Here is a 60,948-nt window from a genome sequence, read left to right on the forward strand (position 1 = left end):
GAGATCACGACCCGAGCTAAAGGCAGACGCTTTACCGACGGAGCCACCCAGGCACCCTGAGGGAATGGCTTCTGTGTGTGCTTCCCACAGCCCCAGGCAGTAGAGAAGACCTATTCAAGACACCCCTGGGCTCAGGCTTCAGGGGCACTGGGCCCCCCACCTGGCTGTGTCCTCCCTGCCACGAGTCCTCGGGCAAGCTTCCTCCTGGCTTGCCTCGTCTTTACCACAGGGCCCCCGGGGTGGCCGCACTGGGAGGGCACTGGTGCAGACCCAAGGAGACGATGCCAGCAGACAGCAGGAGTGTCTGCCTGCACCTCCGCCTTGCCACCCTGCGCCCATGCCTGGCTCCCAGGGCTGGCACCACACTTCTTGGCCTGGGGCCTGCTCCTGAACTTGATCCTGGGATCTCAGCGAGGTGGGCCAGCAATGCTGAAGAAATGGATGGGCCCTCAGCCCCTGAGCGCCCTCCCCTCCCTCACCCAACTGGACAGTCAGAGGTCAGGGCGCCACACAATCACCACGGGGTTCTCCTGCGAGGAGCCTGCAGCGGTAACTGGCTGAGCGATGCCTTTTCTTCGTCTCCCCTAGAGACGTCCCTTTCTGTCCTGAATGAATCACTGGCTCTCCGACCCTCACCTCAGGGTCTGCGTCAAGGGGAGCTCAAACTTGGTGCCTTCAGTGGCCGGCGCACGGTTGGTCCGCCAGCAGCTACGGCAATAACGATGAGCACCCCAGTAGTACCGGGCACCCTTGGGGAGGCCGCAGGCGTCCACACAGTAGACCAGACACCTGTCTGCATGTGGCCTACGATCCAGGAAACTGTAGCTTGATCTACCCCGGGCCGCTGAGTCCAGGAACACGTCACCAAGCAGCAGCCGAGCCAGATACCTCCCCAGCAAGGGAGCCCTGTCTCAGGAAGCAGCCGCAGGTAGGCAGACCTGGGTTGGGAACCTAGGGTCTGGTCCAAGGCCTGGCTGGGCAGTTTTGTAGCTGGAGGCCCGAGCGTGGCACACAGGCTTAGAGCCTCAGTCTCCGGAGCTGGGTTTGGGGGGTGTCCTCCAGGCTGGCCCCGAGGATCAATAGTGTTTGGGTGCAAAATGCTCCATTGCCTTAAAGTCTGGCCATCATCCTAGAGCTCTGGGAGCCCAGGATCCTCCAGGAAAGGTGTGTCTACACAGGCATCATGACCTCTGGGAAAGCAAGGAAAGGTCATGAAGACCATGACCTTCAGTGCCACTAACTAGAAGGATTGATCCAGGACTTCGGAGGGCCTACGCCACTTGAAGCAAAAAGGAATCGTATGGGTGGGGGGAGGATATGAGAGAGAAAGGGGGGAAGAAGGGAGAGGCATAGACAAAACAAGAATCACAGTGGGCAGAGGGGAGCCCCTCAGGGACACTGGTGCAGGGTTAAGGAGCAGCTCACCCACAAAAGGGCAGCCGATGTGTGATTGAGTTCACTACAAATTATATGCCTATAGAAGATGCGCAGCACACCAGTCACAGAGAATAATACACAATAGTCCTCGGGGTACGTTCCACACCCACAGAGGTGCCGGGGCCCTTGCTGGGTCTTCTTGCCACACGACAGGAGCACCCATCCTGACTCGAAGGCCGAACTGGTGTTTCTGTCCATATGGAAAGGTGCGAGGCCAGCGGAGCCACAGAGACGTCACATGGGGGTGGGGGGTGGGGGGCTCACCTCTCAACGCTGCCCCAAGGTCTCTGTGATGGTTTTCAAATCCGGGAAGATTTCCCACCACTTTTGTGCCACTCGCAGTGCTAACAGCCGCAGAGCACCACGTCTGCACGATCAGCGTTTCTCTACCACTTTCTTCAGCGGAAATAATTGAGAAGACGATCCGTGGAGACGTGGCTTCCTCTGATGGCCTGCGGACTTGCGTGGTGCCCACCGTCCCCCCAGGTTCCCCCCGCTGCCGGTGCGCACACCCGGGCGCTGAGCAGGGAAGCAGCGTCACCAGCCCCCCATGCCCGCCGCCAAGCACAGCAGGCAGAGCCACCTCAGGAGGGCAGGTGACGGTCACGGGTGGCAAAAGAATCAGAGGTAGCAAGTTCTGAGTATCACCTCTGTTGTGACATAATTTATTAAATTTTAAGGTGATCTAGGTCAATTTGACATATGACCATCCTTCACGAAAGCTCCCCAAATTCTTTTTTTATTTAAGATTTTTATGTTAAATACAGGAGAGACACAGAGAGAGGCAGAGACCCAGGCAGAGGGAGGAGCAGGCTTCCTGAGGGGACCCCACGCGGGACTCCATCCCGGGACCCCTGGATCACGCCCTGGGCTGAAGGCAGACACTCAAACGCTGAGCCACCCAGGCATCCCAAAGCTCCCCAAATTCTTGAAAATTGAACAGCTGGCTCCGGAGCACAGCACTGCTGTCGCTGCGTGTCCCTGCAGTGGTGGGGGGAGAGGAGGGGAGGCAGCCGGTGGGGGAGGATGGGGTAAGGGAAGAAAGCAGGCGGAGAGAACACCAAGCAGGAAAGTAATGTGGAAGGGGAGGCACACGGGCAGGGGGGCGCCAGGGGCCGGGGTGGCCTAGAGGCGAGGTCCACGGTGTGGTCTATGGAGAGGGCAGGCCGGCGGCACCTGGGGCCGTTGGCACCGTGGGGACTGTGGCCGGGGTCTCCCAACCACACGGAGGCTGCTGAGACAGCACAGGCGCAAAAGACCACAAGCTGTACGATGAATTCAGCTGCCGGACTCTGGACTTGAACATATTTTCTTTCTTTTTCCTTTTTTTAAAAATATTTTATATATCTATATAGATAGATAATTTATTTGAGAGAGAGAGAGAGAGGGAGGGAGGGAGCAGTGGGAAGGGGCAGAGGGAGAGAGATATATAAGAAATCGCAAGATGTGGCCAAAAAGGTCTGAGAGCTGTGCCCTGACATCACCTAAAGTGAGTGTGAGTACTCAAAGTCCCGCTCACTCAAATTACGTCACACTTAAAATTCAGTGCATCCGCCACACTAACAACCTTTCGAGCACTGAGCACCAGATAGCCAGTTTTGGGGGCTCTCAGCGCCCCAGGCAACCCCAGGTGATGTGGGGTGCGGCCAAGTCTCGGGGGTGTGGCTTCAGATCACAAAAGCTTCCCTTGGCTTCCTGTCTCCCCAACTCCACACAAACCAACACTAATGCTTAGGGTGTCTGATGTGGCAGGGACAACGATTCCTTTACTTGAAAACCAAACATGCCTCTTAAGTTCCCCTCATCTAAGTGGCCCCGTGGGGTGACCAGAACCCCATCGTCCTCTGCCATAAAGAAGACCAAGAGCAGGGACGCCTGGGGGGCTCAGTAGTTGAGCAGCTGCCTTCGGCTTAGGGTGTGATCCCGGGGTCCTGGGATCGAGTCTATGGGGCTCCCTGTTTGGAGCCTGCTTCTCCCTCTGCTTGTGTCTCTGCCTCTCTCTGTGTTTCTCCTGAATAAATAAATAAAACTCTTTAGAATAAGAATAAGAATAAGAATACGACAACGACGACCAAGAGCAGGTGGAGGCTTTGACTGTGAGTGAGCAGACCCACCACAGAACTTTCCGCCTATCTCCGCTCCTTCTGGAGCCCTGGACCAGTTTCCAATATATCTAATGAGATAAGGAGCTGCCCAGCAGGGAGGCACCAGAGCCTGTCAAATGGGCTGATCGAACCATTTCTTTTTTCTATTAAAGTGTCCCAAAGGGAAGGGAGGTCTCCAGCTGGGCTTTTACCCTCATGGCAAGTTTGAAACACGCGTGCAACCGTGCGGCCTTCCTCTCCTCACCCGTGAGATGCAGGGCTGAGTGAGGAATGAGAGCTCACCCCACAGCACTCATCTATTCATCATTGGCCCCGAAGAAGTGGCTGCCTCCCGTCTCAGGGGGTTCCCCGTAACAAGCGCTGGGTTCTGGGTGGTTTAACAAAGTCTGTGTCATCGGGGAGACTCTTATTCAAATGGAAACTTGCAGCACGCACGGGGCTCGACTTTTGCACTAGCATCGCTCCTTTGAGTTCCATTCAGGTTGTTGCCTGTATCACTGGCTCATCCCTTTCATTGCTGAGAAGTGTTCCGCAGCGTGGATGGACCCCAGCTGGTCTGACCACTTGCCCACTGGACGGTATTTAACTTGTTTCCCGTTTTTGTTTTTTTTTTAAGATTTTATTTATTCATGAGAAACCCAGAGAGAGGCACAGAGACACAGGCAGAGGGAGAAGCAGGCTCCCTGCGGGGAGCCTGATGCAGGACTTGATTCCGGGACCTGGGGTTCATGACCTGGGCTGAAGGCAGACGATCAACCGCTGAGCCCTCCAGGCAGGCCTCTGCTCCTCTGCTCCATTTTCTTTCTTTCTTTTTTTTTTTTTTAAAGATTGATTGATTGATTGATTGATTGATTTACGATAGACCTAGAGAGAGAGAGAGGCAGAGACACAGGCAGAGGGAGAAGCAGGCTCCCTGCAAGAAGCCCGACGCAGGACTCCATCCCAGGACCCCGGGGTCACGCCCTGGGCTGGAGGCAGGCGCTCAACCACTGAGCCCCTGGGGCATCCCAATACATGATTTTAGATAATAAATTTCTCCTTATGAGCAGTCATTAGCAGTAAACCACAAATAATAATGTATTACTGTTCATTTTAAAAATAAATGTACCGGTTACTTTACCAGCAAAAAATGCAGTTATTGGAGGACAGGAAAATATTGCAAGGCAGGACCAGCAGCTTCTTTTAGCCGGGAAAGGAGGAGCTGTTGTAAACTGAAAGCCCATCGAACGAAACTGGGAGCTGGAAGTAAAGCGATTTCTCATTGGCTGGGCTGTTGCTTGGCGACTTTCCTCCCTCCTCCGCTGGAGAGTCTCGGGGTGCAAGGCGCAGGGCCTGCGGAAGCACCTGCAGTTGACCAGGGCAGGCGGGAAGCGAGAGCTCCCCTGCTGGCCTCCCCTCTGCATCTAAACAAAATTTCCTTTTTTTCATTTCACATTATGTACACATTTAATATAAATATGTTCAAACTTCCATTGTCATTGTTTTGAGTTTTAGGATAGTTAGAAATGTTCATTACCAAACATTGGGAATATTTAAATTTTTGTTACTGGTTTTCTACTTAATATCACGATGGTCAGAACACACTCGAGATTATTTCAATCCATTGAAATTGTCGAGAATTGCTTTATATCCAGCATATAGGGAAATTTTTGGTAAATACTCCATATCTGCTTGAAAAACCGGAGTTTTCAGCTGTTGAATGCAGCGCTCTCTATATGTCATTGGGCCAAGGTTGTTAATCCTGATGTTCAAATATTCTACCTCTTTATTAATTTGCTGGCTTGTTTCATCACAGAGAAATATACTGAAATCTACCATTTCATCTTTTATTTCTGTTGATGTTTGCTTGATAGGTTTTGAGGCTCTGAATAGCTGCATACAAATGTAGAATTATATGGTCGGCCTGTTGCGTGTGCCCTTTTGCTCTTATGAAAAGCTGTGCATTATAGCAACGCCCAGGTGCTGCCTCACCCTCACACTAGAAGGGCTAGCCGACTTCCTCTGGGTACTTTTGTGTTGTGTGCCAGGCCCCAAGCAGAGCTCGGCGAGCCCCCCCACACACACCCCCTGCAGCCCTCTCTGTGGCAGGGACTGCCTGCAGGCTGCTGGGGGCACCAGACGGAGTAGGTGGCGGGGTGGGGGGGGGGGCGGGGGGCGGGGGAGGGGGGGCGCTGCCCTGCGCACCTGCAGACCCGGTTGTGGCTTCTCCGTCGTCGCAGCTAGTACAGTAGCACCCCCGAGACCCAGGCCCCGGCCTCACCCCTCCGGGGGTCAGTGTCCCCCCAGCCCTCCCCCGGCCTCGGCCTCACCCCTCCGCAGGATTGCACGTTCCGTGGGGCTTTAATTTTTATGAATCCGGACTTGCTCACTCTAAGTCAGCACCAGGAGTGAAGCCACTGGGCTAATGGGCTAATCGTGTTCCCTTCCTGCAGGGCTGGCAGCCTGAAGGCCAGTCTAGCAACTTGTTTTTATAGGACCTGAGAGCCAAAAATTGTTTTTTACATATTCACTGTTGGGAGAGAGGAAGAGTCTTTCGTGGAAGTTGTGTGAAATACTCTTGTATCCTATCCAGATCTCGAACCACTTTGTAAGCCATGGGAAAACCAGGACGCCTTTGGTCTTCCTCAACCCCCTCCCGCCTGGGGTTCCGTCTTTGACTTCCCGGTAAGGAACGACGGTTGTGCCGCTGCCCCTGAGGTTTGCCTTGATTTCTCTGCACGTTGGGCCCCTCTTGTTTCTGCCACAAAATGAGGCCCAAGTGGGCTGAACGACAGCTTCCCCCCAGGCCTGGAGGCCGGCGGGTCGAGTCTAGATGCCAGCTGCTTCGGGTCCTGGCGAGGACCTGCTTCCTGGCCTGCGCCCCCTTCTCCCTGGGGCGGGGACACCACTCTCTGGTGTCTCCCCTTCAAGGATACGGATTCCTTTGGCTCAGGGCATCACCTTAGGGCCTCGGGCAACCTTAATTCCTTAATCCAGTCACACTTGACATTAGGATGTCAACGAAGGAATTTCCAGGCACCATAGCTCAGCCCATACACACCACATATTAACATCACTCTTCGTGATTCTGTCCCTCTGGGATTATTGTCACTCCCCTTAAAGAATGTTTATTTGGTGTTTCTTTAGTAAGGATCAATGGTGAACCATTTGAGGTTTGTTGGTTTATTTTTTTTTTAATCGGAAAATACTTTTTAAGTATTCAATTCCAGGCTAATTTTTGGTTATTTTCCCTCAGCACTTTGGAGGGAAGAATGCCTCATATTCCGACTTCCATACTGAAGCTGGGAGCTACGCAAAGTGTAACTGCTCATCTGTCCTAGATCTTTTCTCCCAGGCAGCCTCTACTACTTCCCCTGGGCTTTGAAATCCTGAAGCTCTACCCTGAATGTGTCTCAGCGCAGATCAGTTGTGATTGCTCGTTCTGAGCATTTCTGTCTTACATCAATTTGGAAAACTCACCCATTGCTCTTTTAATATGGCCTGGGTTCCATTCTCTCCGATCCTTTCTGGGGTCCCGCCTCCTGCCTCAGACTATCTCCTCTTCCGGCTCTTCTAGGCTGTTCTGCATATCTTTGATCTCTCTTTTATTTCTAGGCTGCATTGTAATAATCTGTTAATGTCAAATTCCACTGTTTTACTCTCCATGGATGTGTAACCTGTTGTTATCCCTCGTGTTTTTATATTCTCTGGTTATAGTTCTCATTTCTAGAAATTTCTCTTTAGGTTTCCTCCCCCTCTCCCTCCTTCCCTTCCATCCTTCCTTCCTTATTTCTTTCTTGTGTGTGTGAGGCCCACCTAATATTTTTTCATTTAAGGCTCTTTTAGATCTTTTTATTTTTTTTTTTATTTTTTATTTATGATAGTCACAGAGAGAGAGAGAGAGGCAGAGACACAGGCAGAGGGAGAAGCAGGCTCCATGCACCGGGAGCCTGACGTGGGATTCGATCCCGGGTCTCCAGGATCGCGCCCTGGGCCAAAGGCAGGCGCCAAACCGCTGCGCCACCCAGGGATCCCTAGATCTTTTTAAAATGCTCTTAAATACCTTTAAGGAAATCTGTTTTATATTCTGTATTATTTCCAATGTTGGGTGCCCTACTTATATTGTTTCTAGTTTTCACATTATGTACACATTTCTTTTGTAAATTTTGTTATTTTAGCAGGTATTAATGATGTGATACCGGAGAGATTCTATGACTTCTGAGGTGAGGGCTGTTGACCTTCAAAATAAAAGTGATGTTGCTGGCAAAATGGGTGTATTCGGAGAACTGCAGCCACGACAAGCATGTACCTCAGGCTGGTCCCCCAACCTCAGAGGAGGAACTTTCCGGGTGAAGGAGGAGGAAGCTGGGAGGGTGGTTTTGAAGGACAGTCCACTGGAGAAAAGCCGGGCTTTGGGCTGACGCTGGGATCTGGCGCAGAGCTGCAGGGGTGCGGTTGATCTCTTGGGGAGCCCCATCATTCCCTCCGGGGCTGCAACTCAGGACTATCTCCGCCTGAGGATGCCTCTCGAATCTGTAATAATTTTAATTCCTCTGGACTAGTCAGGTGTGAGAGTGCCTCCTGCTGGCCTCCCTGACACGATTTTAGTGAGGTGTCCTTCATTTACTTTCACCGAGTATACTCTCTCAGAGAGGATTTTCCTGTTTTTACACAGTAGAGACCTAGAACAACGGTGGCTTACCACTTCATACTTATTTCTTGTATTGGACTTCACGGAATAAACCAGAACTGGAAACACAAACCCCAAAGTTACATGAGGGCTTTCGATTTTCAGAGGAAAGTCTCTGTATATGTTTCTCTCAATGCAGACTTAGTACTGACATGTTTCCGTGTGCAGCTAGGTTTTTCTAGTTTCTAATTCTAGTTGAATTTGAGGTCTCTCTCTCTCCTCTGAAGCTCCTCACTTGTGGTTCTCACTTTCATGTCCTATCTAATGCTGACCCAGTACATTAGTCACTCCCTCACAACTGACTCTAGGTGACCAGAGAAAAGCAAGTATCCTGCGGGCAGATGCCAGCTCCAGGACTTGCTAATTATGTATTGTCATGATCCAGTTTCTTTTTTCTCTTCCTTTTTTCTTAATTTTGTCTCTGATATGTTCAAATTGACATCACATAGAGTTGAAACGTACTTAAAATATATTTTATTCAACATTTTAAAGTGTATTATAATAGCAGGAATTTAGGCTATCTACTGAGGCATATGGCCAGGTAAAACCTTTCGATACTGCTTATTCTTCGTGTTTTATTATATGGCTTAGCCCTCCATGCTAATAATGTCTGATTGTACTCAAAATAGTGTAGACTATATACTAACCAAGTTTTCCAGTTTTTTTTTTTTTTAAGATTTTATTCATCCATCCATGAGAGACAGAGAGAGGCAGAGACACAGGCAGAGGGAGAAGCAGGCTCCATGCAGGAAACCCGATGTGGGACTCGACCCCAGCACTCCAAGATCATGCCCCGGGCCGAAGGCAGAGGCTAAACCGCTGAGCCACCCAGGGATCCCCGTTTTCCAGTTTAAATGGACATTCAATGTGTCACCATTAAGAATGTTTGTTTTAGGTTTCAGGTAGGTAACTTCTACTAAATTATTGGTATTTCCTTCCCTTCCACAATTTTTACAAAAGCACATTAGATGAATGTTGAAGATCATACATCCCTACCCTGAATCCTCTGATGAGAGTGAGCGACGTCTTTGTGTAAGATTGAAGCATTCTCACCTTTCCGAAGTAAGCTGCGCTCAGTCACAACCTATCCACAACTTTGATTTGCCCTGGGCTCAGTTAGCTAATATTTATCTTTTGTTCGCAATTATGCTCATCCCAGCATTCGTGGGCCATTATGTCTTGTGGCTGTATCCAAACTCTAACAGGAGGAGTTAGTAGGGGGCTGCTGAGTATTGGGGACAGGATGACGTTTCAGACAGCAGACATGCTTGTTCCAATCTGCAGAGGCTGCTGCTAACCTGTGTGTTCAGGAACGTGACAGCAGCTCCCTGTGCGTCAGTCAGGACTGGGGAGTGCCGGGCAGCTCACCACAAGCAAGGTCTGCAGCCTCTCTCCTCCCTAGCACCTCCCATGGGACCTGTGGTGACCCATCCAGTTCAAACATCAGAGGAGAGGGCCTGGCAACCAGCTCATGGTGCCTCAAGAAACTAGTTCCACCTAAAAGATGGCTTCCTACACTCCAAGGGGACCCGCAACTTCTCTTTCCCTCCGTGGTTGAAGGCTCCACACAAGGACACCTGGGTGGCTCAGCCACTGGGAGTCTGCCTTCGGCCCAGGGCATGATCCTGGAGACCCGGGATCGAGTCCCACGTCCGGCTCACTGCATGGAGCCTGCATCCCCCTCTGCATGTGTCTCTGCCTCTCTCTCTCTCTCTCTCTCTGTCGCTCATGAATAAATAAAATCTTTTTTAAAAATAAATAAAATTAAAAAAAAAGACACACTCACAGTGGGATCATGTCAGAGGCTTTGGACTCACCCCAAGGCAGGCTGTGGGCCCCGCCCCCGGTCCTAAGGCCCCTCAGAGGCAGACGGTGAGTCAGTGGGCGGAAAACAAGTTTAATGCCACAGGTTCCAAGCATGAGCAGCGAGTCCACGTCATCTGTGCCACCTGCAGAAGGTGGGCCCGAGCCATGCTCTGTGGGTCACGGCAACCTGAGGCCCGCGAGCCCCGGGGACAGCATGAGGAGGGGCACCAGCCAGGCACTGCTGCTCCTCACGTTGCTTGCGCTCCTGCTTTCTCTGTAATAATTTGCTTCGGTCTCATTGAGCTCTGGAGAGTCAGTATTACACAAGGCCCTCACGCAGCATCTCACGTAGAGGAACGGTGTGGGCTTCAGAAGAACGAATGACCTTTCTTTGGCAGGATTCGATGAACTCATTGGGCAATAACGAACACACTGCTTCGACACATAGTAGTATCGGGCAAACATTCCTAACAACAATAAAGAGAGAAATGAATGCCGTGAATCGAAAGCAGGTCCCCCAGAGCACCTCCTGCCTGTACCCACCCAGCCCTGACCCACTTGGGGTGCCCCCGCTCAGAGGCTCTGGTTAAAGAGGCCCCTCCATCCAGGGGGGAGTCTGGAGCCACCGTCCAGGCGGATCGGCTCAGGCCTCTGTGATCAGAGTGCTTCCGGGGGGCGGGGGAGGCTTGGCTGCAGAGTGGCCTCGAGAGGTGCCCCCACCCCCGGCCTGTCCACGCCCACCGGGAGCCTGGGCCTGGGCTCTCCTTTTGGGACCTTACCGGCTCCTGGGCCTCAGCTTCTCACTACCAGGTGCACGGGCCTCTGAAACCCCGGGCGCACGTGCGAGCTCGGACTCTTGCCCGTCCTCGCCACTGCCCGGGGCTCAGCGCTGGCCTCTGGACGAGCCGCCACCCAGGGCCCGGGAGCCAGCGCTGTCGCCGTGCACCTGCACGGGCAGCAGGGTCGGCACTGTCCGCGGGGCCCTCTTCTGGCTTCACCTCATCGGCAGTTCCTCGTGCTCATCGCGTCCCCCCAGGAGCCTGTGAGGTCTGCGCGGGGCATGTGCGCGGGCCCTCCCGAAGCGGCTGCCAGACTGCCTCTGATCTGGGGAGCCCTGACCTGGCCACGCCCTGGGGTGCCGGCCTCCAGACTCCTCTTTGGGGGGAAGGGCTTCGTGTGGCCAGAGGCTCTTGGGGATTCACACGCGACTGAGTGATGGTCTCCACACATCTTCCAGCACACGCATTCCTTCCAGAACATACGGCAGCCCACGGCCCTACTCGGTGGCTCTCACATAAAAGCTACTCTCCGAGGCACAGGGGACATCGTTAACACATCGTTCATTCAAAAATGAGTACAGGTCAGGCCGCCTGGCGGCTCAGACTGTTGAGCGTCTGACTCTGTTTCGACTCAGCTCCTGATCTCGGCGTCGAGAGGTCGGGCCCCGTGTTGGGCTCCAGGCTCAGCAGAGTCGGCTTGGGACTCTCTCTCCCTGCGCCCCTGCCCAGGTGCATGCACCACCTGAGCTTCCTCTCCCTCTCCTTCTCCCTCTCCCTCTCTCGGGTACTTAAGTAAATGCTTAGCAAAATAAAAATGGACACAAATACACCTCTGCTGCTTTCTTCCTCCACCCACTATTTCCTCTTTCCCACTCTTGGGGGTCGACCCCGGGGTGGCACTGGTCCTCCGCAAGCTGGTCTCCTCGGCCACCTGCTTCCTTCCAGTCCTGGTCACAGGATCTTGTTCTCCAATTGTTTTTTTTTTACTCCAATTTTTTTTAAACGTGACTTTTGATTAGTTATTCCTTGAGAAGAAAAACATGACATACCCTAGTTCCTGCAGGTTATTACTGATCTGCCAGCAAACTCCAAAATGAACTGAGATACTCACTCAGGGCAATAGAGGCACACAAGTGTATTCCCTCCGGACATTCTGTTGGATTCTGGCATTTGAAACTATGCTCCTTCTCACAAACATGACACCTCAGCAGGCCTGAAAGGGGAAATGAACACGAAGTGGAACGTTCCAGTCTCCAATCCTATGAGGTGAACGCCCACCATCCCCTCCCTCCTCCACGTGACCACAACCAGTGGGTCCGAGTCCTCGGTCTTCTCTCCTGGGGTTCCCTCCGCCTCCCCCAGGCTGACCCACACCCAAACACCATGCACGGCCACACACACACGCACACACACACAGCACTGCACCCGCACAGCCTCACCGCAGCCTGCGCACGCACGCCTTCCCGCACAAGCATGCTCCCCACACTCACAGGCCTGGCGTCTCATGCTCAGCGGCTCGCGAGACTGGCCGTCTGCTCTCGCGGGCCCTCCCCACTGGCCTCCCGGCCCAGCTAACCGCCTCCAGCACCCGCTGCACCCTCCTCGACCCCCGGGGCCTGCACCCTGGCCCCCATGCCGTTGCCCACTGTTGGGTCACTATGAGGACAGTTACCCACTCCCAGGAGAGAGCCGGTCAACCTCTCGCGGCGGTGCCAGTCCTCCGAGACAACGCTGGAGGGTCCCAGAAGGACCAGGTGGGCTTGGCTCCCCCGATGGCTCCCAGGAAGACAGTGTGAGGGGACACCGCGGGGACCACGGGGTGCTGGGGAGGACACCGGGATTCCGGCCATGACTACGCCTGCCCCCCCTTGGCGGGGGGCCCAACACTAAGAGGCTGCCCCATCAGGCGTCCCTATCTGTTGGCCACTCCCTGACGCTGTCCTGCTCCCAGCTGCCTGTGCTCTTCCCGTCCAGAACCAGCTGGGGCTGTGGGGGCAACTGGCTGGGTGGCCACTCTGTGTCCCAGACTCATCATGGCCTGCCTCCTCACAGCAGGAGGCCGAGGGACCCAGCCTTACCCTGTGTTCCTGACACGGTGACATTTGTCTCCACCCTCAGCAGGTCCACGAGCAGGAGCAAAGCAAGGAGGATCATCATTTCCCGCGGTGCCTGGGCCTGGACGCAAGGAGCGGGCACACGTGGTCAGCTCTGGGGTCCCAGGGTTACTACGCTTGGCTGCCTCTGTGTCCACCCCAGGACCACGGGTGGCCGGGTGGTCTTCCTGGGACGGCGGGCACCTCCTGGCGCATCCCCTGGGCTGGCAAGCTGGTATATGCCCGACCGTCCATGCCAACCAGATCCCGGATCCGGCCCCAACCCGACCACTCCCAGCCCTGCCCCCTGACACCACCCCCGCCCCCAGCACAGCAGCCACCCAGGCCCGGCCCCACGTGCCCAACCGCGGCACCAGAAAGTGAAGCCACTGACTTTCCTCAAAGGATGGGTCCTTTGTTTTCGACTCCCTCAGGGACACTCTCCACGTTGGGGTTCTCACCCTACTGATCCTAATACAAGCAGTGGCTGGGTATGTGAGTGACGTGCTGCCCCTGCTCTTTTATTTTATTTTTTTTAAGATTTTATTTATCTATTCGTGAGAGACACAGAGAAGCAGAAACACAGGCAGGGGGAGAAGCAGGTCCTGCAGGGAGCCCGACGCGGGCCTCGATCCCCAGACCTGGGATCACGACCTGAGCCTAAGGCAAGATGTCCAACCGAAGAGCCACCCAGGCGTCCCTGTCCCTGTTCTTTTGAACGTTTCTTTTGATAGCTCAATTCTGTACTTTTGGTGCGGTTTTACCTTCACACGTAGATCTTTTGAAGCAACTTTCCTTCTCCCTGTTGCCCGACTGACTCTACTCCCCGTTTGTCACTTCCCCATGGGGCCGTGTCCTTCCTGGTCACCCGATGAATCATGGCCGTTTGCAGGCAGTGAGCCTGTCCCCCTCTCCTGTCTCCGGGTCCCTTCCTTACTTCCATGATCTCCCCCCCCTTGCCCCCCAGGAGGCGGCAGCCGGAAGCATGGAGCCCTACCCGTTGGGAGCTGGGCACCATCGTTCCCAGAAGAAAACACTGGCCGAACCGAAAACCAACCACAGCTTAGGCCCCTCGGAGAACTGGGGTCACAGAACTGACAGCGCCCAATCCCGTGAGCGAGGTGCAGCCCGCGACGAGCCCCGAAAGCCCCTTACCTGCAGCAGAAGCTGCCGGAGCCTGAGGCCGGGAGCAGCGCTCACATGCAATTGTGCCCAAGTGCTGGAGGCGGGCTGTGAACAGCAGTGCCCGGGAGTCCCCCGCGCCCAAGAGCCCACGACCAGCCTCGGGCACTTGGCCACCAAGCCCTTTCTTCTTCTTTTGAAAGGACAGCAGCTGCGAGTGCCACAGAACACACCCTCCGTCCTGGGAGCGAGGCCCCGGACGCACAAACTGGCTCGCTCGGGGACGTGACACCTAAAGGCACTAGAGCTACAGCTGACATCCCACAGAGTCCCGGTCCCAGGGCCCGGCACGCGAAGCCTCACGCTCAGGGCCCGTCTCCCCCACGGCCTATTAACGCCCACCGCGGGCCCGCTGTCAGCCGGAAGACCAGGCGAGCCCGGAGCCAAGGAAACAGCTTCCAGAGCCCAAAGCAGCGGGAGAACAAGACCTCTACAATAGAGACGTCCCCGTCACGGGACAAGCGACGGGAAGGGACCAGGATCGGGACCCGCAGAGCGCCAAAGAAAAGAAAGCAGACGATGCGTGAGAACCCGTGTACCGTGGGTGTGCAGACGGAAGGTCTGCGAGTCACAGCGAGGTCTGGAGCCCACAACCACCGTGGCGGACACGAGCAACGCTGCCCACGGCGCCTCAGTGGACTCACAGCCACGGGGACCCGGGGAGCCTGAAGCCACGTCACAGCCATCTCCCCAGAGCGACCCCAAGACGGAAATTGAGAACACAGATCACCCACGCGTGCGGGCCCGTGCTCCTGAGCAACACAGGGCCGTTGCAAGGCCCGGGGAGGGGCAGAGAAGGGCCCAGAAGAACCCCCTGTAGTCCTAGCGGCACGTCAACCGCCAAGGGCTTTCCAGCGCTCCTCCTGAGCGACACGACCCTGACGACGGTGGAAGCCGAGCCACCACGCCGGGTGCCGCGGCCGAAACCGAAACCGAGAGGCCCGCACACGCGCCGGCACCCAGCCCGGCACGTGCACACGGCAGCGAGTCGAGGTGCAAACGTGAAGGAACGCGGCGCCCAGACCCAGGCAGAGGACGGCGAGGACCCGGGAAGGGGAGCCGCGCTGCCCCTCGCGTCAGGCAGCCCGCAAGCCCCGGCGCGGTGACCCGCGGCGAGGCTCGCAGCCAAGGCGTGCGCCCCTGGAACCTGCACCTGCAGGAACGGACCCTCCACGCGCCGCACGACGGGGTCTGGGCAGCGCCGCCCGGGCGGGACGGCGGCCCCGCGGTCGTGCGTGTCCCCAGCCCGGGCGGGACGGCGGCCCCGCCTTCCTAGCACAGCCCGGCGGAGGCGGCGCAGGGGCGGCCCCGGGAGCGGGCGCACAGCACGGCCCGGAGCGCGAGCGCCACGGCCCAGAGCACCACACGCGGAAGCAGGCCAGGGCCGGGGGCGGGTGCACGCCGCCGCGGAGCCCCGCCCACGCCAGAACCTTCTGGAACCCGCGGCCGCGCCGCCCGCACCGCACCTGCTGTCAGGGACGTCGCGCTGCCAGCCCCGGGGGCTCAGCCCAGAACCTCCGGGAACCTTCTGGAACGGAACCTGCCGGGGGCGGGGGCGGGGGCGGGGGCGGGGGCGGGGGCGGGGGCGGGGCGTCCTGCCCGCGGACCCTTCTAGAAGGCCTCGGCCCAGGGCGCGTGCGCAGCGGCGCAGGGCCTGGCGGGACTCGAGCGGCCGGAGACCCCGTGGGGACGCGCCGCCGGGGGAGCGCAGTGTGGGCCTGAGCGTCGTCGCGCTCGCGGGTGGCGGCCGAGCCTCCGAAGGTTCTGGAAGGTCGCCTTGGGGCCGCGTGTGCGCGGGAGGAGCAGGGGCTGCGGGGGGCGGGGGGGACGGCGGGACGGTCTTGAGGGTCCACGGAGCGCGCCAACCTCCCGGGCGCCCTCCCCCGACGGCCCCACCCCCGGGTCCCCTCCCCCGACGGCCCCACCCCCGGGTCCCCTCCCCACTCCCCAGTCCCCTCCTCCGAGGGCCCCACTCCCGGTCCCAGAGCCCGACGGCCCAACCCCCGGGTCCCCTCCCCCGACGGCCCCACCCCCGGGTCCCCTCCCCACCCCCCGGTCCCCTCCTCCGACGGCCCCACTCCCGGTCCCCGAGCCCGACGGCCCAACCCCCGGGTCCCCTCCCCCGACGGCCCCACCCCTCGGGTCGCCTCCCCCGACGGCCCCACCCCCGGGTCCCCTCCCCACTCCCCAGTCCCCTCCTCCGAGGGCCCCACTCCCGGTCCCCGAGCCCGACGGCCCAACCCCCGGGTCCCCTCCCCCGACGGCCCCACCCCCGGGTCCCCTCCCCACCCCCCGGTCCCCTCCTCCGAGGGCCCCACTCCCGGTCCCCGAGCCCGACGGCCCAACCCCCGGGTCCCCTCCCCCGACGGCCCCACCCCCGGGTCCCCTCCCCACCCCCCGGTCCCCTCCTCCGAGGGCCCCACTCCCGGTCCCCGAGCCCGACGGCCCAACCCCCGGGTCCCCTCCCCACCCCCCGGTCCCCTCCTCCGACGGCCCCACTCCCGGTCCCCGAGCCCGACGGCCCAACCCCCGGGTCCCCTCCCCCGACGGCCCCACCCCCGGGTCCCCTCCCCACCCCCCGGTCCCCTCCTCCAAGGGCCCCACTCCCGGTCCCCGAGCCCGACGGCCCAACCCCCGGAGCGCCTCCCCCGATGGCCCCACCCCCGGGTCCCCTCCCCACTCCCCGGTCCCCTCCTCCGACGGCCCCACCCCCGGGTCCCCTCCCCACTCCCCGGTCCCCTCCTCCGACGGCCCCACCCCCGGGTCCCCTCCCCACCCCCCGGTCCCCTCCTCCAAGGGCCCCACTCCGGGTCCCTGAGCTTGACAGCCCAACCCCCGGGTCGCCTCCCCCCACAGCCCCACCCCCCGGGACCCTCCCCCGACGGCCCCACCCCCCGGGTCCTCTCCCCCGATGGGCCCCATCCCCCGGGTGGACTCCCCCGACGGGCCCCACCCCCGGGTCCCCTCCCCACTCTCCGGTCCCCTCCTCCGACGGCCCCACTCCCGGGCCCTGAGCCCGACGGCCCAACCCCCCGGGTCCCCTCCACCGACTGGCCCCACCCCGAGGGTCGCCTCCCCCGACTGGCCCCACCCCCCGGGTCGCCTCCCCCGACGGCCCCACCCCCCCAGTACCCTCCCCCGACGGGCCCGACCCCCGTACCCTCCCCCGATGGCCCCATCCCCCGGTCCCCTCCCCCTGACGGGCCCCACCCCCTGGGGTCCCTCCCCCGACGGGCTCCACCTCCCGGAGCCCCTCCCCCGACGGCCCCACCCCCGGGTCGCCTCCCCCCACCGCCCCACCCCCCGGTACCCTCCCCCGACGGGCCCCACACCCCGGGTCCTCTCCCCTGATGGGCCCCATCCCCCGGGTGGACTCCTCCGGCGGGCCCCAACCCACGGGTCCCCTCCCCCGATGCTCCCCATCCCCCGGGTGGACTCCCACGACGGGCCCCAACCCACGGGTCGCCTCCCACGACCGGACCCCACCCCCCGTGTCCCTCCCCCGACGGGCCCCACCTCCCAGTTCTGGCTCCCATACCCCGACGGGCCCCACCCCCCTGTGCCCTCCCCTGATGGGCCCCAGCTGCCGGGCGCCCTCCTCCGATGGGCAGGTCCTAACCAGGTCACGTGCCCCCACATGACTCAGGGTCACTCTCACAGACTTAGCCCCCCCCCCGCTGGAGGTCTGTGATTCCCGACCAGCACCCTTGCCCCTGAGGCTCTGCTGTGGGGGCTCAGCCATCCCCAATGTGCACCTCGGGGTCCGCTGATCGTGTGCAGGCACTGGAGTGGCAGGAGGTTCCCGGGGCGCACTGCTGATCCTATGCAAGTGAGGCCTGCGCTGTCCACGCTGCACTCACCTCCCGTCCCTTGGGTGTGCGCATGCTGGCAGAACAGGAAATAGCTGGGTGCACGGCGCCCCGCCGGTGCCCATGGTGCTCCCGAGGGTGACGGGACAGAAGGGGAATCATCGGGGGCCTCAGGGAGCCCGGGGCAGGGGCAGCACCAGAAGCGGGCTGCGTGGGCTCAGCTCTGCGGGTGGAGGGGAGGGGGCGTCCCCTGGAGGGCCCGGCAGTGGGGAGAGGCAGTGCTGTGGGTCTGCAGGGAGGCAGGTGCAGGTGGGGAGGCGGCGGAGAGCTGCGCGCAGGTGGCTGGTGCTGCTGCCGGCTGCTGACCCTCCCGGGAGCCCTGCACCCTGCACCCTGCACACACGCACCCCGGGAGGTGCTCTCGGCCCCCGCGGAGCTGCCCACACGTGCACTGTCTCCTCGTCGTAGGTTCCAGTCCCTGCAGGAAACGATGCTCTTCTGGACCTTGCTCCTCGCCGTCGGGTTGCCCTTGGTCAGCAATCAAAACGAATCCGTGTCCACTTGTGAGTGTCAGAGCCTCTTGCGGGGTTGGAGGCGACAAGAATTTAGTGTCCTCCAGAGTCAGGGAAAGGATTCGAGAGGACCTTGTCACCTTAGCCAGCAGGGAGGTCCTTCGTCATGCCCTCGGTGGCACGGGGTGGACTGAGTGCCCCTGAGCTCCAGAGGGTCAGGGGGGCGATTCTAGCCAGAGCCGGCGGAGGTGGCTGAGTCCAGGCACATGGGGGGCTGGGGGCACACGGCCTCTTGTGACTGTCAGGCCTCCTGGGACAGACGAAGCCTGTGTGCAGAGCACAGGGTTGCGTGTCCCGGCCTCTGGGGACAGGAACACCGCCTGGCCCCTGCTGGAAGCTAATCCCTGCCAGAGCAGACGTCCTCTCAGGCAGGGGGTAGGGGTCCGGGGTCCGGGGTCCGGGGCCCGGGGTTGGGGTCGGGGGAAGTTGTACGTGGAGCCTGAGCCTGATGCTGCTGAGTCTCTTCCAGGGACCTATAGTTTGAAATGCCACGATTGCTGGGATATCAACAATTTCAACTGTCCTCAAATTAGGACGTGTCCCTATCACATCCGGCGCTGTTTGACCATCTCTATCCGTAAGTACTGCTTTCTCACACCTTCTGATTTTGTCAGTTGAAGCCCCGGGAACCAATCGGTTCTGTCTCTGCACCGGGCCTAGAGGCCTAGTGTGTGGCCCTGCTCAGGGCGTGTCCCCAGGCCCTGTGCCCCCCAGCGTCCCTCCACATCATCCCCTGCCCTTCTGTGTCCCGAGCCTCCTGCAGAACAGTCCTCTTGCTGCTCCCTCAGGGTTGTGCCAACTGCCGTACCTCACGGGCATCTGCCCACTGGGGACTCAGGTAGGAGATCGAATCCGGCCTCTGTCCCTGCACCGGGCACCTGTCCTGTGCGGGTCTCGGCCTGTGAATGGGTGGTGATGTGGCCAGAACGGCCCCACGGTTCTTAACGGGATTGCAAGGCGCCCTCAGCAGGGGCCATCGGGAAACCTCGGAACGCTAGGGCCCGGCGCTTACAAGTCCTAGAGCTGGCAGGGCGGCCTGGAGGCGCACGTCCAAGTCCTGGGGAGCAGAGGGACCGCACGGGCTTGGGGTTCTGCTTTTCTTGGGGTCGAGGCGGGGGACCTAGGGATTCTCGGGCACATCATTCACCGGCGCAGCTAAACCAGAAGGAGAGGAGTTGAGAACGCGGGAGAGGAAAACCAGGAGACCCGAGTGATCACCTCCGGACCCAACCAAGATCTCGAAAGCAGAGGAGCCTCGGGTGGCGTGGGTGTGTGGGTGCTGGCTCTTCACCTGGTCAGCGCCTGGGGGTTGGTTTACTCCGGGTAAAAGTAAACTGGCTTTGCAGCAGGGGGCTTGGCACCCACGGCTTGTCGGGCCCTTGCATCACAGAAGGAGAAGGACCACCACCAGGGCCGCGCTACGGCGGCCTGTCTGGGAGACCCGGGGAGTCGTGCGTGGCCGAGGTGGGATGACTGCTCCCGGGGGCTGGGGACTCTCTTTCCCCGCACCTCACCCTCTATGGCTCTGGGGTATGCTTGGCCCAGAGAGAGCTCGCCTGAGGCCGGCAGGGCTCAGGGAAGAGAGGCCGATGCTCTGGGAGCTCGTTGTGGTCTCACGCAGTGGTGGACGCCAGGGGACTCCAGCCTTCCTCGCTTCGTCCTGCTCCGTATCCAGCCCACCATCCCCGTTGCTGGGCCTCTAGACCAGGAGCGGTTCCTAAGAGCGCGGTAGTTGCTTGGCTGCTGGCCTGCATAGGCGACAGGTGTGTGGACGAGCACTTCAGAGAGTCTCCAGAGGAGTTCCTCTGGGTGGGCCGGAACGGGAGGGCAGAGAAGCCTGGCGTCCGTATTTTCCTGCCCCGTGGGCTCTTTCCCTCGCCCCCCAGCCTGAGCTTCGGGTAGACCTGGTTCCGGACTGGCCTTCTGATCACCAGCCTGCCGTTGAGACTCGTCCGTCTCTCAGCTCCTCCCGCACTCATGGAAGCTAAAACACCTGCGTTTAATAACTCATCCCCGAGGGCTTCGGGGGCTCGCTCGTCCTACGTGACCCTGGTGGACGCCAACGCAGAGAATTTACGAGAGCCTTCAGAGGGCTGCAACGCTCGGATATTTTCTCCTTCATGTGACTTTCTGACTTCGGGGTTGTGCAAGTAAACCAAAGACCTCTACAGAACACTTCCGAACCTCAGACACTGAGATGGCCCCACACTCAGACTCATCGGTGTATCCGTGGCTGGAATGACCAGTCTACAGAACCCAACGGAGAGACCCCAGAACGAGTTCCACACAGATTTACCCATGTGATATCGCACAACGACGCAGACACGGATGCTGGGGAAATAGAGCCTTTCAGCTCGATCTGGCAAAAGTGAACCTTGCCCTAAATCTCAAATCATACAACAAATACCTCAAAGGGCTGCATGAGCTAAATATAAAATGCAGATATCTAAAACCACAAGAAAAAGCGCATAGGAGAGAACCTTTGGCCTCTCCGGCTACTCAAAGCGTGGGTAACCTTGATGCAAAGGATGACCTACAAACAGGGACCTGGGGACGTGAGATGTCACCAACTGTAGATACTTCTGTGTGGAAGGAGGTCCTGTTCAGAGGAGGGAAAGGCAAAGCTACGGACCGGGAGGGAAAGTATGCAAACCACGTACCTGACGAAACACAGGTCTTGGGTGTATACAGAAGTCTCACAACTCAACAGCAGAAATGCAGACAGCCTCCCGAGAGCAAGGGCAAAGAGATGAAGAGACGTTTCACTGACGTGGGTTCGCGCGTCGCAGATGAACCCACGAGCAGGGTTTCAACATCTTTGGCCGGTAGGGAAATGACCATTGAAAACCACAATTCGAGGTTGGGCATCAGAGTGGCCAAAGTGAAAAATAGTGACCACAGCAAATGCTGGCCAGGGTGGTAAAGAAACGTGGTTTTCATACATTGCCAGTGGCAGTGAAAAATGGGGCAGCCAAGGTGGGGAGCGCAGTCTTGTTTCTTAAAAACTAAATCTGCAGCTCCCATACATTCTCCCAGGTTGCACTTCTGAGTATTTTCCCCGGAGTAATTAAATAAAACAACACGTGGTTTCTCGCAACTGCTGTATCGGTAACATGTCACCCCTGGAAACATCCTGGCTGCTCTTCAGTGCCTAAAGGGTAAAGAAACCATGGTACATCCACCCCGAGGGTGTTCCTCGGCAGTAAAAAGCGGGTATCGATCCATCAACCTGAATGCGTGTCTGGAGGATGACACTGAAGGAGAAGCAGCCACCTACAGAGGTGACAATCCATGTTCCCTGTTAGAGACCATTCTAGAAATGACCAACTGAGACCAGCGTCTTGTGCACGTGGGTAGGGGAGTCCCTGGCGGGGCATCTTGCTGGGAAAGACGTCAGTGCGTTCATATGAGGGACGAGTGTGGTGATAAAACGGTCTTTTTTCTTTACTATTTTGGAAGCCAGTGTCCTGCTTGGGATACTGCACTGTGGTCTTGCAAGATGTTACCATGGAAGTGACTGAGTAAAGCTACACGGGATCTTTAGGTATTTCCTGCAAGTGCTAGGAATCTACATTATCAAAAGTAAAATGTTGAATGGAAAAGCAATTTAGAATCTAACCTAATATTATTTATGTTAATAATAAAATAGATATAATTAAAAACCCAAGAGTTTCAGAATCAGCAAAAGATATTCTGCTTCATACAGATGTGCTTTTAGAAAAATATTTTATTTATTTTTTCATGACAGAGAGAGAGAGGAGGAGACACAGGCAGAGGGAAAAAGCAGGCTCCATGCAGGGAGCCCGACGTGGGACTCGATCCCGGGTCTCCAGGATCACGCCCTGGGCTGAAGGCAGCGCCAAACCGCTGAGCCACCCGGGCTGCCCCTAGAGATGTACTTTAAAATGAGAATGTAAAAAAGTTTGCAAAACATATATAAACACAGTGTACAACTTAAATATTGGCAGGGGAAAGCTCTTAAGCCCACACAGAAGCAAGGCGAACATTAATACGAGAGCGTTACTGGTGTGATGGGCAACACTGCACAGAGAGGAAGGGGTAAGAAAACCTGGATAAAACCTCTGTGTAGATGCACACGTGCCCCGTAACAGGATGAAGTAACAGAAAATCCTCCATAGGATTTGGGAACTGTAAGTAGATCTGTAAGTAGATCCACAGTCACAGTGTGATTGTCCTTAACACATCTCTCGCCATAGAGTCTAGGTGCTGCAGCAAAGTGACAAAGCTTGCTACAGCTCTACACCCGAGCTGGACGAAGTCTCTGTAAAGGATCAGAGAGCAAACGTGTCAGCTTGGAAAGCCACCTGGTCTTCGTTGCAAGTACCCAGCACTGCCTCTGAGGCCATGGAAGCAGCCAGAGAGGACGAGTAAACATACCCATGGTTCCTCTGTTCCAACAAATCTTTACTGATAGATACAGCTGGTGGACTGGGTTGTCCTGCGGGCTCTTGTTTGTGAACTCCGCTACAGAAGATATGCATAAAGCCGTTCACAAACGAGGAATGGGGGCCCCCTGGGTGGCTCAGCAGTTTGGCGTGTGCCAGGATCGAGTCCCACGTCAGGCTCTCTGCATGGAGCCTCCTTCTCCCTCTGCCTGTCTCTCTCTCTCTCTCTCTCTCTCTCTGTGCCTCTCATGAATAACTAAATAAAATCTTAAAAAAAAAAAAAAAAAAAGGGATTCCCTGGGTGGCGCAGCGGTTTAGCGCATGCCTTTGGCCCAGGGCGCGATCCTGGAGACCCGGGATCGAATCCCACGTCGGGCTCCCGGTGCATGGAGCCTGCTTCTCCCTCTGCCTGGGTCTCTGCCTCTCGCTCTCTCTGTGTGTGTCTCATGAGTAAATAAAATCTTTTAAAAATAATAATACAATAAATATGTAAATAACAGAAGAGACGGGTTTTTTTTATTCTTTTCAAAGGGAAAGGTAGAATATCTTTGTATCCGTGGGTAATGACAAATTTAAGAAAACTGAACAATTTAGTGGCCGTCACATGTGGGAAGACTTGTAAATGGGATTCCTTAGAAATTCACAACCTCTGCCCCGAGACGATACCGATACGACTGTGAAACTGGAAACGGCAGGTGAAGACCAACCACTTCCCACACTGTGTGCCCAGGGGCTTGTGTTTACTTTATAGAGTGAACTTCATCCTACAAATCAGTAACTGAACTAGCAGATCATTGGGTGGAAATGTGAGCAAAACACTTGAAGGCTGTTTACCAGAAAACGATATCCCAGTGGCTAATAAATATTTGGAAAGATGCCCAACATCGTTGTATCGGTGGAAATGCAACACGAAACCACGACGCAGTAACACCAAAAGGCACCACTGAACATTCACAGGTGACCACTCATGTGGTGGCAAAGGTTTTGAAGTGTACACACTCCTTTGGAGGATAAACAGGTACTAGTGGCCTGGAAAATTCTTCAGCAACATCTGTGAAAGCCAAACATCTGCATCGTAGGACGCCGCGTTACCACCTAGAACTGACGCACTCTCACCTCAAGAGGACAGACTCTTCCCCGCAGTGCTCTCCGGGGGTAGACAACCGCCAGAAAGAGCCCTGATGTCCATCAAGCGTCAAGTGTGTGGACTATTCGTCAGTAGGCAAGTCTACGACTATGAGAGCGAAGCACGCACGACAGTGGGCCACAGCAGGGGGCGATCTCCCAAGCACAGAGTAGAGACAAGAAGCCAGACGCCAAAGCAGACATGCAGGATTTCATATTCACCAAGTTCCAAAGCAGGTAAAACTAACACGGAGGCTTACAAACCCGGACACCACTTCTCTTTGGCCTTGGCTCCTTATGGTGCCTGATGGAGGGACAGAGGCAGGAAACGAGGGTTTTCATCCAGTTCTGTTTCTGGAACTCGATGCTGGTTATACGGTCACGGGCACTTCATGAAAATGCATCCAGCAGTCGCCCTGTGATCACGCGCTCTTCTGTAGAGCGTTGGCCTCTCTAAAGCCTTTGCGTGGCACATAAAGCAAAGCAAGTGCCTGGAGCCACATGTTGGTTCCTCCTCTTTAACCCCAGAGCCGTGAACGGATACGTCAACTGTGGCAAGTTTCAGGGAGAAAGAATCGAGTCAACACTGGGGTCACCGGGGGAGCAGGACTCGTGAATGAGGGCGGAGGAATTTCAACTCCAGGCCTCTCAAAGAGGCCTCACGTGGATTCTCACTCAGGTGGCCTTCGTTGGCCGGGGCTGTTGGGTGTGCCCACCAGTGAAGGCGGTCACAGTGGCTGTGCGATCCTGCTTGCGACAGGGCGTCCCGCCTGCGCTGGGGAGCAGGATGGCATTAAGGGTGCATCCACACGTATATTGTGCCAGGAGCCGGGAACACCTGGCTGAGGGGCCCAGGCAGGAGCTCGTCCTCGAGGGGCCGCTGCACATGCAGAAAATCAGGTGAGGGCCACACTTACGGGGCCACTCCACTTCAGGGACTGCGTGATCCCGTGGGTCATAAGCAATTCTATTTCTAGAGCCCTGGAATTCTTAGGCCAGATAACGAATGGGGAATTCCTGTGTACAGCATGCGCCAAGGTGCCGTCACACTACGTAGGCAGCGCCGGGGCCAGCGATGAGGTGGCGATGTAGACAGAAAAACACCTCCAGGAGAAGTTGTTCACGGACGAACTCGGGTGTTACCAGCGAGGAGTCCCAGGCAACGTAGAAGCGTTTGCAGACGTAGACGGTGGGCAGGGAGGTGGTACTGGGTGGAGGGTGCTTGAATGTTTGCAAGCAGAAACCCTGAAATCAGTGGTTTTCATCTCTACTTTTGTAGGTTTGAATGTTCGGGAACTCTTCGTTTACAAGAACTGTACATACAACTGCACGTTTGTATACCGATCTGAAGAACCTCCTGAAGCCATTAGAATTATGAAAACTAATAGTTTCTATTTTGTTCGTTGTTGTAATGCTATGACTTGCAATGAGGGGGGACCTACCAATTTGGAGAGGGATATCATCCCGGATTACCCAATTGAGGAAGAGTTAGAAGGAGCCGTGCGCTTGGGGGAGTCCACATTTTTCCTGAGCGTTGCTTCCATCCTCGTCAGCAACACACTGACATGAGAGGCCCTCTTGGGGGGGGGGGTCTGGTCTCTCCCCCATTCCTCAGAGCAAGTTCACTCCTCTTCCTCCCTGTGAGCCAGGGACACTGACCCACCGGGCTCCCCGTTGGTGGCTAACCCCTTTCCAGCTTATTTCAAGAAAAGAATAAAGAACATTATTGTTGGGTGTTGGGTACCGCTCACTGGGAGATTGGGAGATTTCTTGGCGGTTTTAGTATTTGAACAGTTCCTCTATAGACATCGTCTCACAAGTAGACCAAAGCATCCTGTCACTGTAGCAGACAGACACGCAGTCTCCTAATGAACAGCGCGAGAGTGACAGGACAGTGTGCGTGTCAGCTGAAAGAGCAGTCCCAGCTGCGCTCAGGCCCCCTGCACCTGGGCCACCCGGACTCCACGCTTCCCGGCTCAGGTCGGGACGATGGACGCAGGAGAGTGAATTGGCAATAAAGTGGCACCTGGACCAGCAGCGCCTGACGTTAGGGACTGTGCCCAGTGCCTTTGCGTGGGTCAGCCGGACAAGTCCCGTATGAATCGGAATCCTCCCTCAAAGTGGCAACTTCTTCACACCCGTGTGAGAAGGACTCCCCGATGCTGACCTCTGAGGAGGGTAAGGAGCTCAGGGCCGCTGCCGAGCACCTTGACGTGACGGAGACTTCTGGGCTGCTGTCACTAAAGAGATGTGAAGGGAACAAAACATTCTCCTTCTTTTGCCCTCATCTCTCCTACATTTTTATACCTGATTCTCACTTACAGAGAATTGACATAACCTAAGATTGAGCATTTGCAAGGCTGAAATTCAGTGTTGGCGAGTATATTCACAATGCTGTGCAGTCATCCCCACCATCGAATTCCAGGATATTTTGCAGCCCAAAGGGTACGCTACACGAGTAAAGAGCCACTGTGGGACCTCTCGTACTAGTAGGCGGGCAAATATTTCTGCAAGAAAGTGAAGAAACATCGACACACAGAGCGTGACGACACAATGCAGGCGAGAGGCTGTGGCACATGCCGTGTGCCCGTTGCTCCCCCAGGGCACCAGGATGGCGTGTGACACGGATCCTTCACCCCCCAGCCCCGCCTCCAGCCCGGGTATTCAGGTTTTGGCCATGTCATGAGGCCGATGAGTCTGTTTCAGTCCTTCCCCTCCTAGAAAGTACAAATCAGCACAAACATGTAGAAAAGAATTGCCTGGCGTGGCTGGCACAAAGGGCAGGACATCTTCAACCTGGAAAACGGGTAGAATGACGGGCAAGGGTGCAGCGGGCACAGCAGCCCCTAGGGGTCGGGAGGGTGGGTCCCCATATCTGGGGAGAGGACGCGAGGTGTAGGACCCGACGGAACGGGGACTTTGGGAGGCCATGGCCGAGGTGAAGGTGGAGCAACATGTCCTGTGCAGCAGGAGCGGGAGAAGCCGAGGAAGCCGAGCCCGGTGAGGCCGGGCCTGAGGAGGACGCCGCTCCCACCCGACGCCGGGACAGACGCCCTAGGTCAGCTGCGGATTCCCGTCCCGGGCGTCTTCGGGGGACCCCCAGGCCGGGCAGTGAACACCGGACACGGCCCTGGGCGTGGAGGGGGACCGTGCGCGGGTAAGCGGAAGAAGCCACAGAAGGGTAGGACCCTCGTAGGACGGTCCTACTTGGTGTCCGTCCCCGGAATGGCAGGAATGCTGGAAATAGGCGCGGCTCGGGGCCAAGACCCCCTTTAATGGCAGGGCGATTCCACGCTGCGCAGGTCTCCCTCACCCCAAGGTCCTACGGTGGGGGTGGGGGTCGGGGAGGGCACGGGAGGCGGGGCGGGCCCACCCGATCGGGCGGCTCCTCTGCCCTGGATGGGCCGCGAGGCCGGGCCGAGCTCAGTGCTCCCTGCCAGGGCCGCTGGAAGAGGGGCAGAGCCGTGCACCCCGCTGCACAGAGCGACACACGCACACTCCCTGAGGGGGAGCGGCCATCCCAGGCCTGCCGGCCACCGCGTGCCACCACGGAGCAGGGCCTCTGATAAAGCAGCGACTGTCGGGCAGCGGGAGAAGCCATCCCCGTCCAGCCAGTGCCCACGCAGCCCGTGCCACCTTGCCGGGTCCTCCCCGGGGCCCGTGAGCTGGGTGTCCTCGTGCGGTGAGGGGGATGAAGGGCCGGGCGCCAGTGGGGTCGGGGAGCCCCGCTCATCTCCGTGGCTCCCCGTCCCCCTCGCCCGGGGGAAGGCCACGCCGCGTGCAGCAGTTCTCCTCCAGGGCGACGGCGTGCCGAGGGCACCAGGTCTCTTCCTCCTCCGGGGCCTCCGCGCGGGGACAGATGCCGCCGAGGGGCCCCTGGGCATGGGCAGGGCTGGCGCAGCCTGGGGGCGCCCCTCCTCCCGCTGCCCGGCTGGGTACCGAGTGCCGGCTCTCCCGGGGCCAGAGACGCCAAGCGGAGCGGCCCCCGCCCGGCCTTGCCTCGGCCCCTTCCAGCCGGGGGTGTCCGCTGTGCCAGGCCGCCTGGGACAGGCTGCTCGCTGCTGCCAGCTAGGAGACCCCAGCCGGCTCTCCGCCGTTCAAAGCCCCTTCCTGCCACGGGGTCAGGCCCGAGGGGCCGCTGTGACAGGGCGGGCGGCCACGGCACACAGAGGCCCTCTCTCAAGGGAGCGTGTGGCCGTGCCTGGCTGAGAGCGCCCCAAGCCTGCTTCTAGAGGTTTCTCCGAGGTCACCCCGCGGCCAGCCAGAGACTTCACCATCCTCCCTGCTTGGCGAGTCGTCTCCACGGCCCATCGTCCCCGTGAGCACCTGGGTCGCTGTTGTTCTAGTCAACGCGAACCTGACCTGCTTGTGCAGGCCCTCGGCGGGGGCTTCCACCATGAACCCAGAGCCCCGCAGGGCTAGGAGGAGCCCAAGTGGACTGAGCACAACGGGTGGGGGTGGGGGTGGGAGTGGGGCTGGGGTGGGGCGACTCCCTGCCTCGCTTGTAGCTCTAGGCTGGGCGAGAGCACTGCAGGCACAGAGTATGGCCCTTGAGATGGCACCGAGCACGACGGGGATCCGAGGTTGGCAGCTCCTCAGGGGGCAGAGGACACAGGGGCTAACAGATTGGACAGCGAGGCGAGGCGGGGGGTGGGGGTGTGCGCATCCGAAGCCCCAGGGGCTAGTATCGGGCTGAGGGCTCTCCCCTCGCTGCAGCATCTCCATGCCCTCGGGCAGCATCATATGCACCATGTGTGTCCCTCCCACATCATACCTGAGGAACAGAGACCTCAGAGCCCTGCTGGGGGGCCGGGGCCTCCCTGGGGCTCCCCGTGCAGAGCCACCGGCCTGGCTCCCGTTGGCCTCTCCGTCCTCCTGGGCCGTGGACGGGGCTCGAGCTCGGGCTCCTACGCCGTCTAACCGGGGAAGCCTCTCCCTCTCGGCCGTCCGCCCTCGGCCGTCTGCCCTCTGCCTCTCGGGTCACCGTCCGGGGAGCCCTGCAGCCTCACAAGAGCCCTGGCGGGTGTCCGGGGTCAAGGGCACGGAGCAGCCACTGCTCAGCCCCCAGGCGGCCGCTGGGGACGCTCAGCGTCCTGCACCCGCAGGGACTCGGAGCCGGGAGGGACAGCCGGGCAGGGTGCTCCCAGCGAGGCGGGCAGGAAGGCTTTACCTGAAAATGGGCCCCAGCTCCTGGAAGGTGCGGTGCATCTCCAGGTGGAGGCTCTCAGAGCCCTGCTGCCTCCAGATCTGCAGCACCCGCATCCACTTGTTGCCGGGACAGCGGGGCACGGCTTCGAAGGGCAGCACCGCCCTGGGGGCTGGAGCGGCTCGGGTGCCCAGTGCGCGTGCCCTGCTCAAGGCCAGCCAGGGCCCGGCCCGCCACCCTCGCGCCTGTGCCCTGAAGGCCATTCCGATGCTCCCTCCGTCCCCGGTCAGCACAGTCCTTTTATCTCGCCCTGAGGCCTGGAGCGGCGACTCGATCGCGTCATGGGAGAAGCTGTCCCTGGACGAGGCCAGGAAACCCGGCTCAGGGGTCAGGGCCGGCGGAGGAGGAGGAGGAGGAGGAGGAGGAGGAGGAGGAGGAGGCCGAAAGAGATGGATGGGCGCCTCACTCCCACTTGCGCAAGGCCTGCTGGTGGCCGGGCGTCGAGAGCAGGTGCGGGTTGTGGCCCGGGGGCCCAGGTGGCTTGGCCAGGGTAGGGCCCATCCTCCGGCCGCCCGAATACCCTGGTATTGGGGGCGCAGCAGTTTCCTCTTGGTCACAGCTGCCTGCGCTGCCCCAGGAGCAGTGGCCCTGGGCGAGGGGACCTGCCGGCACAGGGGCCCCCAGAGAGCTCACTTCCCCGTTTTGACACTAGGCTGTGGGCTGCTTGCCAGCAGGGGAAGGGGGGAGGGCGAGGTGTGTGGGGGGAGAGGGGGCAGGGGGCAGGAGGGGGGAGGAGGGGGGAGGGTGAGGAGAGGGTGAGGGGGAGGGTGAGGAGAGGGTGAGGGTGAGGAGAGGGTGAGGGGGAGGAGAGGAGAGGGGGAGGGGCAGGAGAGGGGGAGGGGGGCAGGAGAGGGGGGGGGAGGGGGGCAGGAGAGGGGGAGGGGTCGGGGGAGCGGGGGAGGGAGGAGGGGGAAGAGGGGGGAGGGGGGAGGGGAGGGGGAGGAGAGGGAGGGGAGGGGTAGGAGGGGGAAGGGAAAGGGAGGAGGCGGAGTGGAGGGGGAGGAGGGGGAGGAGGGGGAGGAGGGGGAGGAGCGGGGAGGAGCGGGGGAGGGGGGAGGGGGACGGGGTGGGTGAGGGGGACGAGGAGGGCGAGGAGGAGGGGCAGGCGGAAAGAGATGGATGGGTGCTTCACTCCCACTTGCCCAAGGCCTTTTGGCGGCACGGCATTGAGAGCAGGTGCATGTGGCCCGGGGGCCCAGGTGGCTTGGCCGGAGTAAGGCCCTTGCCCCCTCCCGGGTGTGGGAAGGAACAAGATTGATGGGTCCTTATCTTTTCAAGAGATGACAGGGGCCTGGGCTACTTTCCTCTCCCTCTACGAGGACCAGGGCAGGAAGGACGGAGCGCGTCATCCCATCGACCCACAGGGTTACAGCACTGGGGCATTTCCAGCCTCTGTACCTTTGTGTTTCCCGCTTCCTCCCCGGGACTGTCTCCTACCCCTGTGACTTGTGTTTCCTTCGTGGGGACGGACCCCTCCTCAGCCAGGTGCAATGGCAGGGTGCAGGGGCCCCCTACCTCAGCTTGGCATCTCTACCCATAGGCAGCTTACCCCCCCGCCCCGGCCAAGTGGTGCCTCCTAGAAATGGGGACCAATCTTTGCAAGATAGTTCCTCACTGGGGTGCCCCACCTCAATTCTGATTCCCCCAGAAAGCTGGACTCACAATCCAAACAAGTGCCCCAGGTGCCTTCCTCCACCTCAACCTGGTTCCCCGCCAAGCAGGGTTGCCACCTCCTCAGTTGTTCCCACAGACAGGTGGTCACCCCAATAAAACAACTGATTTTACCCAGACAGATGGACTCCCTCAGGCAGGTGTTCCCCCCTCAGGCTTCCACCCACGTCAACCAGGTGGTCCACCCCAGACAGGTAGCCTGAAATAGAATTGCTTACAACCCACAGGATCACATAGTCCCAAAGTGGAGTGGACCCAGAAGTATGGCCCTCACCTGATTTTCTCCAGGTGGAGTGGCCCCTCTAGGACAGGCTCTTGACTGGGCCCCTCTCTCAGCTATGTGTTCTCCCACTCAGTCCAGGCAGGCCACTTCAGCCAGGCGCCCCCTAATTCAACAGGTGCCCCTACCTCAGCCAAGGACCCTCCTGCACATATCATCCCTGTGTGAGCCTGGAAGCGTGGAGTCCGGGTGGCCCAGGTGCCGGGGGCCTGAGCGCAGCTGGGACTGCTCTTTCAGCTGACACGCACACTGTCCTGTCACTCTCGTGCTGTTCATTAGGAGACTGCGTGTCTGTCTGCTACAGTGACAGGATGCTTTGGTCTACTTGTGAGACGATGTCTATAGAGGAACTGTTCAAATACTAAAACCGCCAAGAAATCTCCCAATCTCCCAGTGAGCAGTACCCAACACCAAACAATAATGTCCTTTATTCTTTTCTTGAAATAAGCTGGAAAGGGGTTAGCCACCAACGGGGAGCCCGGTGGATCAGTGTCCCTGGCTCACAGGGAGGAAGAGGAGTGAACTTGCTCTGAGGAATGGGGGAGAGACCAGACCCCCCCCCCAAGAGGGCCTCTCATGTCAGTGTGTTGCTGACGAGGATGGAAGCAACAGTCAGATAAAAGCTGTACTCCCCCCAGTGCACAATTCCCGATAAAGGCTCTTCAATTGGCTTCTGAAGGATTATATCATTATCCAGACTTAAAGGTCCACCTTCATTGCAATTAATAGTATTACAACAACGAACAAAATAGTAACTATTAGTTTTGAAATACTTTGCTCTTGGGGCTTCAGGAGGTACTTCAGATGGGTATACAAACGTGCAGTTGTATGTACAGTTCTTGTAAACAATTATTTCACGTTCATTCAAACCTAGAAAAATAGAGATGAAAACCATTGATTTCAGGGTTTCTGCTTGCAAACATTCAAGCACCCTCCACGCAGTACCACCTCCCTGCCCACCGTCTACGTCTGCAAACGCTTCTACGTTGCCTGGGACTCCTCGCTGGTAACACCCGAGTTCGTCTGTGAACAACTTCTCCTGGAGGTGTTTTTCTGTCTACATCGCCACCTCATCGCTGGCCCCGGCGCTGCCTACGTAGTGTGACGGCACCTTGGCGCATGCTGTACACAGGAATTCCCCATTCGTTATCTGGCCTAAGAATTCCAGGGCTCTAGAAATAGAATTGCTTATGACCCACGGGATCACGCAGTCCCTGAAGTGGAGTGGCCCCGTAAGTGTGGCCCTCACCTGATTTTCTGCATGTGCAGCGGCCCCTCGAGGACGAGCTCCTGCCGGCCCCTCAGCCAGGTGTTCCCGGCTCCCTGGCACAATATACGTGTGGATGCACCCTTAATGCCATCCTGCTCCCCCAGCGCAGGCGGGACGCCCTGTCGCAAGCAGGATCGCACAGCCACTGTGACCGCCTTCACTGGTGGGCACACCCAACAGCCCCGGCCAACGAAGGCCACCTGAGTGAGAATCCACGTGAGGCCTCTTTGAGAGGCCTGGAGTTGAAATTCCTCCGCCCTCATTCACGAGTCCTGCTCCCCCGGTGACCCCAGTGTTGACTCGATTCTTTCTCCCTGGAACTTGCCACAGTTGACGTATCCGTTCATGGCTCTGGGGTTAAAGAGGAGGAACCAACATGTGGCTCCAGGCACTTGCTTTGCTTTATGTGCCACGCAAAGGCTTTAGAGAGGCCAACGCTCTACAGAAGAGCGCGTGATCACAGGGCGACTGTTGGATGCATTTTCATGAAGTGCCCGTGACCGTATAACCAGCATCGAGTTCCAGAAACAGAACTGGATGAAAACCCTCGTTTCCTGCCTCTGTCCCTCCATCAGGTACCATAAGGAGCCAAGGCCAAAGAGAAGTGGTGTCCGGGTTTGTAAGTCTCCGTGTTAGTTTTACCTGCTTTGGAACTTGGTGAATATGAAATCCTGCATGTCTGCTTTGGCGTCTGGCTTCTTGTCTCTACTCTGTGCTTGGGAGATCGCCCCCTGCTGTGGCCCACTGTCGTGCGTGCTTCGCTCTCATAGTCGTAGACTTGCCTACTGACGAATAGTCCACACTTGACGCTTGATGGACATCAGGGCTCTTTCTGGCGGTTGTCTACCCCCGGAGAGCACTGCGGGGAAGAGTCTGTCCTCTTGAGGTGAGAGTGCGTCAGTTCTAGGTGGTATCGCGGCGTCCTACGATGCAGATGTTTGGCTTTCACAGATGTTGCTGAAGAATTTTCCAGGCCACTAGTACCTGTTTATCCTCCAAAGGAGTGTGTGCACTTCAAAACCTTTGCCACCACATGAGTGGTCACCTGTGAATGTTCAGTGGTGCCTTTTGGTGTTACTGCGTCGTGGTTTCGTGTTGCATTTCCACCGATACAACGATGTTGGGCATCTTTCCAAATATTTATTAGCCACTGGGATATCGTTTTCTGGTAAACAGCCTTCAAGTGTTTTGCTCACATTTCCACCCAATGATCTGCTAGTTCAGTTACTGATTTGTAGGACGAAGTTCACTCTATTTCACAGTCGTTATCAGTATCGTCTCAGGGGCAAAGGTTGTGAATTTCTAAGGAATCCCATTTACAAGTCTTCCCACATATGACGACCACTGAATTGTTCAGTTTTCTTAAATTTGTCATTACCCACGGATACAAAGATATTCTCCTACATTCCCTTCGAAAAGAGAAAAAAACACTCCCTATTTTGTTATATTTTTATTTTGCAAAATGTTTCCAACTATCTTCTTTAAGAAGTGTTTACTTTAAGTTCAACTTAGGTAACATATACCATATGTAGTTTCAGAAATAGAATGCAATGATTTTCTGATGCATGTGACAACCGGTGCTCATTACAGCAAGCGTGCTCCTCATTGCCCATCACCCAGCAAGCACGCGTCTCACGCGTCTTGAAGCCCTCGGGGATGAGTTATTAAACGCCGGTGTTTTAGCTTCCATGAGTGCGGGAGGAGCTGAGAGACGGACGAGTCTCAACGGCAGGCTGGTGATCAGAAGGCCAGTCCGGAACCAGGTCTACCCGAAGCTCAGGCTGGGGGGCGAGGGAAAGAGCCCACGGGGCAGGAAAATACGGACGCCAGGCTTCTCTGCCCTCCCGTTCCGGCCCACCCAGAGGAACTCCTCTGGAGACTCTCTGAAGTGCTCGTCCACACACCTGTCGCCTATGCAGGCCAGCAGCCAAGCAACTACCGCGCTCTTAGGAACCGCTCCTGGTCTAGAGGCCCAGCAACGGGGATGGTGGGCTGGATACGGAGCAGGACGAAGCGAGGAAGGCTGGAGTCCCCTGGCGTCCACCACTGCGTGAGACCACAACGAGCTCCCAGAGCATCGGCCTCTCTTCCCTGAGCCCTGCCGGCCTCAGGCGAGCTCTCTCTGGGCCAAGCATACCCCAGAGCCATAGAGGGTGAGGTGCGGGGAAAGAGAGTCCCCAGCCCCCGGGAGCAGTCATCCCACCTCGGCCACGCACGACTCCCCGGGTCTCCCAGACAGGCCGCCGTAGCGCGGCCCTGGTGGTGGTCCTTCTCCTTCTGTGATGCAAGGGCCCGACAAGCCGTGGGTGCCAAGCCCCCTGCTGCAAAGCCAGTTTACTTTTACCCGGAGTAAACCAACCCCCAGGCGCTGACCAGGTGAAGAGCCAGCACCCACACACCCACGCCACCCGAGGCTCCTCTGCTTTCGAGATCTTGGTTGGGTCCGGAGGTGATCACTCGGGTCTCCTGGTTTTCCTCTCCCGCGCTCTCAACTCCTCTCCTTCTGGTTTAGCTGCGCCGGTGAATGATGTGCCCGAGAATCCCTAGGTCCCCCGCCTCGACCCCAAGAAAAGCAGAACCCCAAGCCCGTGCGGTCCCTCTGCTCCCCAGGACTTGGACGTGCGCCTCCAGGCCGCCCTGCCAGCTCTAGGACTTGTCAGCGCCGGGCCCTAGCGTTCCGAGGTTTCCCGATGGCCCCCGCTGAGGGCGCCCTGCAATCCCGTTAAGAACCATGGGGCCGTTCCGGCCACGTCACCACCCATTCACAGGCCGAGGCCCACACAGGACAGGTGCCCGGTGCAGGGACAGAGGCCGGATTCGAGCTCCTACCTGAGTCCCCAGTGGGCAGATGCCCGCGAGGTACGGCAGTTGGCACAACCCTGAGGGAGCAGCAAGAGGACTGTTCTGCAGGAGGCTCGGGACATAGAAGGGCAGGGGATGATGTGGAGGGACGCTGGGGGGCACAGGGCCTGGGGACACGCCCTGAGCAGGGCCACACACCTGGCCTCCACCTCCTTCTCAGGCTCAGCCCTCCGGGTCGAGTGGTCACTGACTTCTGGCTGTTCATGTTCTTCAGGTTAGAGCCCTGGATGTGGGTCCCCTGCTCAGGGCACGGGAGCCTCTCAGTTAGACGAGGGTGCCCTGTAAGGCCACACTCTCAGTGTCCTCTGAGCCTGTGCCTACAACTGTCCGTGACTTCTACGAGAGGGGCATCCTGAGAGTGCGTCTGCTTCTAGGGTCTGCGTAGCTGGAAGCCTTTGCCAAGTCGGCCACAATCAAATGGGAAACAAGTAATCCCCCAGGTTACACCCAGGTGCCAACACACATGACCGAGGGCTGTCGTGGGGTGGACCCCTGAGATGCAACAAGCCCGCAGACCCCTGGAGACATCTCAGGATGTCTCAGGGCCGTCGGGGGAGGGGACTGCAGCCCAACATCGTGGGTCATGTGGCTGTTGGAGACGGTACACACTGCCTTTTCCTGGGGCTCAGCCTAGTTCCTGGGATGTGCTCCCATGACAGGGACAGGGCAGGCCTAGCTACGGGACCCGAGGCAGAGAAAGAACCAATTGGATCCTCTCCCTGAAACTGCTCAGGCAGCAGTGGCTAAACCACAAGGTGCAGGAAAGACAAAGTGACACTTACGAACAGAGATTGTCAGGCAGCGCCTCCGATCCTCCTCACACGCCCTAGTTGTGGCACAATAGAAATTGTTGACAACTGCACAATCATAACATCTCATGTTATAGGGCCCTGGAAGAGACTCAGCAGCATCAGGCTCAGGCTCCACGTGCAACTTCCCCCGACCCCAACCCCGGACCCCGGACCCCGGACCCCTACCCCCTGCCTGAGAGGACATCTGCTCTGGCAGGGATTAGCTTCCAGCAGGGGCCAGGCGGTGTTCCTGTCCCCAGAGGCCGGGACACGCAACCCCTGTGCTCTGCACACAGGCTTCGTCTGTCCCAGGAGGCCTGACAGTCACAAGAGGCCGTGTGCCCCCAGCCCCCCATGTGCCTGGACTCAGCCACCTCCGCCGGCTCTGGCTAGAATCGCCCCCCTGACCCTCTGGAGCTCAGGGGCACTCAGTCCACCCCGTGCCACCGAGGGCATGACGAAGGACCTCCTTGCTGGCTAAGGTGACAAGGTCCTCTCGAATCCTTTCCCTGACTCTGGAGGACAGTAAATTCTTGTCGCCTCCAACACCGGCAGAGGCTCTGATACTCACAATGTTCAATTCCATGGGTGACCTCGGGCCACCCGACAGCGAGAAGCAAGGCCCAGAAGAGCATCGTTTCCTGCAGGAACTGGAACCTACGACGAGGAGACAGTGCACGTGTGGGCAGCTCCGCGGGGGCCGAGAGCACCTCCCGGGGTGCGTGTGTGCAGGGTGCAGGGTGCAGGGCTCCCGGGAGGGTCAGCAGCCGGCAGCAGCACCAGCCACCTGCGCGCAGTTCTCCGCCGCCTCCCCACCTGCACCTGCCTCCCTGCAGACCCACAGCACTGCCTCTCCCCACTGCCGGGCCCTCCAGGGGACGCCCCCTCCCCTCCACCCGCAGAGCTGAGCCCACGCAGCCCGCTTCTGGTGCTGCCCCTGCCCCGGGCTCCCTGAGGCCCCCGATGATTCCCCTTCTGTCCCGTCACCCTCGGGAGCACCATGGGCACCGGTGGGGCGCCGTGCACCCAGCTATTTCCTGTTCTGCCAGCATGCGCACACCCAAGGGACGGGAGGTGAGTGCAGCGTGGACAGCGCAGGCCTCACTTGCATAGGATCAGCAGTGCGCCCCGGGAACCTCCTGCCACTCCAGTGCCTGCACACGATCAGCGGACCCCGAGGTGCACATTGGGGACGGCTGAGCCCCCACAGCAGAGCATCAGGGGCAAGGGTGCTGGTCGGGAATCACTGACCTCCAGCGGGGCGGGGGGCGTAAGTCTGTGGGGGTGACCCTGAGTCATGTGGGGGCACGTGACTAGGTTAGGACCCGTGCTTTGGGGGAGGGCCCCCGGCAGCTGGGGCCCATCAGGGGAGGGCACAGGGGGGTGGGGCCCGTTGGGGTATGGGAGCCAGAACTGGGAGGTGGGGCCCGCCGGGGGAGGCGACCCTGGGGATGGGGCCGTCCGTGGAGGGGACCCGGGGTGTGGGGCCCGTCGGGGTAGGGGACCCGGGGAGTGGGGCCCGTCGGGGGAGTCGACCCGGGGTGTGGGGCCCGTCGGGGGAGGCGACCCGGGGGGTGGGGCCGTCGAGGGAGGGAACCCGTGGGTGGGGCCGTCGGGGGAGGGGGCCCGTGGGTGGGGACCCGCGGGTGGGGCCGTCGGGGCAGGGGACCCTGGGGGTGGGGCCGTCGGGGGAGGGGACCCGGGGGTGGGCCCGTCGGGGGAGGGGACCCGGGGGGTGGGGCCCGTCGGGTGAGGCGACCCGGGGGGTGGGGCCCGGCGAGGGAGGGGACCCGGGGGTGGGGTCCGTCAGGGGAGGGGACCCGGGGTGTGGGGTCCGTCGGGGTAGGGGACCCGGGGGGTGGGGCCCATCGGGGGAGGAGACCCGGGATGTGGGGCCGTCGGGTGAGGGGACCCGGGGTGGGGCCGTCGGGGGAGGGGTTCAGGGGGGTGGGTCCCGTCGAGGGAGGGGCTCCGGGGGAGGAGTCCCGTCGGGGGAGGGGCCACGGTGGGTGGATCCCGTCGGGGGAGGGTACCGGAGGGTGGGACCCTCGGAGGAGGCGACCCGGGGGGGTGGGGCATCGGGGAAGGGTACCCGGGGGGTGGACCCGTCGGGGGAGTGGATCCTGGGGGAGGGGCCCGTCGGGGGAGGGGACCCGTTGGTGGGGCCGTCGGGGGAGGGGACCCGGGGTGTGCGGTCCTTCGGGGTAGGGGACCCGGGGGGGTGGGGCCCGTCGGGGTAGGGGATCCGGGGAGTGGGGCCGTCGGGGGCGGGGCTCCGGGGGGTGGGGCCCGTTTGGGGAGGGGCTCCGGGGGGTGGGTCCCTTCGGGGGAGGGGCCCCGGGGGGTGGATCCCGTCGGGGGAAGGGGACCGGAGGGTGGGGCCGTCGGGGGAGGTGACCGGGGGGGTGGGGCCCGTCGGGGGAGGGGACCCGGGGTGTGGGGCCGTCGGGGGAGGGGACCCGGGGGTTGGGCCGTCGGGCTCGGGGACCGGGAGTGGGGCCCTCGGAGGAGGGGACTGGGGAGTGGGGAGGGGACCCGGGGGTGGGGCCGTCGGGGGAGGCGACCCGAGGGGTGGGGCCGTCGGGGGAGGGGACCCGGGGGTTGGGCCGTCGGGCTCGGGGACCGGGAGTGGGGCCGTCGGAGGAGGGGACCGGGGGGTGGGGAGGGGACCCGGGGGTGGGGCCGTCGGGGGAGGGGACCCGGGGGTTGGGCCGTCGGGCTCGGGGACCGGGAGTGGGGCCCTCGGAGGAGGGGACTGGGGAGTGGGGAGGGGACCCGGGGGTGGGGCCGTCGGGGGAGGGGACCCGGGGGTTGGGCCGTCGGGCTCGGGGACCGGGAGTGGGGCCCTCGGAGGAGGGGACCGGGGGGTGGGGAGGGGACCCGGGGGTGGGGCCGTCGGGGGAGGGGACCCGGGGGTTGGGCCGTCGGGCTCGGGGACCGGGAGTGGGGCCCTCGGAGGAGGGGACGGGGGGTGGGGAGGGGACCCGGGGGTGGGGCCGTCGGGGGAGGGGACCCGGGGGTTGGGCCGTCGGGCTCGGGGACCGGGAGTGGGGCCCTCGGAGGAGGGGACTGGGGAGTGGGGAGGGGACCCGGGGGTGGGGCCGTCGGGGGAGGCGACCCGAGGGGTGGGGCCGTCGGGGGAGGGGACCCGGGGGTTGGGCCGTCGGGCTCGGGGACCGGGAGTGGGGCCGTCGGAGGAGGGGACCGGGGGGTGGGGAGGGGACCCGGGGGTGGGGCCGTCGGGCTCGGGGACCGGGAGTGGGGCCCTCGGAGGAGGGGACCGGGGGTGGGGAGGGGACCCGGGGGTGGGGCCGTCGGGGGAGGGGACCCGGGGGTTGGGCCGTCGGGCTCGGGGACCGGGAGTGGGGCCCTCGGAGGAGGGGACCGGGGGGTGGGGAGGGGACCCGGGGGTGGGGCCGTCGGGGGAGGGGACCCGGGGGTTGGGCCGTCGGGCTCGGGGACCGGGAGTGGGGCCCTCGGAGGAGGGGACTGGGGAGTGGGGAGGGGACCCGGGGGTGGGGCCGTCGGGGGAGGCGACCCGAGGGGTGGGGCCGTCGGGGGAGGGGACCCGGGGGTTGGGCCGTCGGGCTCGGGGACCGGGAGTGGGGCCGTCGGAGGAGGGGACCGGGGGGTGGGGAGGGGACCCGGGGGTGGGGCCGTCGGGGGAGGGGACCCGGGGGTTGGGCCGTCGGGCTCTGGGACCGGGAGTGGGGCCCTCGGAGGAGGGGACTGGGGAGTGGGGAGGGGACCCGGGGGTGGGGCCGTCGGGGGAGGGCGCCCGGGAGGTTGGCGCGCTCCGTGGACCCTCAAGACCGTCCCGCCGTCCCCCCCGCCCCCCGCAGCCCCTGCTCCTCCCGCGCACACGCGGCCCCAAGGCGACCTTCCAGAACCTTCGGAGGCTCGGCCGCCACCCGCGAGCGCGACGACGCTCAGGCCCACACTGCGCTCCCCCGGCGGCGCGTCCCCACGGGGTCTCCGGCCGCTCGAGTCCCGCCAGGCCCTGCGCCGCTGCGCACGCGCCCTGGGCCGAGGCCTTCTAGAAGGGTCCGCGGGCAGGACGCCCCGCCCCCGCCCCCGCCCCCGCCCCCGCCCCCGGCAGGTTCCGTTCCAGAAGGTTCCCGGAGGTTCTGGGCTGAGCCCCCGGGGCTGGCAGCGCGACGTCCCTGACAGCAGGTGCGGTGCGGGCGGCGCGGCCGCGGGTTCCAGAAGGTTCTGGCGTGGGCGGGGCTCCGCGGCGGCGTGCACCCGCCCCCGGCCCTGGCCTGCTTCCGCGTGTCGTGCTCTGGGCCGTGGCGCTCGCGCTCCGGGCCGTGCTGTGCGCCCGCTCCCGGGGCCGCCCCTGCGCCGCCTCCGCCGGGCTGTGCTAGGAAGGCGGGGCCGCCGTCCCGCCCGGGCTGGGGACACGCACGACCGCGGGGCCGCCGTCCCGCCCGGGCGGCGCTGCCCAGACCCCGTCGTGCGGCGCGTGGAGGGTCCGTTCCTGCAGGTGCAGGTTCCAGGGGCGCACGCCTTGGCTGCGAGCCTCGCCGCGGGTCACCGCGCCGGGGCTTGCGGGCTGCCTGACGCGAGGGGCAGCGCGGCTCCCCTTCCCGGGTCCTCGCCGTCCTCTGCCTGGGTCTGGGCGCCGCGTTCCTTCACGTTTGCACCTCGACTCGCTGCCGTGTGCACGTGCCGGGCTGGGTGCCGGCGCGTGTGCGGGCCTCTCGGTTTCGGTTTCGGCCGCGGCACCCGGCGTGGTGGCTCGGCTTCCACCGTCGTCAGGGTCGTGTCGCTCAGGAGGAGCGCTGGAAAGCCCTTGGCGGTTGACGTGCCGCTAGGACTACAGGGGGTTCTTCTGGGCCCTTCTCTGCCCCTCCCCGGGCCTTGCAACGGCCCTGTGTTGCTCAGGAGCACGGGCCCGCACGCGTGGGTGATCTGTGTTCTCAATTTCCGTCTTGGGGTCGCTCTGGGGAGATGGCTGTGACGTGGCTTCAGGCTCCCCGGGTCCCCGTGGCTGTGAGTCCACTGAGGCGCCGTGGGCAGCGTTGCTCGTGTCCGCCACGGTGGTTGTGGGCTCCAGACCTCGCTGTGACTCGCAGACCTTCCGTCTGCACACCCACGGTACACGGGTTCTCACGCATCGTCTGCTTTCTTTTCTTTGGCGCTCTGCGGGTCCCGATCCTGGTCCCTTCCCGTCGCTTGTCCCGTGACGGGGACGTCTCTATTGTAGAGGTCTTGTTCTCCCGCTGCTTTGGGCTCTGGAAGCTGTTTCCTTGGCTCCGGGCTCGCCTGGTCTTCCGGCTGACAGCGGGCCCGCGGTGGGCGTTAATAGGCCGTGGGGGAGACGGGCCCTGAGCGTGAGGCTTCGCGTGCCGGGCCCTGGGACCGGGACTCTGTGGGATGTCAGCTGTAGCTCTAGTGCCTTTAGGTGTCACGTCCCCGAGCGAGCCAGTTTGTGCGTCCGGGGCCTCGCTCCCAGGACGGAGGGTGTGTTCTGTGGCACTCGCAGCTGCTGTCCTTTCAAAAGAAGAAGAAAGGGCTTGGTGGCCAAGTGCCCGAGGCTGGTCGTGGGCTCTTGGGCGCGGGGGACTCCCGGGCACTGCTGTTCACAGCCCGCCTCCAGCACTTGGGCACAATTGCATGTGAGCGCTGCTCCCGGCCTCAGGCTCCGGCAGCTTCTGCTGCAGGTAAGGGGCTTTCGGGGCTCGTCGCGGGCTGCACCTCGCTCACGGGATTGGGCGCTGTCAGTTCTGTGACACCAATTCTCTGAGGAGCCTAGAGCTGTGTTTGGTTTTCGGTTCGGCCAGTGTTTTCTTCTGGGAACGATGGTGCCCAGCTCCCAACGGGTAGGGCTCCATGCTTCCGGCTGCCGCCTCCTGGGGGGCAAGGGGGGGGGAGATCATGGAAGTAAGGAAGGGTCCCGGAGACAGGAGAGGGGGACAGGCTCACTGCCTGCAAACGGCCATGATTCATTGGGTGACCAGGAAGGACACGGCTCCATGGGGAAGTGACAAACGGGGAGTAGAGTCAGTCGGGCAACAGGGAGAAGGAAAGTTGCTTCAAAAGATCTACGTGTGAAGGTAAAACCGCACCAAAAGTACAGAATTGAGCTATCAAAAGAAACGTTCAAAAGAACAGGGACAGGGACGCCTGGGTGGCTCTTCGGTTGGACATCCTGCCTTAGGCTCAGGTCGTGATCCCAGGTCTGGGATCGAGGCCCGCGTCGGGCTCCCTGCAGGACCTGCTTCTCCCCCTGCCTGTGTTTCTGCTTCTCTGTGTCTCTCACGAATAGATAAATAAAATTTTAAAAAAAATAAAATAAAAGAGCAGGGGCAGCGCGTCACTCACATACCCAGCCACTGCTTGTATTAGGATCAGTAGGGTGAGAACCCCAACGTGGAGAGTGTCCCTGAGGGAGTCGAAAACAAAGGACCCATCCTTTGAGGAAAGTCAGTGGCTTCACTTTCTGGTGCCGCGGTTGGGCACGTGGGGCCGGGCCTGGGTGGCTGCTGTGCTGGGGGCGGGGGTGGTGTCAGGGGGCAGGGCTGGGAGTGGTCGGGTTGGGGCCGGATCCGGGATCTGGTTGGCATGGACGGTCGGGCATATACCAGCTTGCCAGCCCAGGGGATGCGCCAGGAGGTGCCCGCCGTCCCAGGAAGACCACCCGGCCACCCGTGGCCCTGGGGTGGACACAGAGGCAGCCAAGCGTAGTAACCCTGGGACCCCAGAGCTGACCACGTGTGCCCGCTCCTTGCGTCCAGGCCCAGGCACCGCGGGAAATGATGATCCTCCTTGCTTTGCTCCTGCTCGTGGACCTGCTGAGGGTGGAGACAAATGTCACCGTGTCAGGAACACAGGGTAAGGCTGGGTCCCTCGGCCTCCTGCTGTGAGGAGGCAGGCCATGATGAGTCTGGGACACAGAGTGGCCACCCAGCCAGTCGCCCCCACAGCCCCAGCTGGTTCTGGACGGGAAGAGCACAGGCAGCTGGGAGCAGGACAGCGTCAGGAGAGTGGCCAACAGATAGGGACGCCTGATGGGGCAGCCTCTTAGTGTTGGGCCCCCCGCCAAGGGGGGGCAGGCGTAGTCATGGCCGGAATCCCGGTGTCCTCCCCAGCACCCCGTGGTCCCCGCGGTGTCCCCTCACACTGTCTTCCTGGGAGCCATCGGGGGAGCCAAGCCCACCTGGTCCTTCTGGGACCCTCCAGCGTTGTCTCGGAGGACTGGCACCGCCGCGAGAGGTTGACCGGCTCTCTCCTGGGAGTGGGTAACTGTCCTCATAGTGACCCAACAGTGGGCAACGGCATGGGGGCCAGGGTGCAGGCCCCGGGGGTCGAGGAGGGTGCAGCGGGTGCTGGAGGCGGTTAGCTGGGCCGGGAGGCCAGTGGGGAGGGCCCGCGAGAGCAGACGGCCAGTCTCGCGAGCCGCTGAGCATGAGACGCCAGGCCTGTGAGTGTGGGGAGCATGCTTGTGCGGGAAGGCGTGCGTGCGCAGGCTGCGGTGAGGCTGTGCGGGTGCAGTGCTGTGTGTGTGTGCGTGTGTGTGTGGCCGTGCATGGTGTCTGGGTGTGGGTCAGCCTGGGGGAGGCGGAGGGAACCCCAGGAGAGAAGACCGAGGACTCGGACCCACTGGTTGTGGTCACGTGGAGGAGGGAGGGGATGGTGGGCGTTCACCTCATAGGATTGGAGACTGGAACGTTCCACTTCGTGTTCATTTCCCCTTTCAGGCCTGCTGAGGTGTCATGTTTGTGAGAAGGAGCATAGTTTCAAATGCCAGAATCCAACAGAATGTCCGGAGGGAATACACTTGTGTGCCTCTATTGCCCTGAGTGAGTATCTCAGTTCATTTTGGGGTTTGCTGGCAGATCAGTAATAACCTGCAGGAACTGGGTATGTCATGTTTTTCTTCTCAAGGAATAACTAATCAAAAGTCACGTTTAAAAAAAATTGGAGTAAAAAAAAAACAATTGGAGAACAAGATCCTGTGACCAGGACTGGAAGGAAGCAGGTGGCCGAGGAGACCAGCTTGCGGAGGACCAGTGCCACCCCGGGGTCGACCCCCAAGAGTGGGAAAGAGGAAATAGTGGGTGGAGGAAGAAAGCAGCAGAGGTGTATTTGTGTCCATTTTTATTTTGCTAAGCATTTACTTAAGTACCCGAGAGAGGGAGAGGGAGAAGGAGAGGGAGAGGAAGCTCAGGTGGTGCATGCACCTGGGCAGGGGCGCAGGGAGAGAGAGTCCCAAGCCGACTCTGCTGAGCCTGGAGCCCAACACGGGGCCCGACCTCTCGACGCCAAGATCAGGAGCTGAGTCGAAACAGAGTCAGACGCTCAACAGTCTGAGCCGCCAGGCGGCCTGACCTGTACTCATTTTTGAATGAACGATGTGTTAACGATGTCCCCTGTCCGTCGGAGAGTAGCTTTTACGTGAGAGCCACCGAGTAGGGCCGTGGGCTGCCGTATGTTCTGGAAGGAATGCGTGTGCTGGAAGATGTGTGGAGACCATCACTCAGTCGCGTGTGAATCCCCCAAGAGCCTCTGGCCACACGAAGCCCTTCCCCCCAAAGAGGAGTCTGGAGGCCGGCACCCCAGGGCGTGGCCAGGTCAGGGCTCCCCAGATCAGAGGCAGTCTGGCAGCCGCTTCGGGAGGGCCCGCGCACATGCCCCGCGCAGACCTCACAGGCTCCTGGGGGGACGCGATGAGCACGAGGAACTGCCGATGAGGTGAAGCCAGAAGAGGGCCCCGCGGACAGTGCCGACCCTGCTGCCCGTGCAGGTGCACGGCGACAGCGCTGGCTCCCGGGCCCTGGGTGGCGGCTCGTCCAGAGGCCAGCGCTGAGCCCCGGGCAGTGGCGAGGACGGGCAAGAGTCCGAGCTCGCACGTGCGCCCGGGGTTTCAGAGGCCGGTGCACCTGGTAGTGAGAAGCTGAGGCCCAGGAGCCGGTAAGGTCCCAAAAGGAGAGCCCAGGCCCAGGCTCCCGGTGGGCGTGGACAGGCCGGGGGTGGGGGCACCTCTCGAGGCCACTCTGCAGCCAAGCCTCCCCCGCCCCCCGGAAGCACTCTGATCACAGAGGCCTGAGCCGATCCGCCTGGACGGTGGCTCCAGACTCCCCCCTGGATGGAGGGGCCTCTTTAACCAGAGCCTCTGAGCGGGGGCACCCCAAGTGGGTCAGGGCTGGGTGGGTACAGGCAGGAGGTGCTCTGGGGGACCTGCTTTCGATTCACGGCATTCATTTCTCTCTTTATTGTTGTTAGGAATGTTTGCCCGATACTACTATGTGTCGAAGCAGTGTGTTCGTTATTGCCCAATGAGTTCATCGAATCCTGCCAAAGAAAGGTCATTCGTTCTTCTGAAGCCCACACCGTTCCTCTACGTGAGATGCTGCGTGAGGGCCTTGTGTAATACTGACTCTCCAGAGCTCAATGAGACCGAAGCAAATTATTACAGAGAAAGCAGGAGCGCAAGCAACGTGAGGAGCAGCAGTGCCTGGCCGGTGCCCCTCCTCATGCTGTCCCCGGGGCTCGCGGGCCTCAGGTTGCCGTGACCCACAGAGCATGGCTCGGGCCCACCTTCTGCAGGTGGCACAGATGACGTGGACTCGCTGCTCATGCTTGGAACCTGTGGCATTAAACTTGTTTTCCGCCCACTGACTCACCGTCTGCCTCTGAGGGGCCTTAGGACGGGGGGCGGGGCCCACAGCCTGCCTTGGGGTGAGTCCAAACTCTCTGACAGTAATCCCTCTGACAAGTGTGTCTCTTGGAACACCAGCCTTGTCACTTTTGATTTCTGACCCTCTTTCCTCGTCTTGGCCTTTGAGGGCGTCAGTGCTGGAGGAGGGGAGCCCGAGTGTCCCCTGTAAAGAGTAGTAGTCGCATGCTTCTGGGCTTCCTTGGGAGGGCCCAGGGCCAGGAAGACTGGATGATGTGGGCGTGAGAGCCCCAGGAGGGAAGGAGTCCCCGGCATGGGGTGGGGCCATCATCCCGGGACAGCTCTCCTCTGATGGCGGCACCCCCACAGCTGCTCACACCCAGCTCCCCCACCCGGACTCCAGGAGACGGAACATAGGGAATTCCATACAACGGACCTGGACCTGACCAGGCAAGCGGCACTGGTGTGTGGGCTCACAGGGTCACGCCCGAGCATTCGTCCTACCTCTGCAGCTGGCGTGGCTTCAGCTGGCCCCAGGAGGGCCCGGGCTGGCGATGTCGTTCTCGGGCCAGTCGGGCCTCGGCCGGGATGGCCCCTTCCTCCCACCCCACCCCCAGCACTGGCTCAGAGGACACCCCCCAAGGCCTGCCTTCCCCAGAGGAGGTCTCCAGGGAGGGCCTGCCAGGGCGGTGGTCACAGGGAACAGCAGCCCCGACAGCCGCCTGTGTGCACACCAGCCAGGAGGCGTCCTCTGCCGGCATCTCCCTGTGGGAGCCGCTCCGTGGTTCCCTGGGCAGCTCGCATCCCTGGAGGCAGACTGTGTGGGGACAGGAAAGCTGGCCCGGGGCAGAGAACAGCCCTGCAGAGGCCACAAGTGCCCCGGGTGGTGGGGAGGGGATCACAGGGCAGGTCGGGCAGCGGGAGTGTCCCGCATGGCCTGGGCCCGGGCCGGTGTGGCTCCCGCCTGCCTCTGTCGCCCGAGGACACATGCCCATGCACCCTCCGGGGTGAGGCACAGCACGCCTCGGCTTGCTGCCGGGGGGCCTTGGCACTTCTGACTCCTCGCCCGCCCCACCCGGGGACTCCCTCAGGGAGGGTCAGGAGCAGGGAGCCGCTGCCTTGAGGCCAATTGGAAAACAGACTCAGATCCCACCGTCCCTGCTAAAACCCTCACGCGCCCTCCAACCTGCCTCCAGTCTGAGCTGGGGCGGCTGCCCCCATCGTCCGCTCCCCAAATGAGGGTCGGGGCTGCAGGCACAGCAGGAGAGCACAGAGGAGCCAGGGCAGGGAAGGAGTGGCGTCTGACGCGGGGGTCGGGGGGTTGCAAGGAACCGGGGCCTGTGGGAAGTGGCAGTGGCCGGGCCTCTGTCCCCTCTCTGAAAATGGGAACCGTGACAGCGATAGCCACCTTGTGGGAATGCCGCCAGGTGTCAGGAAGATGCCCTGGCACCCCGAACTGTGGATCCACCCTCCAAGGGTCGGGAGCCCGAGCACACACCCCATCATAGAATCCATCCTTTCCCGCCTGGCCTGAGCTCACAGCCTGCAGCCCCGAGAGCACGCGTGCAGATGAGAGAGGAGGGCGTAGGCACTGAGCACAGGCCCAGGCCCGCAGGCCACGCGTGGGCCACGCCAGCTGTGCCCCCCCGCTTCCCTGCCGAGGAGGGGCTTGCCGGGCATCCTATCAGTGACCCTCGTGTCCTGGCCACTGGCTGGTCCTGAACTGAGCCTGCAGGCCAGACAGGCATATAGGGCCTCGGCCCCATCAGTGCCACCCTCAGTTGGCTCTCTGGATTTCCCCCGTTGCCCCCCCCTCCAGCCCCCATGCCCCGGCTCCGGCCCCAGGACCAAAAGCGCTCATTGGTGGGACGAGCCAGCTTAAGGTTAGTGTCGGGGTCTCCTGCACCCAGCCTGAGGCCAGGGGGAGAGCAGTCCAAGAAGGCATGTGGGTCGATGGGATGACGCGCTCCGCTCCTTCCTGCCCTGGTCCTCGTAGAGGGAGAGGAAAGTAGCCCAGGCCCCTGTCATCTCTTGAAAAGATAAGGACCCATCCATCTTGCTTCTTCCCCCACCCGGGAGGGGGCGAGGGCCCTACCCTGGCCAAGCCACCTGGGCCCCCGGGCCACACCCCGCACCTGCTCTCAACGCCCGGCCACCAGCAGGCCTTGCGCAAGTGGGAGTGAGGCGCCCATCCATCTCTTTCGGCCTCCTCCTCCTCCTCCTCCTCCTCCTCCTCCTCCTCCTCCTCCGCCGGCCCTGACCCCTGAGCCGGGTTTCCTGGCCTCGTCCAGGGACAGCTTCTCCCATGACGCGATCGAGTCGTCGCTCCAGGCCTCAGGGCGAGATAAAAGGACTGTGCTGACAGGGGACGGAGGGAGCATCGGAATGGCCTTCAGGGCACAGGCGCGAGGGTGGCGGGCCGGGCCCTGGCTGGCCCTGAGCAGGGCACGCGCACTGGGCACCCGAGCCGCTCCGGCCCCCAGGGCGGTGCTGCCCTTCGAAGCCGTGCCCCGCTGTCCCGGCAACAAGTGGATGCGGGTGCTGCAGATCTGGAGGCAGCAGGGCTCTGAGAGCCTCCACCTGGAGATGCACCGCACCTTCCAGGAGCTGGGGCCCATTTTCAGGTAAAGCCTTCCTGCCCGCCTCGCTGGGAGCACCCTGCCCGGCTGTCCCTCCCGGCTCCGAGTCCCTGCGGGTGCAGGGCGCTGCGCGTCCCCAGCGGCCGCCTGGGGGCTGAGCAGTGGCTGCTCCGTGCCCTTGACCCCGGACACCCGCCGGGGCTCTTGTGAGGCTGCAGGGCTCCCCGGACGGTGACCCGAGAGGCAGAGGGCAGACGGCCGAGGGCGGACGGCCGAGAGGGAGAGGCTTCCCCGGTTAGATGGCGTAGGAGCCCGAGCTCGAGCCCCGTCCACGGCCCAGGAGGACGGAGAGGCCAACGGGAGCCAGGCCGGTGGCTCTGCACGGGGAGCCCCAGGGAGGCCCCGGCCCCCCAGCAGGGCTCTGAGCTCTGTCCCTCAGGTATGACGTGGGAGGGACACACATGGTGCACGTGATGCTGCCCGAGGACGTGGAGAGGCTGCAGCGAGTGGAGAGCCCTCAGCCCTGGCGGCCGCCCCTGGACCCCTGGCTGGCCTACCGACAGCATCGTGGGCACAAATGCGGCGTGTTCCTGCTGTGAGCGCGAGGGGGGGGGAGGCGTGGGAGGGAGCGGGCAGCCCCCGAGCACCCCGGCCCGAGGCCATTGAGGAGTGGGGAGGCCCGCATTTCCCGGGCCTGGAGAGGGGCAGCAGGGCCACAGGTCAGCAGAGCAGGATGGCCGCTTCCACGAGGGAGCACCCACTCCACCCAGGCCTTTGTAGTTGGCCCGCCCAGGCAGGGTGGCCTTCTCCCTTCCTACAGGTCAGGAGGCCCAGGCCTGGGGGACTGGAGTCACAGCCAGGTGCCCCTGGGAGTGTGTGCTGGGGCCTTGGGGCCCCCTGGGTTGGCAGCCCTCGGCCCCTGCCCCGTGGGCCCTGGGGTTGAGCACAGGAGGCTCCGGAGGGCGAGGCCAGGGTGGGAGGAGGGCGGGCGGCAGAGGGAGGGGCCTTTGTTCAGAAGCTGAACTCTAGGCCTCCCACCTAGAGCCTAGGAGGCTATGAGCCCGCATATGCACCCTTGGGTGCGTGTGTGTGTGGTGGGTGTCTGCCCAGGAGTGTGAGTGGGCCCACAATTACGCTCACTGGTCGGTGCTGTTTTAGGCATGTGAATACGTGTGTGTTTGCCCACGATGGCTGCCTTTGGCTTGTGCTCATGCCGTGGTGTGCGTGCTTGAGCGGTGTCTCCCCGTGTTGGCATGTGTGCGCACTTCTGCTCTTTGTGCACACGTGCGTGTGCGTTTTGGTACCGGCCTGCATGCCTAAGAGTGTGTCATCTGCACATGTGTGCCCAGTTTTGAGCATCCAGGTGTGTCGTGTGCATGTGCAGGTGGGCATTGTGGGTGTGCTCACGCACGTCGTCTGTGTCAGCGTGCGTGTCTGCCCGGGGCCCGTGTGGCGTGTGCATCTCTCTGGGCGCCCGTGAGCGCGCACGATCCTCATCTCTATGTGCAGGCAGCCAGCCGTGGAAACGCTGCTTGTGCTCTCGTGTGCCTGAGAAGGCAGCTCCCTCCACCATCCGCTGGACGGACGGACTGACGGACTGACAGACGGACAGCGCCCTGGAGCCGGCCGTGCTGATGGGCTCGGGACCCTGGTTTCCCCGGAGACCATCTGCTCTAATTACTGCTCAGCACCCACTTGGCCAGAACGCTCTCCTCCTCCTCCTCCTCCTCCTCCTCCTCCTTTGCTTCCTCTTACCTCCTCCTCCTCCCCCTCTGCCTCTCCTCCTCCTGCCCCGACTCCTGCTCCTCCGCATCCCCCTGCACCTACTTTTCCGTCTCCTCCTTTTTCTCCTCTCCTCTTCCTCCTCTTCTTCCTTGTCCTCCTCTTCCTCCTCCTCCTCTTCCTCCTCCCTGTCCTCCTTCCTCTCTTCCTCCTTCTCCTCCTCTTCCTCTTCTCCTCCTCCTCTTCCTCTTCTCCTTCTGCTTCTCTTCCTCTCCTCCTCTGACACCTCCTCCTCCTCCTCTTCTCATTCGGTACCCACTTCTGCTTCCTCAACCTCTCCTCCTCCTTCCTCATCCTCTTCTTTTCCTCCTCCTCCTTCTCCTTCTTCATCATCTTCTTCTTTCACATCATCTTCCTCTTCTTCCTAATCAAAGCATACTTCCATGATACTGTTACATTAGTTTCAGGCAGACAACATAAGGACTCCACACAGCCATACGCTGCTCAGGGCTCATCACGACAAGTGTACTCTGGGTCCCCAGCCCAGTTTCCCCGACCCCGGCCCCCTCCCCCTGCCAACCAGCAGGGTGTTCTCTCTGCTTAAGACTCGGAATTTTGTCTGTCTCTTTCTCTTTCTCTTCCTTTCTTTTTCTTTCTTTCTTTGTTTCTTTCTTTCTCTCTTTTGTGTTAATGCATTGGCTTTGCCTCTTAAATTCCACAAACGACCGGAATCTTATGGTAATCTGTCTTTCTCTGACTATTGGCACTTAGCATCATACCCTCTAGATCCATCATGTTGTTGCAAATGGCGAGATCTCATTCATTTTCGTGGCTGAGTAATATTCCATCGTATATAAATGTCTGCCTCTCTCTCTAGCTTGCCCATCATAAACAGGGCTGCAGGAAACCTCAGCGTGCACATATCTTTTCCGCTGTGTGTTTTCATTTTCCTTGGGGAAACAGCCAGTAGTGGAACGATGTTTCACTTTTTTTTTTTTAAGATTTTATATATTTACTCATGAGAGACACAGGGAGAGAGAGGCAGAGACACAGGCAGAGGGAGAAGCAGGCTCCACACAAGGAGCCGATGTGGGACCTGACCGGGGACTCCAGGATCACGTCCTGGGCCGAAGGCGGGCACTAAACTGCTGAGCTCCAGGGATCCCCCACTCTTGGCTCTTTGAGGACCCTTCCTACCGTCCTGCAGGGCGGCTGCCCAGGCTGCATTCCCACCAGCAGTGCCCGAGGGCTCCCCTTTCTCCACAGCCTCACCAACATCTGTCATTTCTTGCGGTTTGGGGCGGTGGCCGTGCTGATGGGTGTGAGGGGCTGTCTCACTGTAGTTGGGATCTGTGTTTCCCTGCCGATGGGTGATGAGGAGCATCTGCCTGTGTCTGTGGGCCATCGCTGTGTCTTCCTTGGGAAAATGTCCATCCGGGCCTTCTGCCGTTTTTCATGGGATTGTGTGTTTTCCAGGGTGCGGTTGCATGAGTTCCTTAAATGTTTGGATATTGAGCTCATGGACGCGTCCTTTGCCAAAGTCTTCTCCGCCTCAGGAGCTTGCTCTCCTGCTTCTGTTGACGGTGTCCTTCGCTGGGCAAACACTTCCCCGTGGGTGAAATTCTGATAGTTTAATTTTGCTCTTCCTCCCCGTGCCTGAGGGGACCGCATCCAGAGAGATGCCTTGACGGCCCACGTCAGACACGGCCCTGGCAGTGCTGTCTTCTGGGAGGTGTATGGTTTCGGGTCTCGCACGGAGCTCTCTCATCCATTCCGAGGGTAGTTGTGCATGTGGTGTAGGAAGCCAGCCGGTGTCGTCGTTCTGCCGGGCGCTGTCCGGATGTCCGGGCACCGCCTGTTGAAGAGACTGTCCTCTGCCCGTTGGATATTCCACCTCCTTCGTAGAGATCCATGGACCGCTCAGTCGTGGCCTCCTCTGGGCTTCCGCTCAGCTCTCCTTGGTCTGTGCGCCTGCTTCTGTGCCGGCACCAGGCTGGACCGATCACTACGCTCGGTAGTGTAGCCTCACACCTGGGATTGTGGGACCTGCAGCTCTGTGGTTCTTTCTCGGGGTCGCTTTGGCTTTCAAGGTCTTCCGGGGTTCCATACACGTTTTAGCGTTATTTGTTCTCATTCCGTGAAAAATGCTGTTGGTATCTAGATAAGGATTCCACGGACTGTGTAGCTCGCTTTGGGTAGCGTGGACAGATAACAGGATCGGTCCTTCCAATGCATGAGCGTGGGCTCCCTTCCAATTTCTCTGTGTCGTCTGCAGCTTCTTTCGCCTGTGTTACGCTTGTCAGAGTACCGGGTTTTCGTGTCCTCCGTTAAGGTTGTTCCTAAGTGTTGTCTTATTTTGGGTGCAATGGAAATGGGATTGTTTCCTTCATTCCCTTTCGTGCTACTTCATCCTTAGCATACAGATATGCATCAGGTCTCGGTATATTCATTGTGTATTCTCAGACCCTGTGAACTCAGTTACCAGTTCTGGCCTTCTTGGGGGGAGGGCGGGGCTGGCTCCTTTAGGGGTTTTCTGTCTGCGGTATCATGCCACGTGCAGGTGCGGAGGACGTGTCATTACTTCTTCCTTACCCATTGAGGTCCTAGTCATAGCAGCCGGATACAAATAAGAAATAAAAGGCACGCGAATTGGAAAGGAAGGCTTTAAACCCTGGAGTCTTTTTTGAGTGTATCACGCAAGTTGCGGTTTGGCTCCTGCCCTGGAGGAGCGGAAGCCACGCGGGGACAGGCCCGGGTGTGACCGGCACAGGGGCAGCAGGCTCAGCAACAGGAAGGGTGGAGGTGAAGGGGGCCACGGGCCTCTCACCCCGGGGCATGGCGTGAGCAGGGTGGCAGAGCTTGACAAGAGCCTGGGCTCCCTCCTCCTTCCTGGGAGAGGGAGGAGCCAGAAGAGCCCCATGGGTGTGCAGCCACAAACCCGGGGACCCTCGGGGCACAGCCAGGCACAGATGCATGTGTGGGGCTCGGCCTCGCCTCAAGGGGAGCACGGGGGGGGGGAGGGCATGGAGGGTATCTGGGCACGGCACTCAAGGCCTCCGTGGGAGAAAGGGCTCTCCCTGGGGTCCAAGGGAGGGCAGCCCGCCCCTCGGGCCCTCTAGGCAGCCCCCCGCCCCACCCCTTCCCCTTGGAGACCAGGACGATGGGGGGAGGTGCGGGCCCGGCCCGGCGCTGATCTGCCTCCCCTGCAGCTCCTGTGTCTGCTCTACAGAAACGGGCCCGAGTGGCGCCTGAACCGACTGAAGCTGAACCCGGACGTGCTGTCGCTACAGGCCGTCCAGAAGTACATCCCCATGGTGGACGGGGTGGCCAGGGACTTCTCACAGGCCCTGAGGGCGAGAGTGCTGCAGAATGCCCGCGGGAGTCTGACCCTGGACATCCGGCCCAGCATCTTGTACTACACCGTAGAAGGTGTGCAGGTGCCGGGCTGGCTGGCGCCAGGGCGGGCCGGGCCCTGGCTGGGACCATCCGGGGCCCTCGGCTGCCCTCGGGGCCCGCGGCTGCCCTGCGCTCAGCAGCGTGCCTTGTCCACAGCCAGCAGTTTGGCCCTGTTCGGGGAGCGGCTGGGCCTGCTGGGCCCCAGCCCGAGTCCTGCCAGCCTGCACTTTCTCCAGGCCCTGGAGGCCATGCTGAGGTCCACGGCCCAGCTCCTGTACCTGCCGCGGGGCCTGTCGCGCTGGACGAGTGCCAGGGTGTGGAAGGAGCACTTTGAGTCCTGGGACTACATCGTCCAGTACGGTGAGGACCTGACGCCGGCAGTGCCGCGGCACAGGGACCCAGGGCTGCCGTTCCAGCTCCCTGAGGCTGGGGGAGGGCTGCGGCCCCAGCGGGGCGCTCGGGGCACCTTGGAGGCCCCCGGGAGCAGGCGGGGAGGCCGGGCCAGGCTGCGCTGGGCCCGAGCACCGGGCAGGAGCGGGCGGGCGAGGCGGTGCGGCGGGCCGTGGCGCAGGGCTGAGGTGGAGAGCCCCCCGGCCCCGGGCCCAGGCCCCTGCGTCTCCGGCCCACAGCCAACGAAGCCATCCAGAGGATCTACCAGGAGCTGGCCCTCGGCCGCCCGCAGCACTACAGCGGCATCGTGGGGGAGCTGCTGCTGCGCGCGGACCTGAGCCCGGAGGCCGTCAGGGCCAACTGCATCGAGCTCACCGCCGGGAGCGTGGACACGGTCAGGCCGGACCAGCCCTGCCCCAGGACACGGACGCCCGGGCTCCAGGCGACGCGTCCCTCCACCCCCCGCACAGAGTGGCCCCCACTCGCCCCTGTTCTGAGGCGACGGAAGGCTCTGATCTGAGGGCAGGGGAGGGCGCGGGGGCCGCCCCTCCAAGGGGAGAGCTCGGCCTCTGCCCCACTGGGGAGCCAAGCCCGCCCCGTGTGGAGCCCGGGGGCTCCAGTGCCCTACGGTGGCACACACCTCACACAGATGTCTGGGGCCTGGCCAAGGGGAGGGCGGTGTGCACGTGAGGGGCCCCCTCCTGAGAACAGGGACATGTGGCTCTCCTGGGACTTGCCCTGCAGGGGACAGGCTCAGGACAGAAAGGGCAGCTCTGGGCTGCAGCTGGTGGCACAGCCAGCAGATGGCAACCCAGCAGGGCGATGGGGGTGGCGGTAGCGGTGGCGGTGGGGGAAGCAGACCCAGCCTTCCTCGGCCCGCGTCCCGAGGTGCTGCCCTGGCCCGGGCACCCCGGCTCCTGAGCAGAGGCACCGACCCTGCGGGGGGAGAAACTAGCTGAGCGGAGCCCAAGGCCCAGCCAGACTTAGGGCCCAGGGTGGCCCGTTGGTGTTGAGGCCACGGGGTCAGGGCTGACCTGCCCCTCAGTGCCCAGGGAAGATCACTGCATGGGTGCTGACGTGCCACAGCCCTGGGGCCGAGGAGCAGCCTCCCCTGGCACACGCACGCGCGCCCCTGAGCAGATGGAGCCCCCGAGGAGGGTGAGAGGCAGGCCCTCAAGTGGGTGGAGGAGGAGGCCTGGATCTTCTCTGAACTTGGACAGAGCTTCCCCCGGGGATGCGAGGGCAGGGGATAAGGCGGGCTTTAGATCTTGAGGTGTCAGATCCCTGGGATCCGTCCTCCCCAGGGTGGAGGGGGAGAGGCACATGCCCGGGGCAGACCGCCGTCCTGGGGGGTGGTCCGGGCGGAGGCACCCACACTTGTGGCTCCTGCAGACGGCCTACCCCTTGTGGATGACTCTGTTCGAGCTGGCTCGCAACCCTGATGTGCAGCACGCCCTGCGCCAGGAGAGCCGGGGGGCCCAGGCCGGCATCGCCGAGAATCCCCAGACAGCAGTCACAGAGCTGCCCCTGCTGCGGGCCGCCCTCAAGGAGACCCTGAGGTGGGTGTGGCAGGCCTGCCCAGCCCCCCCCACCCCGAACCCCCCAACCCCCTCCGGCTGCCTGGGCCCCGCTGTCTGGGGAGCGGTGCTCCGATCCTGGGGCCGAGGAGCAGCTTTGCCCACCATGCATCCCCGGTACCTCCTCTTCCTCTCCCTGAAGGGATGGGGGCGCTTCTGGCTCCGTGATGCCACCTCAGTGCCCCCCTGGGAGCCATGCTCGGCCATGTCCTCCTCCCAGGGCTGCGCAGGGTGGCGGAGCTTCATCTGAGCTCAGGAGGTGCCAGGGACGAGCTGCTCGTGACCCGGGCCTCCGGGAGCCAGAAGGGACCCGAAAGGGTGGCGGGGAGCTCCCCTGGGCCAGCGCCCTTGCGCCAGGAGGGCCGTGGGAGGGAAGCCAGGGCTCCTGCGGACACAGCGGACGACCCTGTGGGATACCCCTGTCCACAGGCTGTACCCCGTGGGTATCTCGGTGGACCGCCAGGTGGGCTCGGACGTGGTGCTGCAGAACTACCACATCCCGGCGGGGGTGAGTGGGGCCCCACAGCCCCTCCAGCTGACGGCAAGCCTGGCTGACTCGTGGCCGCCCGGCGCCGCCGACACTGCCCCTCCCCCGTCCGCAGACCTTGGTCAAGGTGCAGCTCTACTCCCTGGGTCGAAACCCCTCCGTGTTCGAGAGGCCCGAGCGCTATCATCCCCAGCGCTGGCTGGACGGCCGGGGCTCCGGCACCAGGGCCCCCAGCCTGGCCTTCGGCTTTGGCGTGCGCCAGTGCCTGGGGCGGCGCCTGGCCGAGACCGAGATGCTGCTGCTGCTGCACCACGTGAGCGGCCCCGGGAGGCGCCACGCGGCGGAGCCCGGCCTGGGGTGGGGGCTGGCGTGCAGGGCGGCCTGCTGGGAGCCACTGGCTTCCCCTGGGCTACAGCCGGCCCACACGCTGGGGGCCAGGCAGGCCCCGCAGCCTGGGCCAGGACCCTGGGGTGACAGGCTGTCCGGGGACACCCACGCCTCTGTCCTAGGTGCTCAACAACTTCCTGGTGGAGACCCTCACCCACGAGGACGTCAAGATGGTCTACCGCTTCATAATGATGCCCTCCACCCTCCCCCTGCTCACCTTCCGGGCCATCCACTAGGGTGTCGCCCCGCTGTCGGGCCCCCACGCCGCCAGCCCCACTGCCTACCCCGGCCAGCCCTGTTTGTCCCCTTGGGCCCTGCTTCCTGAGCCACACAGTGCAGCCGGCACCTTGCACAGAGGGTCAACGGGAGGATGCCTGGCGGCAGGCCCTGGTGTGTACCCGGTGCCGCCAGCGCCCTCCCGGGCAGCGAGCACCCTCCGGGGGCCTTTGAGGCCCTGTCGCCCCCACACTAGCCCCTGGGGCTTCGGATGTGCACACCCCACCCCCCGCCTCGCCTCGCTGTCCAATCTGTTAGCCCCTGTGCCCTCTGCCCCCTGAGGAGCTGCCAATCTCGGGTCCTCGTCCTGCTCGGTGCCATCTCAAGGGCCATACTCTGTGCCCAGCCTAGATCTGCAAGCGTGGCCGGTAGTCGCCCCACCCCAGCCCCAGCCCCAACCCCACCCGTTGTGCTCAGTCCACTTGGGCTCCTCCTGGCCCTGCGAGGCTCTGGGCTTATGGTGAAAGCCCCCAGCCGAGGGCCTGCACGACCAGGTCAGGGTCGCGTTGACTAGAACAGCCCCCAGGAGCTCACGGGGACGATGGGCCGTGGAGACGACTCGCCAAGCAGGGAGGATGGTGAAGTCTCTGGCTAGCCGCGGGATGACCTCGGAGAAACCTCTAGAAGCAGGCTTGGGGCGCCCTCAGCCAGGCACAGCCACACGCTCCCTTGAGAGAGGGCCTCTGTGTGCCGTGGCCACCCGCCCTGTCACAGTGGCCCCTCGGGCCTGACCCCGTGGCAGGAAGGGGCTTTGAACGGCGGAGAGCCGGCTGGGGTCTCCTAGCTGGCAGCAGCGAGCAGCCTGTCCCAGGCGGCCCGGCGCAGGGGACACCCCCGGCTGGAAGGGGCTGAGGCAAGGCCGGGCGGGGGCCGCTCCGCTCAGTGTCCCTGGCCCCCGGGAGAGCCGGCACTCGGCGCCCAGCCGGGCAGCGGGAGGAAGGGCACCCCCAGGCTGTGCCAGCCCTGCCCGTGCCCAGGGGCCCCTCGGCGGCATCTGTCCCTGCGCGAGTCCCCGGAGGAAGAAGAGACCTGGCGCCCTCGGCACGCCGTCGCCCTGGAGGAGGGCTGCTGCCCGCGGCGTGGTCTTCCCCTGGGCGAGGGGGACGGGGAGCCACGGAGACGAGCGGGGAGCCCGTCCCTTCATCCCCCTCACCGCGCGAGGACGCCCAGCTCACAGGCCCCGGGGAGGACCTGGCAAGGTGGCACAAGCTCCGTGGTCACTGGCTGGACAGGGATGGCTTCTCCCGCTGCCCGACAGTCGCTGCTTTATCGGAGGCCCTGCTCCGTGGTGGCGCGCGGTGGCCGGCAGGCCTGGGATGGCCGCTCCCCCGCAGGGAGTGTGCATGTGTCGCTCTGTGCAGCGGGGTGCACGGCTCTGCCCCTCTTCCAGCGGCCCTGGCAGGGAGCACTGAGCTCGGCCCGGCCTCGCGGCCCGTCCAGGGCAGAGGAGCCGCCCGATCGGGTGGGCCCGCCCCGCCTCCCGTGCCCTCCCCGACCCCCACCCCCACCGAAGGACCTTGGGGTGAGGGGGACCTGCGCGGCGTGGAATCGCCCTGCCATTAAAGGGGGTCTTGGCCCCGAGCCGCGCCTATTTCCAGCATTCCTGCCATTCCGGGGACGGACACCAAGTAGGACCGTCCTACGAGGGTCCTACCCTTCTGTGGCTTCTTCCGCTTACCCGCGCACGGCCCCCCTCCGTGCCCAGGGCCGGGTGTGGTGTTCATTGCCCGGCCTGGGGGTCCCCGGAAGACGCCTGGGACGGGAATCCCCAGCCTCGCGGGGCTCGGCTTCCTCGGCTTCTCCCGCTCCTGCTGCACAGGACGCGGCGCTCCACCTTCACCTCGGCCATGGCCTTCCAAAGTCCCTGTTCCGTGGGGTCCCAAAGCAACCTCTCACCCCGTCGGGTCCTACACCTCACGTCCTCTCCCCCAGATATCGGGACCCACCCTCCCGACCCCCGGGGGCTGCTGTGCCCGCTGCGCCCTTGCCCGTCATTCTACCCATTTTCCAGTTTGAAGATGTCCTGCCCTTTGTGCCAGCCACGCCGGGCAATTCTTTTCTACATGTTTGTGCGGATTTATACTTTCTAGGAGGGGAAGGACTGAAACAGACTCATCGGCCTCATGACCGGGCCAGAACCTGAATACCCGGGCTGGAGGCGGGGCTGGGGGGTGGAGGATCCGTGTCACACGCCGTCCTGGTGCCCTGAGGGAGCAAGGGGCACACGCCATGTGCCGCAGCCTCCCGCCTGCATTGTGCCATCACGCTCTGTGTGTAGATGTTTTTTCACTTTCTTGCAGAAATATTTGCCTGCCTACTAGTAAGAGAGGTCCAGAGTGGCTGGCTGTCAGTCTTTTGCATGTAGTAGTTATTGGACCGCAAGGAGAGTGCCTGCCAAAATGTCACATGGCTATGCACAATTTTTTATCCCACCAGTTAGCACCTACTTATGGGGCATTTTTCACTTGTCAAGGGCTGTTAGCCATGAGAAATCCAGTCCTTGCCCACTGGATACGGCACTGAGACTAATGTACAGAAACGGGTGCTAACATATTTATTTCACTATTTTTGCTAATATCAGAAATACACACAACATTGTTTGCTTTCAAGAAAATGTTTGGCGGGCAGCCCAGGTGGCTCAGCGGTTTAGCACCGCCTTCAGCCCAAGGCGAGAATCCGGAGTCCCAGGATCGAGTCCCACTTCGGGCTCCCTGCATGGAGCCTGCTTCTTCCTCTGCCTGTGTCTCTGCCTCTGTGTGTGTGTGTGTGTGTGTGTCATGAATAATATAAAATCTTTAAAAAAGAAGAGATTTGGCAATTTTTGGTGTGTCCCTTCTTTGCAGCGCCAGCCAGTAAGAAACCAAAGAAGAAAATGAAGTTCCATATATGTGTTTGTAACAATGATGTTCTCTTCGTATTAACCAGTCAGGTCACAATTATACTGGTGTGCACACGGTTTCACACCTTCTTGCAAATACCTTCCTCCACTCCACACACTCATATACCACATGTACACAGGTATATTATACTGTATTTGAAGCAGAATGTTAATAGTGAAGAGAACAATCTAAAACCTCTAGAGGGACACCTGGGTGGCTCAGCGGTTGAGCATCTGCCTTCGGCTCAGGTCATGACCCTGGGGTTCTGGGATCAAGTCCCACATCAGGGTCACTGCATGGAGCCTGCTTTTACCTCTGCCTGTGTCTCTGCCTGTCTCTCTGTCTCTCTCTGTCTCTGTCTCTCATGAATAAATAAATAAAATATTTTTTAAATATAAATAAATAAATGCTTCTAGAAATCATAGACAAGGGTGACTGGTGGCTCAGTGGTCTCAGCCTCTGACTCTGGACTTTGGCTCAGGTCATGATTCCAGGTTCCTGGGATGGAGTCCCGCATCGGGCTCCCTGCATGGAGCCTGCTTCTCCCTCTGCCTGTGTCTCTGCCTCTCTGTGTGTGTCTCTCATGAATAAATAAATAAAATCTTAAAAAAAAAAGTCTGCTTCTCCCTCTGCCCACCCCACCCCCCTCTTGTGCTCTCTCTCTCTCTCTCTCTCAAATAAATAATCTTAAAAAATAGAAATCATAGACAAATGTCAGCTGCATCTGTGATGACGACAGCATTAGATGTCGGACATGAGAGCAACGCGTTCACGATGCACAGGGGAAGGACCACCGGGTGGGGACGAGCCACGAGGAGCCACGAGCTCCTCAGAACGTCGCTGGAGGAATTACTCTGAATTTGCTTCAAGAAGAGGAACTTGACGCCTGGCGGGCTTGCGAGTTCCAGCCCCGTGTTGGGTGTAGAGCTTACTTGTAAGGAAGGGAAGAAAAAGGAACGCGAGCTGAGCTATGCTGCAAGATCCAGGCCTGGGGCAGCGGCTGCAGGATGTGGACGCACTAACCGTCCGGACCGCGGGGCCCGAGAGCCCCCGCCTGCGGCCCGGAAGCGATGACTCCCGGCTGTGATGCGGCTCCAGTGTAGGCCAAGGACGCTGTGTTGGGCCGCGGCCTTCTGTCCACAGCCCACCCCACCGGGCTCCTGGGCGGTGCCAGGCGACCTTGGGCAACCCCAAGAGCTCCCTGCCGGCCCACCGAGGGCACCCCTCCGGGAAGCCCGGGAGGCCTGAGCTGTGGCTTTAGTTCCTGCTCTGTGAGCCTGGACAGGTGGTTTAACTCCTGTCTTCCAGATGTTTCCTTAATCTGCTAAACAATACTGAAGGCATCATAACCCCAGTAGCTATGAGAGTGCTTTAACATACCAGCCACTAGCGGCTTCAAGCACTCCCGTGGTACCCGTTCCACAGTTTATAGCCACGACGGGAATCTGTCATTCTTCCCACCGTATCCATCAGCAAACCGGAGCCCAAACATGAAGATCTTTGCCTGAGGGTACAAGGCTACTGAGTGGGACAGTGGGGATTGGAAGCCTTGTCCCTGTGACGGGGCCCA

General features: G+C 61.1%; 5 protein-coding genes and 2 long non-coding RNA genes across 12 annotated transcripts; 4 read left to right on the forward strand and 3 right to left on the reverse strand.

Moving 5' to 3' along the window:
* Positions 1–10,088: 10,088 nt before the first annotated feature.
* On the reverse strand, positions 10,089–15,326 carry LOC144283418 (lymphocyte antigen 6K-like). Its single transcript, XM_077847502.1, has 5 exons — positions 15,225–15,326; positions 12,875–12,971; positions 12,469–12,618; positions 11,908–12,009; positions 10,089–10,484 (listed from the first exon to the last, which is right to left on the reverse strand). The coding sequence occupies exons 2-5, from the start codon at positions 12,951–12,953 to the stop codon at positions 10,195–10,197; spliced, it is 621 nt and encodes a 206-aa protein (XP_077703628.1). The 5' UTR covers positions 12,954–12,971; positions 15,225–15,326; the 3' UTR covers positions 10,089–10,194.
* Positions 13,064–14,532, forward strand: LOC144283419 (uncharacterized). Its single transcript, XR_013351983.1, has 2 exons — positions 13,064–13,380; positions 13,857–14,532. It is a non-coding gene; the product is annotated as an uncharacterized LOC144283419 (long non-coding RNA).
* GML (glycosylphosphatidylinositol anchored molecule like) lies at positions 14,591–25,717 on the forward strand. The gene is made up of 6 exons (XM_077846647.1): positions 14,591–14,630; positions 14,927–15,146; positions 15,231–15,842; positions 18,349–18,443; positions 18,922–19,029; positions 25,263–25,717. The coding sequence occupies exons 1-6, from the start codon at positions 14,591–14,593 to the stop codon at positions 25,550–25,552; spliced, it is 1,365 nt and encodes a 454-aa protein (XP_077702773.1). The 3' UTR covers positions 25,553–25,717.
* LOC144283004 (uncharacterized) lies at positions 23,349–30,538 on the reverse strand. The gene is made up of 4 exons (XM_077846649.1): positions 30,506–30,538; positions 29,154–29,791; positions 28,758–28,980; positions 23,349–26,490 (listed from the first exon to the last, which is right to left on the reverse strand). The coding sequence occupies exons 1-4, from the start codon at positions 30,536–30,538 to the stop codon at positions 26,470–26,472; spliced, it is 915 nt and encodes a 304-aa protein (XP_077702775.1). The 3' UTR covers positions 23,349–26,469.
* Positions 30,539–31,550: 1,012 nt separating this feature from the next.
* Positions 31,551–40,058, reverse strand: LOC144283422 (uncharacterized). Of its 4 annotated transcripts, none has more exons than XR_013351985.1 (5): positions 39,944–40,058; positions 37,169–37,314; positions 36,635–36,720; positions 36,055–36,162; positions 31,551–32,010 (listed from the first exon to the last, which is right to left on the reverse strand). It is a non-coding gene; the product is annotated as an uncharacterized LOC144283422 (long non-coding RNA). The 4 variants fall into 4 exon arrangements; XR_013351986.1 differs by having other exon boundaries at positions 37,169–37,339; positions 39,944–40,055; XR_013351987.1 differs by having other exon boundaries at positions 39,954–40,019.
* Positions 40,059–40,264: 206 nt separating this feature from the next.
* LOC144283421 (lymphocyte antigen 6K-like) lies at positions 40,265–45,687 on the forward strand. The gene is made up of 5 exons (XM_077847507.1): positions 40,265–40,549; positions 42,804–42,900; positions 43,158–43,307; positions 43,767–43,868; positions 45,292–45,687. Exons 2-5 carry the CDS (start codon positions 42,822–42,824, stop codon positions 45,579–45,581), a joined length of 621 nt encoding a protein of 206 aa, XP_077703633.1. The 5' UTR covers positions 40,265–40,549; positions 42,804–42,821; the 3' UTR covers positions 45,582–45,687.
* A 1,322-nt stretch (positions 45,688–47,009) lies between these two features.
* LOC144283420 (cytochrome P450 11B1, mitochondrial-like) lies at positions 47,010–59,305 on the forward strand. Of its 3 annotated transcripts, XM_077847504.1 has the most exons (9): positions 47,016–48,309; positions 48,704–48,859; positions 53,216–53,415; positions 53,539–53,742; positions 54,012–54,166; positions 55,165–55,331; positions 55,779–55,857; positions 55,952–56,149; positions 56,346–59,305. In XM_077847504.1, the coding sequence occupies exons 1-9, from the start codon at positions 48,071–48,073 to the stop codon at positions 56,457–56,459; spliced, it is 1,512 nt and encodes a 503-aa protein (XP_077703630.1). In that variant the 5' UTR covers positions 47,016–48,070; the 3' UTR covers positions 56,460–59,305. The 3 variants fall into 3 exon arrangements, with proteins under 3 accessions (XP_077703631.1, XP_077703630.1, XP_077703632.1); XM_077847505.1 differs by lacking the exon at positions 48,704–48,859 and having other exon boundaries at positions 47,010–48,309; XM_077847506.1 differs by lacking the exon at positions 55,952–56,149 and having other exon boundaries at positions 47,017–48,309.
* Positions 59,306–60,948: the final 1,643 nt, after the last annotated feature.

Source organism: Canis aureus, chromosome 14 (genome assembly GCF_053574225.1).
Source record: "Canis aureus isolate CA01 chromosome 14, VMU_Caureus_v.1.0, whole genome shotgun sequence".
NCBI classification, from domain to species: domain Eukaryota; kingdom Metazoa; phylum Chordata; class Mammalia; order Carnivora; family Canidae; genus Canis; species Canis aureus.

Bases quoted from the DNA above. Each gene is read 5' to 3' on its own strand.
- LOC144283421 (XM_077847507.1), top strand. From the start codon at position 42,822: ATGATGATCCTCCTTGCTTTGCTCCTGCTCGTGGACCTGCTGAGGGTG. The intron at 43,308-43,766 runs GTAACTGTCCTC...TTCCCCTTTCAG, and splicing joins CGGCTCTCTCCTGGGAGTGG to GCCTGCTGAGGTGTCATGTT. The intron at 43,869-45,291 runs GTGAGTATCTCA...TATTGTTGTTAG, and splicing joins GTGTGCCTCTATTGCCCTGA to GAATGTTTGCCCGATACTAC.
- GML (XM_077846647.1), top strand. From the start codon at position 14,591: ATGCGTGAGAACCCGTGTACCGTGGGTGTGCAGACGGAAG. The intron at 15,843-18,348 runs GTCGCCTTGGGG...TCCTCGTCGTAG, and splicing joins GCCTCCGAAGGTTCTGGAAG to GTTCCAGTCCCTGCAGGAAA. The intron at 19,030-25,262 runs GTAAGTACTGCT...CTACTTTTGTAG, and splicing joins CTGTTTGACCATCTCTATCC to GTTTGAATGTTCGGGAACTC.
- LOC144283420 (XM_077847504.1), top strand. From the start codon at position 48,071: ATGGCCTTCAGGGCACAGGCGCGAGGGTGGCGGGCCGGGCCCTGGCTG. The intron at 48,310-48,703 runs GTAAAGCCTTCC...TCTGTCCCTCAG, and splicing joins GAGCTGGGGCCCATTTTCAG to GTATGACGTGGGAGGGACAC. The intron at 54,167-55,164 runs GTCAGGCCGGAC...TGGCTCCTGCAG, and splicing joins CCGCCGGGAGCGTGGACACG to ACGGCCTACCCCTTGTGGAT.
- LOC144283418 (XM_077847502.1), bottom strand. From the start codon at position 12,953: ATGATGATCCTCCTTGCTTTGCTCCTGCTCGTGGACCTGCTGAGGGTG. The intron at 12,010-12,468 runs GTAACTGTCCTC...TTCCCCTTTCAG, and splicing joins CGGCTCTCTCCTGGGAGTGG to GCCTGCTGAGGTGTCATGTT. The intron at 10,485-11,907 runs GTGAGTATCTCA...TATTGTTGTTAG, and splicing joins GTGTGCCTCTATTGCCCTGA to GAATGTTTGCCCGATACTAC.
- LOC144283004 (XM_077846649.1), bottom strand. From the start codon at position 30,538: ATGACGCGCTCCGTCCTTCCTGCCCTGGTCCTC. The intron at 28,981-29,153 runs GTAAAGCCTTCC...GTGAGGCTGCAG, and splicing joins GAGCTGGGGCCCATTTTCAG to GGCTCCCCGGACGGTGACCC. The intron at 26,491-28,757 runs GTATGATGTGGG...ACTTTCTTGCAG, and splicing joins CTGAGGTCTCTGTTCCTCAG to AAATATTTGCCCGCCTACTA.